The sequence below is a fragment of the Ursus americanus genome, chromosome 23, assembly GCF_024610735.1.
Source record: "Ursus americanus isolate L20-20 chromosome 23, mUrsAme1.1.p, whole genome shotgun sequence".
Taxonomy (NCBI): Eukaryota; Metazoa; Chordata; class Mammalia; order Carnivora; family Ursidae; genus Ursus; species Ursus americanus.
In genome coordinates this window covers 19,929,411-19,997,263 of record NC_142149.1, presented here as the reverse complement: position 1 = coordinate 19,997,263, position 67,853 = coordinate 19,929,411, and the positions used below count along the sequence as shown (strand labels likewise).

Genomic DNA, 67,853 nt, shown 5'->3' with positions numbered 1-67,853 from the left:
GAACCAGGGAACAGAGTAACCAGTTGCACAATAAGTGGTGGAGTACTAGCGAAAGAATCACAAACTCTCACTGCTCCAGCAACCTGCTAGAGCCATCTTGGACCCAGAGACACCATTCACCTTCCATCTTCATAAATCCCAGGATCTTGAGTTTTCCTGAGCTTCTTGTCACTCCTGTCCTAAGTTTACCTTTATGTAACCTCTCCCTCAATAATCTGGCCAATCTGTGGCAAGTTGTGTTTTCCAAAGATCAATATATCCCATTCCACATGCTGATCTTCAATGTGACATTGACACTCCTCCATCTTGTTTTCTATTTCTGCTTAACAAATTATTGCAAATGTAGAAGCTTAAAGCAGTACCCATGTATTAGCTCACAGCTCTGCAGGTGTGACTGGGTTCCCTCTGAAGTGTATCACAAGGCTGAAATCAAGGTATCGACCAGTCTGAGTTCTCATTTGGAGACTCTGGTGAGAAATCTCCTTCCGAACTCTTTCTTGTTCTTGGAAAAATTCAGTTCTTTGCATCTAGAGGGCTGAGATCCCCTTTTTCTTGGTGGCTTTCAGCTCCTAGAGGCCACCCACATTTCTTGCCACATGCACTTTTCATCTTCAAGCCAGCAGTGGCGTATCAAAATCTTGTGCTTCAAATCTTGGACTTCCTCTTCTATGATCAGCCAGAGAAAACTCTTCCCTTTTAAAAAGCTTATCTGATTATGTCCGGCCCACCAGATAATCTCCCTATCTTAAGGTCAACACATTAGAGACCTTAATTACTTCTCCAAAATCCCTTCACAGTAGTACCTAGATTGGTGTTTGATTGAATAACTGGGGTCATCTTGGAATCCTTCCCACTGCAAGGTCTATGCTTCCTCTCTTGGATCTAAGCAGGCCCACGACTACAGCAGAAGGGACACTGCATGACTTCCAATCTAGATAGTAAAGCAAAACAGCTTCTTCCTGGCTACTCAGAAGCTGCCCTGCTGGAGGGACCACACTGAAACTCTCCATACAGAGCTGCTGAAGAGCCCCTGCAGGGCCAGCCCCCACGTCTGAGTCTTTCCAGCCCAGGGGCCAGACATATAAGCCAGATTTCAAATGACTCCAGCCCCGAGCCTGTGAGCCACAGTGACAACAAGTGGAGAAGAGGTGAGCTGTCCCCACCAGGCCTCCAAACCAACATTGTTCTTTTAAGCCTGCAAGATTTAGGAAGGTTTGATAACCAGCTGTAATATCTGGAACATAGACTGAGGGGTCATCTGTCCCTAGTCAGGACAAGGAGTTTTGTATCAGGCCCAATCAGAATCCTTGGAGAATTTTGTTGGCTGCTGTCTTGTGAAATATTCCTTACTGTGTCTTGGAGCACTTTCCTTGAGCTATATTTTTAAACGCCTGTGAAATCTTCCAAAGCAAAACCATATTGTTTTTGTCCTGTCTCCCTCTGTACCTAACACATGACCTGCAAATAGACTATGGCAGACTATTTGCACACATTGGCCTCAGTTATGGCCCTCCCTATATCCATGTCCTTGCCATGTGACTTTGTAGCTCCCACCATCAAGAAGAGTCTATTTCCCCTGCTCTTGAATCTGGCCAAGGTTGGGACTTGCTTTGGACAGTAAGATGCAGCCAAAGTGATTACTCTGAGCCTAAGCCTCAAGAGGCCTTGCATCTTCTACTCACTCTCTTGGGACACTTGCTTGAGCTAGCCAACTGGAGGATGAGAGTCATGTGCTTCATTCACCCCCAGCACCCTCAAACAACATGTAGCCAAACCCCAGAGGCAGAGCCACTAGCCAACTTTGCAGCTGACCATAGATGCATGAAGGAAAATAGAACTGCCAGTCTAAACCGCCAACTGCAAAATCATGAGCTAAATAAATGGTTGTCATTTGAATTCACTAAATTGTGGGTTGCTTTGTTACAAGCAAAAGTCAACTGATAGAAAACCTAACCAACACTTTACAAGTGGATTCAATTGGTTCTCTCTTGACCTCCTTTCTGTCCCTTCTTAATCCCAAAGAACAAATGGGTCAAAGTCCAAGTTTTATTTGCAGTAGGAAAGCTTTATTAGGAGCTTGAGATCAGGCAGGGAGGGGGGTCAGCCCCAGACCAGACAGTGGAAGAGAGGTCTCCCCAACCCTCCCAAGGGAGGGAGCCAATGGGCAGCTAGAGGCATACATGCCCACTCAGCCCAGTCCCAAATGAGCTCTGGGGCTCATTGCCAGCTATTCCTGATGCCAGAAGACAACAAGCAGACTTCTTCAGGGGGCTGCCTGTCTGGAGGACACTCAGCTGGGGCCAGGGCCAGGAAAGTTTACAGGAGCTCTAGTATTGATTCTGGTAGCCTGTGGAGAGATGGAAGAGAGGTAAGAGTGACAGGGAGACAAGGACTTGAAGAAAGATGGGCACACTGGGAGCAAGGAGACTGGATCTCAAAGAGCTGGAAGGACCTTGGGGTCCCAGTGGCCCCCATCTAATTCCTAAAGCACTCCTGAAGCAGCCCCAACAGATACTCTTCCGTTTCTTTTCTTTCTTTTTTTTTTTTTTATTTATTTGACAGAGAGAGAGAGCACAGCAGGGGGAGATGCAAAGGGAGAGGGAGAAGACGGTTTCCTCCTTCTACATTTAGATTATTATGTTCAGTATATGCCCCTTTAGATGGCTACACCATTTAACTGACTTGTATGAGCCAACCACTGACTACAACACCTGAACGTCTTCTCTAACTGAACTGTTGCTGATCCAGGTCTCCCCATCCTCATGATGATTAAAAGCACTTGCTGTGGAGAACCACAGAGCTGAGTCCCTCATTTATTAGTTGTATGACCTTGAATAAGCTACATATCTTCTCTGAGCCTCATTTTCCTTATCTCTAAAATGGGTATAACAATACCCACTTCATAGGATGTGGTGGGAAATATATAAGATAATGCACAATTTCCAACCCATCTCCTATGCTATTGAGACTCAGGACATTTGTAGATTTGGTCCTAGCCTCACCCAAAGCTCTGTCAAAATTGATGATAATTCAGAAACAAGGGCAAGTGTATGACACCTCACTAGAGACCTCCCTAAAATCTAGTTCTTTTCAGAATATGCATTCCCCAGAAAACTCAAAGATACGAAAAAAGGGGTGGTACCTTGACAGCTTAACACCTGTGCCTCCCTGACCCCACAAGCTAGAGTTGTCCCTTACCCTGTTTATCATCACATTCACCAGATTTGGAGGAAGAGGACTGGGACTGAGATGATCTTCCACTTCCTCCTTTGGATCCACTTCCTTCTTCATAGCCACCACCACTTCCTCCTCCATGGCTGCCTCCACTTCCTCCTCCATGGCTGCCTCCACTTCCTCCTCCAAAGCTGCTGCCTCCACCATAGCTGCCTCCACTTCCTCCTCCAGAGCTACTGCCTCCACCATAGCTGCTTCCACTTCCTCCCCTGCCTCCACTTCCTCCTCCAGAACTACTTCCTCCTAAGTAGCTGCCTCCACTTCCTCCTCCAGAACTACTTCCTCCACCATAGCTGCCACCACTTCCTCCTCCGTGGCTGCCTCCACTTCCTCCTCCAGAGCTACTGCCTCCACCATAGCTGCTTCCACTTCCTCCCCTGCCTCCACTTCCTCCTCCAGAACTACTTCCTCCTAAGTAGCTGCCTCCACTTCCTCCTCCAGAACTACTTCCTCCACCATAGCTGCCACCACTTCCTCCTCCAGAACTACTTCCTCCACCATAGCTGCCACCACTTCCTCCTCCGTGGCTGCCTCCACTTCCTCCTCCAGAACTACTTCCTCCACCATAGCTGCCACCACTTCCTCCCCAGGATCCTCTTCCATGACTGCCTCCACTTCCACCTTGATATCTATTTCTGCCACCTCCAAAGTGACTTCGTCCAGATTCATGAGATTCACTGAGAAGGAAAGATAACACAGAGAGAAAAATTAGTGACCCCATATGCATACTCAAGGGTAGACCTGGACAGAGTCAAGACCCAAATGTGAGTCTTGCTAAGGTTTCCTTTTGCAAGGCAGAGGACAGCCTGGGCTGACACCACAGCTTGAAGGGAGAGCTTCCCTCTCTCTGGAGCAAGGACTAGTCCCTTTTCTCATCATCACCAACCTCCTTTGCCAAAGCCCAAATGCCTAGAGGTTCCCCTACAAGATGAAGAAGTCCTCAACCCATCAGACCCTTGTGTACAGGAACTTCCCTAGCTGCCTCTATCCAGAGGGACAGATGTAGTGTCAGGAGCTTAGAAATTCCTAGGGATTCCACAGAGTCCTGGGGAACCTACAAGTCCTCCTGGCCACCCTCAAGGAGGCTGCGGTAGGTCTTAATTTCCTGCTCCAGCCGTGTCTTGATGTTGAGCAGAAGGCTGTATTCCTGATTCTGGCATTCAATCTCTTCCCGGATCTCAGTGATCTGGCCCTCCAGGTTACTGATCTGCTCCTGTAACTGCTGCAGCTGGCCACAGTAGCGGTTCTTGGTGTCTTCCAAGGACTTCTCCAGGGCCGATTTCTAGGAGGCAGGAGGAGGCTATAAGAGGGATGCTACTTCATAGTTCCTCCCCTTCCCGCTCCTAGGGATCATGCCAAGCCTTCAGTGCCTCACCCTGGCAGAGGGTCTAGAGCAGAACTACCAACCTTGCTGAGCTGAGACTGCAGTTCAATCTCCATCTCCTGGATGCTGTGCCGGAGCTGGGTCACCTCCTTGTGGTTGGACTCCATCTCCCGGCCACTACTCATCACTTCGTGCTCCATCTGGCTCATCTGAAAACCCAAAAGCTCAATGAGAACCAGGCTGGACCAGAGACTGCTATGGGCAAGGTTCTGCCGCACTCATCAGGACCTTTGTCTCCAGGCCCAAGAGTGAGCCAAAAACAAAGACACGTCATCCTGAGTTCTGGATTCTGCTAGCCAGCCAGGGTAATCCAATTCTCTCAAATTAACATTCCCTCTCAGCAAGACTTCAAGACTCTTCACACTTGTCCCCAGACCACCTTTCTAACCTTATTTCAAACTGACTCCCAAACCCACACCATGCTCCCATGTGCCAGGGTCTATGCTAGGCACTGGAGGCTCAAGGAGGAAGGGAGTCATCAGAGAGCTCAGTGTGGCATGAGAGGCACACCATGTACCTCTACTAGATTCTGACGGCACATAGCTTTACATGAGTTGTTCCTGCTCTGCCTTGTTCACATATGTAATAAACTGTGAGCTTCTTGAGGGCAGCAGTCTCATTTGTCTCATCTCTGAGACATCAGGACTTCACATAAAACCTGGTACTGACAAGCTACACAATAATTTTGTTTATGGTTTAATAAATGAAGTTGGATAGATGGCAGCTGGACGAAGAGATGGAGGGATGGGAGAATAGAGAGATGGGGTGGAGGAGTGGAGGGATCCATGGAAGACAGAGAGAAGGTTGAATGGGCAGCCCACTCTGCTCACCTGAGTCTCATATTGCTCTTCAATGTCCCTACGGTTCTTAGCACTGATCCGCTCATACTCCTCACGCATGTCATTGAGGATCTTGGTGAGATCTTTGCCAGGAGCAGCGTTTATCTCCACACTGACATCTCCAGAGTTCTGCCCAGTAAACTGGTTCATCTCCTGCCAGGAACAAAGGAGATGTGAGGTCAAGGGCTGGGATCCTCTCCACCAACTTTTAGCCCTCCCCCTCTCCCTCCCCAGAGGGACAAAAAGGAGGCACAGTTGTGAAGGCAAAGCCCAACCACCACCATAGGCACTGCAAAGGAGGCACTGGGAGTGTCCTCAAAAGTCAGGGAGACGGTGTCTCCCAAGCAGTGCCCCACAGCTGTCCCTTCACTGTGTCTGCACTTCTGTTCCTCCCTCTCCTCAATAAGCCACAGATGGCCAGGACCTCCTCATGATTCTTCTTGAGGGCAATCAGTTCCTCCTGCAAAGACTCATACTGCATCTCCAGGTCAGACTTTTGCATCGTCAGATCATCCAGCACCTTCCGCAGGCCATTGATGTCAGCATCCACTCCTTGTCTCAGGCTGTTCTCCATCTCATACCTGCAGACCAGCCAAAGGTAGGGAATGAGCAAGAGGGCACCAGTCCCTATAGGGACCTTCAGAGTACTAGGGATGGAGAAAGACTGATGACAGCAGAAGGATTGGGAGCAGAACTCACTTCATCCTGAAGTCATCCAATGTCATGCGAGTGTTGTCAAGATCCAGGAGAGTCTTATTGCTGCTCACTGTGATGTTCACAATCTGAAAAAAAAAAAAAAAAAAAAAGAGGAGATGGCGTGGAATTCATGCTCCCCTGCTATGACTCACTGCTGGGAGAGCCAGAAGCCAGGCAAACACATAAGAGATGAGGACCCCATCCAGGAAGATGCTTAAGAGGTAGGAGGAGCTTCCAACAGCTGCTACAAGGCACAGACCCTTCACAGGCTTCAGCAAGGATGTTCAGTGTGGCATTCATTCATTCATTCATTCATTCATTCATTCAACAAATACTTGAAGATGTCCTACCAAAGACACTGTGGAGTGTAGAGATCAATGAGATATTGCTCCTCGAGGAGACTGCAGTTAACTACTTCATCCAAAGTTATCATAGAAGAGCTCAAGGAAAGGAGAGATGACATATGGTTATAGGAGATCAAGAAAAACTTCAGGGAGGAGGTGACAACTGAATTGGTCCCTGAAGGATAGCTAAGGTTGCACATGGATAAATAGATGAAAGAGGTTTGGTGTAGAAGAAACAGAATATCTAGAGGCTCTTTATCAGAAGTTGTAGGAACTTCCCCTTGTAAGGCAAGGGGAAGAAAGTAGCTAGACTGTGAGCTCCTCAAGACAGAGACCAAGTCTAGGTACATCACAATGTCTGCCAAGAGCAACAATGAGGGTAGTCATTCACTAAATTGAGTGAATGAATGAATAAATGGATAGACAGACATGTGGATGGATAGATGAGTGGATGGATAGATGGATGGATGGTGGGAGGATAGGTAGATGGGCGAGCGTGTGGGGGAATGGAAAAGTGGATAGATTACTTCAATACCCAGAGTTCTAGATCCTGTTCATCACATAAACAACTAGCATGTGTACCTGGAAAGATCAAGACAGGCCTCTATAGGAGCCCAGGAGAAGTAGGAAGGAAGAGATACAGCTTCTAATTTTCCAAACTAGAAAACTCTAAATTCCTAGGGAGTGAGAGGAGAAAGAGGCACAGATTTTCTCTTCTCTTGAGCCATATGATCTACCTGTTTGGGGAAATGGCACTGTTACCTCTTTGTCATATGATTACAGAAGTTTCAAACCAACAGGGACCTAAGAGCTGGTCTGCCCATCCTCTGCATTAAATGCATAGGAGAACAGGTGCAGAGAGGGCATCAAGTTTCCCAAGATCACACAGTGAACTGATGGCAGACCCAAGACTGCATCACTGGCTCTCAGGGGAGTGCCCCCATCTCTATGCTCCCTCCACACTGCCTCTTCATTCCCAGCCTGGGGCCAGGCCAAGAGGAGAGCCCCACATCTAGCCCCAGGCTCACCCATGTTAATCTAAGCCTCTTCTTGGCTCTGCTCAGACTCTGAAAGTTAGGAACATGGTGATGAAAGCCCAGAGCATAGGCCAAAGTCCCAGCCCTGGTGCCATCAAGAACCAAACACAGTTGGCTTCTTTTTTTTTTTTTAATATTTTATTTATTTATTTGACAGAGAAAGACAGCCAGTGAGAAAGGGAATACAAGCAGGGGGAGTGGGAGAGGAAGAAGCAGGCTCCCAGCGGAGCAGGGAGCCCAGTGCGGGGCTCGATCCTAGGACCCTGGGATCACTTCTGAGCCGAAGGCAGACACTTAAGGACTGAGCCACCCAGGCGCCCCCACAGTTGGGTTCTGATGAAAGTATGTTTCTAAAAAATGGATTCCCTGACTATTACCTAAGCTGGGAGTCTAGCATCTGACCTTTTTGGAAGATAAGCATGTGTGTGTATGTGTGTGTGAGTGTGAGTGTGAGAGAGAGAAACGACAGAGAGACCAGGAGAAAGGGAGCAGAGTTTCCCCACTTACCTGGTTCTTGAGGTCTTCAATAGTGTCATAGTAGGGGGAGTAATCCCTGTGGAAGACCCTGGGCCCCTGCTTGTCATACCATTCACGGATCTTATTCTCCAGTTCCTTGTTGGCATTCTCCAGGGACTGCACTTTATCCAAGTAGGAGGCCAGCCGGGAATTGAGGCCCTGCATGGTCGTCTTCTCATCAGCACCCAGAATACCACCAGCACCACTATCAAAGCCACTGCCGAATCCCCCAAAGCCTCCACCAGAACCACCCCCAAAGCTTCCAGAGCCCCCAAAGCCTCCTCCAGATCCACCCCAAAAGCCCCCAGAGCCTCCAAAGCCTCCTCCAGATCCACCCCAAAAGCCCCCAGGGCCCCCAAAGCCTCCTCCAGATCCACCCCCAAAGCATCCTCCAGAACCACCACCAAAGCCCCTAGAACGTCCACCAAAGCTACCAGCACTAAAACCACCCCCAGATCCTCCACCGTAGCTGGAACCAAAACTGCCACCACCTCCCCTTCCACAGGCCCCAGAGCTCCCCGCTCCATAGCTACTGGAAGAACTGAATCGGCCCCCTTCTCCACCAGCCCCTGAGCAGCTCCTGCGGCTGAATGAGGACATCATGCTGCCCCCAGCGCCCCCAGAGCTGTTGCGGCTCCACGGGGAGGACATGGACTGTCTGCAACTCATGGCTGGCCCTGCTGCAGCTATGGGATAGGAAGCAGTCGTCAGAGTGCTGCTAGCTCCCAAGTGCAGGGTGCAGAGCCATCCCCGAGCCTTCCTACTTATACCCCCAGCTGAAGGTGGCACACCTAGGTGTGCCCTCTGTCTGCACCAGCCTCCCCCCACGGACCGGAAGGAGGTCTGAGTTCGGGAGGCGGCAGAGCTGCCCCGGGCTCAGCGTCCTTTGGTGACTGCCCGGAGGCAGCCCAGCCTCTCTCCATTGTGTGGGGTAATTTGGTGATATTAGGCTGTCAGGGGCACCATAAATCAGCCCTGCTCCCAAGGGGGTGACCTAGATCTTGGAGTTGGGTCTCTGGCCAGCCCGACAGCAGGTCTGAGACTTAGCCCCTCTAGGATAGAAACTCCCAGGAGTAGACTCACCTCCCTCATGGATGATTCTCACTCTCTGCACCCCTCCCTGATCCCAGCTTGTGCCCACTGTGGGGAAGCTGGGACTGGGGTACCAAGGAGTTACATAGAGGAGGGGGAGTCACAGCCCCTGCCCACAGAGAGCTGCCAGTGAGGGCGAGAAGCCCAGCCCCTGCCTTCCCAGAGCCCCAGTCTGATGGCGAGCCCAGTCCTTGCTCTCAGAGCCCCAGTCTGATGGAGGAGACAAGTGGCATGGCAGAGAGGCCGAGACGGGGACAAAGCAACATGTCCGCTAGTGCTCGGAAATGGCAAGCAGGGCTCACACAGAGGACGCGGGAGAAAGACTGAATGAATAAAGTGGCGCTGGTATCAGCTGGCTGAGCTTTGAGCAGGAAGGCAAGGGGCTCGACTGTCCTGGTCCTTCAGCAGGGCCCAGCAGTGGGTATGGAATTGACCTTGGTTGACTGCCTAGCCCGTATGGAGCCCTGGGAGGGATACGGAGATGTGTGGCTTTTCCAGCCTTCCTGGAATTTGCGAGCTCCCTGCTCCAGGCAAAAAGTCAGAAGCATGTTCTGGTGAGCAAGGCCAGAGACAGGGGTAAGGAAGGTGGGGGGCTCTCGTGCCAGACTACCTGAGTCAACCCTAGCTCCCCACTCACTAGCGTGTGACTTGGGCAAGTTAGGTAAGCACTGGGTGCCTCTGTTCCCTCCTCTGTAAAAGGATGATGTTGATGGTGTGTGTGTCTCCTAGGATGTGACGCATGAGAAGGGCTCGAGAAACTGTGTGACTGCCTCTGATCATTGAACCCCAGCAGGCTCTCTGGACTCTGCTTTCAGCTGTATCTTTGCCGTCAGCTCCTGGCTGCTGTCCCCGCCTCTCTCAGTCCTGACTCCTCCCCCATGCAGCAGCCGGAGTGGTCTTTCCAAACCTGGGTGCGACCATATCACTCCAGTCGCTTCCCTTCACCTCCAAAATAAGGTCCACCTTCCTGGCACTCAAGGCCCACACCGATCTTTCCATTCCAGCCCCATCTGCCATCATTGCCCAGACCCCCTAACCAAATCCTGCCATGCTCCCAAATGCCCTTCAAACCTCAGATAATGCTCAGAGCTTCCAGTTTGCTCCAATTCAAATATGCCTGCATCTTTTCTACCCAGAGACTCCTACTCATCTTTGGCGACCCAGGTCTGTGCCCCCTCCTCCATGAAGCCCTCTTGCATCCTCTCCCTCTGACTTTGCACTTGGCTCCGTTGTTCATCTTGTACTTGCCCCAGTGCCCAGCACCATGTCTTGTCCAAGTAAGATCCCAGCACATATGGAATAAAGGAAGGATAACCAGTCATTCCAGGTAGAAGATGCTAAGAGCTAAAGGTGAGAAGAGAGGTGCCAGGTGGTCAGCAACAGCTTCTGGAAAAGGCAATGACCTCTGGGCTGTAGCAACAGGATGCTCGGGCTTCATAAAGGACCAGTGTTTCTTGAGATGCTTTTAGGCAACGCACAGAAACTCTGTGAAATAATGTTGAGTCACTTGGTAAGAAAAACATTCCTTTTTCTATTTTTCAATCTTCCAATCAGTCAAGGAGCAAATCTCAGGTGGACCCTACAGCCTCTTCAACACAGCTCCCTCGTTGCCAATCGCTGCTTCACAAACCAAAGCTGGCCTTGGGCTCGGAACCTATAGAAGCAACAGCATCTGGTTAGAAGTGAAGCATTTATTTATATCATTGCCTTCTATTTCCGGCAAGCGATTCTGATTTTTGGTTTTTGGTAGTAATAGAGTAGTATAGGATTTCTTTCATAAATGTGTATTTGTTGAAATGACAGGTAGGCTGATATACCGAAATGCAGTAACTATTTAAATGGGTAGTACAAAATATTAAATATTACATAACAAATTAAAAGGGTAGTACAAAAAAATCTTGAAGGCATTTTGTGAATGCCTAACACCCGGGACACTTACACCACGGCTGGTGGCGAGCGCGTTGTTTGTAAACCTTTCCCAGGCTCCTGCCAAGCTCTGCTGGTGAGCCCGGCACCTGCCTGCGATGTGATTGGAGCCCTGGGAAGGCCACAGCCTTCTTTACCTGATCCCCATGTGATGCTGCCACCCCAGGATGTACACCCCAGGTCTCAGATGCATGAGCCGGAGAGAGGAGGGGTGGGCAGAGCTGGGGTGAGCAGGGGAGGCCAGAGCCAGCAGAGCGGCACCCCTGGGACCCTGCCTGTGCATTCTCTGCGAATGCCCTCATGCTGGGGGGGGGGGGCGCTCCTAAACACCCAGGCCTGACTCCGTTGGGGGAGTCAAGACCGACCTGCCTGACCAGAGGCTCCCAGCTAGTGTACCACTACCCAGCTGGCCTCTGTGAGAAAGCCCCTTTCCGGCCCTGGTCCAGAGCCCTCCAACCCCTGCCCTCAGCCCCGTCCTCAACTCCCACCTCTCCCCGCCCCTCCCCCAGGCTGGCCGGAACCCACAGGCACTCAGAGCAGCAGGGGACACCCCTCAGAATTCCATTGCAGCTACTGGGGGAAGGCTGGGCTGCCAGTGGGAACACCCAACTCCCAGGGGGGTGGCGAGGTGAGGACTTAACAGTTCGTGTGCTCCGTGTCGACTGTCACATCTGGCTCTCGCCTGAATTTTGGACTCATTTGGCCAATTTTCTACCTGCATTGAGGGAACCCTGGTCCCTGCCAGCCCCGCTCCCTTCCCTGAGTGCTAAGGGGTCCAGGCCTTTCTCCCACATCTGGGCTGTCCCCACACATCTGCTCCAGGACTTGCTACCCTCTCCTGACTCTGTCTCTCTGCTCGCTCCCTCTGGCACTCCACACTGGTGCCCAGGGAAGCAGTGGAGTGGAGAGAGAAGGGGCTGCCTCCCAGCTCCACCTTCCCTGCCCTGGGCCTTGGCCTCAGTCTCCTCATGAGAAGCCCATTCATACGCGGCTGTCAGGGGCCCTAAAGACAGCACGTGCACCATGCCTCCTCTGGAGGGGTCTCTGGATGAATGCCCAATGACTTCGCATGGGCAGCCCTGCTCCCCACATCTGCCGGTCCCCTCCACATCTGGCCCTACTTCCAACACCAAGAGGAGCTCGCTGGGCTCACAATCCTATGGCCGGTAAACGAGGCCCTCCTCCCGTAGTCCTGGGCACCCTCCCTTCTCTCCCCAAGTTCTCCGTCTGGCACAGGGATCCAGACTGCAGAAGATGGGTTCAGGATGGGGAGGCTCACAGAGGCCTGGCCTGGGTGAGCGATTTTCCTCTGGCTCACCCTCCTACCCTCTCAGGGCTCAGGGGCTGCCCTCTGAGTCCCACCCGGACCACCTCCCGTAGGAAACCTCCAGAGCGCGAGTGAGAAACGGTGCACCCTCAGGTCAGGGCACCCTGGCACCTGGGACCCAGGGCGGATCTGCACTGCCTTTGCAGCCCCACGCACAAGGCTGCAGCCAGCACCCACGGCGCCCGCACCCACAGTGCAGGCCCTGCCCGCAGAGGGGGAGGAGTGGGACACAAGGAGCTGCTCGGACTCAGGCGAACGGAGGAGCAGAGAGGAAACCAGATTCCACCTGCAAGGTGCCCCCAGAGGGCAGGGGGTAAGGGGACTGGGGGGTGAGGGGACAAGGACAGCCTTCCTGGGGCCACAGGAGCCCTGCTACTTGCCTGCAACCAGCCGCTCACACCCGCACTTGCTGTGTCACGGAGCCCCAGGTGGGGCCCAGGGAGCGCCCTGAGTCATCGTGCGTGGCTGTTCTGGGAGGCAGGCGTGGGCCCGCCGGCCAGCACCTCCATCACCTATCTAGGCAGGACCGGCCGCTGGCTCAGGGTCAGGCGCCTTCACCTGCTCGCCAACGCTTCTTTCCTCACATCTTAGGCGCCAGCCGCCACCCCACGTAGCCAGACCCCGTGACACCAGGGGCCCTGGGCAAGGGTGCGAGGACATACCTGGCAAAGAGATTCAGAGCACCAGCTTTTGGAGCCAGACAGGTCTGAGTCCAAAGCCAAGTTCTCCCACGCGTTGGGGGAAAGTTGCTCCCCTCGCTGAATCTCCATTTCCTCACTCTAAGTTGGGATTCACCTTCTCTTGAGTATTTACTGTATTCCAGGCATTGTCCCGAATGCTGGGGATAAAGCGGTGAGCAAGCCGGACATTAGTCCCTACCGTCTTTGACCGTTACGGGATAAAGCAGACCCTCAAGAATCAATGTATAATTCAAAACTGGGTGAGTGCTGTTGGTGGGAAAATGGGGAGCACATAATGAAGCTGTGGCCCCATCTGGGTCTCCCTGAGAAAGAGACACTTCAGTGAAAGGTGAGTAGGAGTGAGCATCCCCAGGAAGGCATAGACAGCATGTGCAAATGTCCTGAGGTGGGAAGGAGCAACGTGACTGCAAAGACAGAAGACCAGTGTGACTACAGGGTTGATGGTGAGGCTTAAAAGTGCAAATATAAAACTACTTATGTGGGCCCAGCACCTAGTGAGACATTTTCCTGTCCATGGCATTGTGCCTGCGCCTTAACTTCCCCTGGAACCCTGTGGACAACTTGGGTCCTCAGCCCTCTCTCTTGTTATCAGTGTACCCCTCTGGTCTGTTGAGCCCCTAGTAAGATCGAGGACCTGTGCTCCGTGGGGGCCAGGGAGGAGGGCACACAAAGGTTAGAGGACCATGATTTCTTCCATCAAGGAACCTCCAGGGCTCCAAGCAAGACCCCCATTGTTTTGCCTGCCCTGTTGAATTTAATCCTCACAATTGTTTAATGAGGTAAACACTAATTTTTAGATCATTTTACGGGTGACTAAATTGAGCCCCAGAGAGGCTATCTTGGCCACAGTCACAGAGCCAAACAAACAGAAGGTAGAACAGGGCTTGTCCTGCAGTGAGTGGGAGCTGAGTTGGGCACAAGGCTCAGGGCTCCCTCTTTCCACCCCCAGCCTCACACACACCTTCTGGGGCCCTCTCTGCCTCCCTCCTCAGTCTGCCTCTCCTTGTTTCAGTCTGTCTCAATGCACCCCCATGTTCCTCCACACATGAAAGAGCAAATTTCAATAAATATGTGTGAGTGAATGAATGAATGAATGAATGATCCTCACTGCCTAGTTCTAGCCCACGGCCTTCACTCTTGTCTCCCTGTGACTCTGTCTGTTCCTGACCCTCTCTCTGTCTTTCTCTGTCTCTGACTCTGTCTCTCTGTCTATATGCATTTGTTTCTATCTCTGTGTTTCTTTTTACCCTTTCTCCCACGCCAAGATGCCCCGAAGTTCATAAGGGGACCTCAAAGGAAAAAGCTTCCTTTCCCAGGCCTGGGCCTACAGCTGATGGTGCCACACAGAAAAGCCCCAGCAGGAAAGTGCTGGCCCAGCAAAGGGCAAAGGGGGAGCTGCTGGTGTGTGTCCTGTCTGCCGGAGGCCAGGCCCTTGCCTGGAAGTCCCTAGCATCCCCTTGTCCCCTCTGTAGCAGCATCCAAGCTCAATGAGGTGGGCCAGGCCGGGACATCAGGACCTTCAGCCTCCTGGGCCTCAGGCGTCCTTGGGGCTGCCCCCTCTGACACTAGCCTTTGGGACTAGATGGCTGCATTACCCAAACCAGGTCATCTGCGGCCTTGGGGAAGAGCCTTTCACCAGATCAGGTAACCACAGGGCAATAAGGCACTTGGGCCCATTAATCCCTGGACACAGCTGAGCTCCTCTCACAATAAAAAGGGCCCCCAAAACTAAAGAGGACCCAGTATTACAAGGTGGCCCATCCGTAAGACAAGAACGTCGGAGTCAGCTAGGAAAAAATTCGTACTGGTCCCGTGGGGCTCTCAGCCTCGTCCAACCCGAGAGAGAACACAACAGGAAGGAAGCACAAGCCTGGTCAACCGGAGGCCTGAGCACCTGGTCCACTTCAGTCTGTATGACCTAGAGGAGGCCGCTATTCCCTAAGCTGAAGGCGTTGGAGGAGCCATCTCCCACACTCTTCCAGCACTGCCCTTCTGCACTCTGAGAGGGCGGGGAGAGAGGCTCACTCCTACCAAAGGGCAGCAGAATGGGAGCCAGAGAGGCCACGTGACCTGCCCTAGGCCTCGGAGAGGCAATTCCTCCTGCCTCCACTAGACTGTGCTGTGGAGTCACTTTCCTGGTTTCCTATCATTCAGATCTGGGGTGGCAGTGGGGGAGGCAGTCTTGCCATCCTCAGAGTGTCCGGCCCTGGTCTTTAGGTGGGTTCTTGTGGTGGCAGGCCTTGTGAACAAGAGCACTGGTCAGCAGCAGGACCCAAAGTGTTGACTCCAGTCTTCCTGGTAGAGTATGGTGGTAGGGAACCCCAGAGAGGGGTGGTCTCCATGTGAGATTCTGGTAGGACAGCCCTGCCTGCTCTCTTCCTCTGGGGCCCAGACAGGGTGGAAGCCCCTCAAGGCCCACTGTTTGAGTTCCTTCCCTCCCACTACCAAACCTGCTTTCCGCCAGGTGGCCTCCAGCCACCATCTTTACCATTAAGCAAGCCCACTCCCCCTATATTCCCTCCAAACAGTAATGGCAGCCAGTCAAGAGAAGGGAAGCTCATCACACCACACTCAAGTCTTAAAAAATCTCACATTCTATATTCCTCTAAAGCAGATCTCTTTGGGGGGTGGAAGCTTTAATCTGCCACCACCTCCAAAGCAGAATCTGAGGATTCTTACACAGTCTGGAACATTCTAGGCTTCAGTCCTCATGGGTGACAGCTGATAGGTTTGGCTCTTTTCCCAGGTCGATATGGCCTCCCAAATGTGAGCCACTCCCCAGATTCCAGCCACGCGTATGTTCATTGCCCAGCTGGGAACCCTAGTCCCTACGGTCCAGCATCCCTAGGGATAACATTTGGGTCCTATCACTCATAGGGCCACAAAATCATCCCTTCCCAGTATCCAAGGAAATTCCTTCAAACGCCCTCCTCCCTGAGTTGTCCCCTCCTACCTCCAAAACTAATCACTCATCTCCAGAACGGAGCACCCTCCCCCAAATATCACCCCAGATAAACCCTTCTTAATACCAAAACTCAGGTAAAAAGACACAAGTTTCAGGAGTTTCAGGAACACAAAGCAGGCCTCTCTTCCCTGGGGTGAAGAGGAGGTGAAGAGAAACCAACATCACTTCATTCCAATTCCTAATAACTCACCCTCTTACTCTACCATTTATAGAGCACAAACTATGTACCAGCCACAATGCTAAACTCTTTGCATGAGATCATTCAATCTACCACTGGCCTTATGCGGTAAGGGTTTTCATTCCCTATTTTGTAAAAGAGGATCTTTTCCAAATTCTTCCAGGCTAGTCAGTGTGGGAGCCAGGACTCCAACCCAGGGTGTCTAATTCCAAAGCCTAGGCTTTTGGATCCCTTGCTCTCCAGAACTAAGTCTTTCTTTAACCCCAGTCCCCTCCTTGGTTCCGCCTAGAAGTTTCATTCACACAACCCAATGAATGAGCTCTTGCAACTGACACAGTGACTAGTCAACTCTTTCCTAGCTTGGGGCCATGAGCCCTACCCACCTCAGGAATCTTCTCTATGCACTCAGGTGAGATCCTTCCCTTCCTCCTCCTTTTCCAGCCCCCTATAGAAAGAAAAAGACACTTTCCACCAGAGAAGTCTCCTACAACCTGGTTCTTAATGTACATTCACTTCCTGGATTCCCATATTAACTCCAAGAAGCTGAGTTCACCATACTTACTAGATAAGTGGGGAAACTGAGACTCTCCAAGATCACAGAGCTAATACAGAACAGAGCCAGGGTTAGAATCCAGTCAATCCATTCCCAAAGCCCCTAAAACTGCCCTCATCATAGATGGAGAATCACCACACAGGAGAGGTAGTTCCCCCAGTATTGCTCACAGTCGTGCCCTGAGCCCGCACAGTGCCAGGCCCTGCACTAGTGCACTTTGCGCATTCTTCCAGAAAATTCTCACAAAAAGCCCATGAGGTAGGTAGTGTCATTGTGCCCACTTTACAGACGTGAAAACTGAGGTTTGGAGATGATAATCAACCTGTGCTATGTCAACTGAGAGCAGGCAGGTTCAGCCCCAGCTCTAGAGGCAAGAGCAGGTGGGATGGAGGGAGACAACTTCTCGGTAAAGCATGAGTGCTTGCTGGGTTTGTGGACCTTCCACTGATGAGCTTTAGGGGACCCATGAACCTCATGAGTTATGTGCAAATGTGTGTGTGCTTATTGGGCTGGGGGAAGAGAGAAGATCTATAGCTTTCAATGTATTCTCAAAAAAAACCCTGATGACAAAATTGTTTTAAAAAAACTTTAACCTGCCACAGTGCCCAGCACACAAAAGGCACTCAATAATATTGGCAAATGAATAAACAAACTAATGAATAAGTGAGTCAACGAATGAGTGTGTGAGTGAATGAATGTTCCTCCATGCCCTAGGAGACACCACAAATGACCTAGGACACACTTGATCTGTATCTTTCGAGATGGTGAAAGCGATCCCAGGACCTGAGCCCAGTCCGCCCCCAGGTCCTTTCCCCCAATCCCAGAGGCCACAGCCAGGTGCTAAGACAAGTTCCAAAGAGATCCTTCCCCCGGCTTTCTCCCCACCTCCACTCCTGACAATGACCAGGCAGAGGCGGGAGTTGTGCAACTCAAATAATGAAGCTTTATTGTTTGCCAGGAGGGGGCAATGGTGAGGCAGGACTCAAGTGTGAAGTGCTTGGGGGGCAAGAGAAGGGATCCCGCAGTAAGATCTTGTCCACGTGGGGGGCCTCCTAGGCCTGAGCAATGCCGAGCAGCCTCAGTTCTTGGTACGAAGAACCTGCTCGTGGGTGGACACCACCTTGCCATCGTGCACATCCATGACCTTGGTGCGGATCTGGCGACTGGTTGAGGTCACTGGGGAAGAGGGGACAGAAGCTATTACCGGCAGTGGAGAAATCAGGAGTGGGGAGACCAGGGAGTTGAGGGACTTAAATGAACGCTCTCCCTGCTGCCCTCTGTCCTGATTATCACTTTGCTCATGGCTCTTATCGCAGCACTGATACCATCAACACATTTTTTTTCAAACTAGAGCTCCCTAAGATCAGGAGCAGAGTCTGTGTCCTCAGACTGGAGGCCCTGAAGAACTCAGACAGGACTGGTCCCAGCATGTGGGGGCCCTGTCCTTGGTGCTGACCACCAGAACCATGGGGTCCGCCACAGACACCAGGTGACACAAGTAAAAAGTAGAGGCCACTAGCTACTGACTCTAAGGAAGATTTAGAAAATGGCTTCTTCTACCAAAGGAGGTTTATAAGGGACCCTGGGTGAGAAAACACTCGCTCAACCCCTCAAAAAGCCAACTTCCTAGACCTGCTGGGAGACCGTAAGTGGTGATGAGTCCAGGCTTGGGGAGGAGGAAGGTCTTACCGTCTCTGGAGGACTGAGAGCCAGAGGAGAACTGGGAGGAGGAGAGGCTATGAAGACAGAAAAGGGCAAGATCATTAGACACATGGAGTAGAGCAGGTGAATAGTGAGGGAGGGAGCAGGACTAGGATGGAGGGCCGTGCACTCACTGGGCGTCCTCGCCCTCCAGCAGGCGGCGGTAGGTGGCGATCTCCTGCTCCAGCCGCGTCTTCACGTCCAGCAGGATCTTGTACTCCTGGTTCTGCTGCTCCATCTCGCAGCGCAGCTGGGCCAGCTGCTCCTCCACGTTGCCGATCAGGTCCTGGATCTGGGCCAGCTGCATGCAGTAGCGGCCTTTGGTCTCCTCCAGGCTGTTCTCCAGGGATGCTTTCTGTGAGGGAGGGAAAGATCAGGGATCAATGAGGGTAGTCACTCCCTCCCTCCTAGTCCTGATTCCAATCCATGCCTGGGAGCCCCCCTACCATGCTGAGCTGGGACTGCAGCTCGATCTCCAGGTTCTGCACAGTGCGCCGGAGCTCGGAGATCTCACTCTTGCCGCTCTGCACCAGTTCACTGTTGGTGGCCACCTCGCGGTTCAGCTCCTCTGTCTGCAGAAAAGAAAAAAATCATTCACACTAGAAGTTCCTGGAAGGCGGGTCTCCTGGGTCCCTTCCACCCAGGATAACACCCACCTTGCTGAAGAACCAGTCTTCGGCGTCCTTGCGGTTCTTCTCCGCCATCTTCTCGTACTGGTCGCGCATCTCGTTCAGGATGCGGCTCAGGTCCACGCCAGGGGCGGCGTCCATCTCCACGTTGACATCTCCACCCACCTGGCCTCTCAGAGCGTTCATCTCCTGCACGACCAAAGCACAGTTCATGGTCAGGAGCCGCACTATGGCAGCCAGTTGGGGTTCCCCAGTCAGAGGCGTTCCTGGCCTGAGCATTGCCCTCCCCCATCTCAATTCCATCACTTCCCTCCCAGCTCATCTTCTAAGCTGGCCCTCACCTCCTCGTGGTTCTTCCTCAGGTAGGCCAGCTCCTCCTTGAGGCTCTCAATCTGCATCTCCAGGTCGGCTCTGGCCAGGGTCAGCTCGTCCAGCACCCGGCGCAGCCCGTTGGTGTCGGCCTCCACGCTCATGCGCAGGTTCAGCTCTGTCTCGTACCTGGAATGACCCGAGACAAAAGGAATGAGACACCCATCCTGGCCACACGGAAGGCTTTGTTCTCAGCCCCCTGCAGCTTCTTCCCATAGCGGGCACCCTGTGGGTGGTTTAGGGAGTCAGTCTTGAAAATGGCATGGCTGGACACAGCGCCCATTGATGGCTCAGCTCTGAACATTCCTGGGGCCAGGGAATAAGGCAGTTCATCATGCTGTAGAATTCAGTTCTGGCCTCACAACCAATAGCATGCAGGCCTCCAAACTGACTGCCTCCTGCACTTCAAGGACAGGTGGGAAAATAGGGAACACCTCTCCCTAAAGCAATGGCACCCAAACCTGGCTGTGGATCAGAATCACTCAGGTAGCCTATTAAAAAATAACTGAATCAGAACTCCAAGGGTGGGGCCCAAGCATCTTGTATTTTTACAAGCACCCCAAGGGGTTCTCACGTGGCCATCCTGGCAACTCGTCAGCTCTGGTTAGGGAACACGAAAATGCCCCACCCTGGGGAGTTGGGACATCCAGAGCCACCACTGCAAACTCACTTGGTCCGGAAGTCATCAGCAGCCAGGCGGGCATTGTCAATCTGCAGGAGGACGTTAGCATTGTCCACAGTGGCCGTGAGGATCTGCAAGTGGAGGGGACACAGGGGGTTGGTCAAACGGACATCACCAGCCAGATTTCACTGCAGCCTGCGTACATCAGGCCTTTGCTTTCCTGCTCTCACCTGAGTCTCCCCTTCTCCCGAAAGCCTTTGCCACAGCAGCCTAAAGAATTAGCCCCTGTAGTCCAGCTTTGACACAGGACTTTGATGACTCCTGGTCAGAAGAATGGATAGAAACAGCCCTGGCCTTGGAACCAAAAGCCCTTGAGTGCTGGTTCCTGGTTCTACCATGGATGGGTTGCAGGGCCTCCCTACCTACAGAGCAGAGGAGTGACCTAAGGCTCTCCAGACTCCCTTCCTGGTCTGAATTCTCCTCTTTCTGCCTCAGCCAGCCCTGCCAGTCTTCAATATTCCTTTTCCAGCCTGCAAGAGCATGGGCCCTCAGGTGGGGCTTTCCCAAAAGAGGAGACCCAGCTAGCACAAGGGATGAGAAAAGAAGAGGCAGAAGAACAAGAACAAAGATTGAACCCCGGATTGTCTGGAGTTCCCTCCCTCATCCTCTAATTTACCTAATCTGCACAAGGCATCAGAACCAGACACCAAGAAGCAGGATCAGTGGGGAGGGCTTCCAGGGTGAGGTTGTAGCAGGGGGTAGAGGTGAGGCTGGAGTCAGGTGACACAAGTCCCCCAGGCTCCCTCCTGTGCAAGGCACATAAGGTGGGTCACCACTGATTGTCTCTGTGGAGTTTCTGTGCCCCCTCCCTGGCTGTGGGGAGGGGCCAGTGCCAGGGCTCATGGGCGGCAGCCACCACAGCCCAGACTAATGAGCTAATGAGTGGTTTGGGTGTCTAGCCCGGTCCCGTTACAGCCTCGCTCCGCCCCTGCGCTGGGCAACAGGTAGCTGCATCCTGTGCTAGCAAGTGGGCGCAAGGGTTCTAACCTCAGTGTAGGGATCCCCTATCTCACATGGCCTGGGGTCTGGAGCCCAGAAGGACATGAGCTGGGCTGGGGACACTGACCAGCTCTGCCGGAGGTGTTTGGAGCCAGAAGACAGGGATCTGGGGTTGGAGTCTGCCCTGTCGGATCTAAAGATGCCGACGGCCTGAGGCATCTACTGCTCCAGAGGGAGGTGAGGGCATGGCAAGTCCTGCGCCCAATCCACGCACCTTGTTCCTCAGGTCCTCGATGGTCTTGAAGTAGGGGCTGTAGTCCTTGGTCTCGGCGGGCCGCTGCCTCTGGTACCAGTCCCGGATCTTCACCTCCAGGTCGGTGTTGGCCTCCTCCAGGGCACGCACCTTGTCCAGGTAGGAGGCCAGGCGGTCGTTGAGGTTTTGCATGGTCACCTTTTCGCTGCCCACCAGGAGCCCATCCCCACCACCGAAGCCACCACCAAAGCCAGCACCGAAGCCAGCACCAAGGCCACCACCAAAGCCAGCGCCAAGGCCACCACCGTATCCTCCCCCAAACCCGCTCCCCAGGCCCCCACCGAAGCTGCTGCTGCTGCTGAAGCCACCGCCGTAGCCGCCCCCCAGACCGCAGGCCCCCCCGGAGGAGTAGCGGGAGGTGGAGACCGACAGGCCTCCGTAGGCGCTGGGGGCCCGGCAGGACCCTCCGGCCAGGACAGAGGACACGCGGCTGGAGCCACCACCGATGCCACAGGAGCCCTTCATGGAGCTGGAGGAGGTGAACTGGCGGCTGCAGGTGGTCATGGTGCCAAGGACGGAAGTGAGTGAGCGAGCGAGCGAGCGAGTCGGCAGAGAGGAGAGAAAGGTGCTCAGGTAAGTTGGAATAGGATGTGGGTGCTTTATACTCCTGAGTAGGGGGCGGGACTGGCATTTTCCATTCCCCTTGGCTTTCATCACCCACAGGCGAGTGCCAACTCCCAGTCAAAGCCCTCCCCTCCCCCGCCCCATCACGTCTGTCATATTTTACTGGAAACTCATTGTTTAGGGTGTTTTTGGTTTCTTGTCCCGCCAGGCGTGATTCACATAGGAGGTGTGGGCCTGCAGGCTACACTTTCCCATCTGGTCCTGGGAGCCGCGGCCCTCGGGAGCCCTCATGCCGGGCTCAGCCAGGTGGCAGGGAGTAGGGCCTCTGCACCATAAACCTGGTGACCTGCGAGTTTCCCATGAACCAGGTGGGCCTCTGACATCCACCTAGAGGAAGCCCACCACTCCAGGGGGTACCTGGCAGGAGAAGTGCCAGCATGGCAAGGTTACGTGAGGCCCGGCGACACCCTCCCAGCATCACCATCTATAAAAAGAGACAAGTTCTTGGGGGTCTTGCCAGATCTGACCTGCTGGGCTGTGCTAAGAAGCCTGTCACATCCCTGAAATATGCCCAGTCAGTCCGGCGGCTCAGGCTTCCACTCTGACATCCTCCCCTTGAAGGGAAACCCAGGCAGCTTTCCCCAGCCCTGGGCACAGACTCCAAGATCCTCCACACACCTGTGGCTGGACGCATGGCATTGGCTGGCCAAGAGCAGGTGGCCAAGGGCAGGTGGCATCTCAGGCCCAGCCAGAGCCGTGGCGAAAGAGCATGGAGTCAGACTGCGTCCTGGCTCTGCCATGTACCCCTGCGCCACCCAGGACCTGGTATTTCTCTGAGCCTCAGTTTTCTCATCTGTAAAGTGGGGTGAATATCATCTGCCCTGCCTGGTGCAGAGTCAGCTCTGAGAATCCACTGTGGTCGTGTATATGAAGGGGTTCGGTAAGCCAAGTGTGAAGTCGGTTAGCATTGCTGTAGCCTAGTCTGGGCCCAAAGAGGGTAGAGCAACAGCCCTGGAACAGGACAGAAAGGCCTTTTTCCTTCGAGCCCCAGGTGTCCCTCAGCTCCCAGGGCTGCTGCAGTGGGAGAGCCTGGCTCAGGCACCCTTACTGGAGCCCCTTGTGGAGCCGGCCTGCGGGATTTGGGGGTGGGAGGGAATGCAGACACCGGGAGTGGATGTGCAGGACCCTGACTCCTGAACCCCCTGAGGCTCAGGGGACATTTCCAGAGCTCCATTTGGCTCTGCCTTGAAGGTTTGCATATCTGGACCTCAGTTGCCCCGTGTCTCCCAGACAACCTCCAAAGCACCCCCTCCAGCCCCGCCCCGCCCTCCCGCCAGCCCCTCAGCTCCATGGACCCCAGCAGGCATGTTGGGAGGAATGCAGTCGTGTCTGGGGCTGCCTGACGCGTCCCATCTTCCCAGACAGGCCCCAACAGCCCCTCGCTGGAGGCTCCAACTCACTTCCTACGATCCGCTGCTCCCAGAAGGGAAGCAAAACCGCCCTCTTCCCCCTACCCCGACTGCCACCAAAGCAGATGCCAGTGAGCACCCCCTCGCCGGGGCTTAGGAGCTCAGAAGACAATGCTGAGACAGACACTTGAGGCTGTGGGCTCCCCAAATCTGCCGCCCAAGGACTTGCAAGGATGTGAGTAAGTAAGGGCCCCACCTCGCCCCACCCACCCCTGACAGACACTCTAATCTCCTTCCAGAGGATGGTCCCCCACCCTGGCCCAGCCCTACAACTTCCCCAGCGAGAGGCAGCAGGGATTTTGGCTGAGGGACAGATGCATTTGTTAGGAGACATATTGCTATCAGGTGGGGCAGGGGGGCACTTACCAGAGAAAAAATGCAGCACCCACAGGGACCTGGGGAGCGGAGTGGGTGCAGAGCCCAACACCAGCTTTCTCCATGCTGCCCACCACCCTGTCTCCCTCCACTGCGGGCAACCACGGATAAAATCCCTAAAGCAGAGGACACAGGAAAAGCTTTCCTCCCCCACCCTTACACCTGATTCAGGGGAGCCCAAAGAGGCTCCTTCCTTGCCAGCCTCCGAGGGAATCGAAAAGTAAAGAGGGTAGGGAACCCATGACATATAAGTTCATGCATACAATCTAAGAAGAGACCTTGCCAGCCCTTCTTGTCCTTACGGACCCTTGAACCCCAGCATGGAATATAAGTCTGATCTCCCGCCAGCCCCACCCTGCCAGCACCCACGATTAGAACCCTGGCCCAGATCCTGGGACTAAGCCCTGCAGACATGGAACCAGGCACAAATGGTCTAGTCTGGTGCTCACGACATTGGGAGGAGAGGCGGCTTTCTGGGGCAGCAGGGACTCATGGGAAGGGGGCTTGTCAGCCGGGCCCCGGACTCCTAGACAGGCTTTGTACCTGCCCCAGCTGTCCCAAGAAGGAGGGGGCAGAAGAGGCGCCTGGGGCGGTGTCTCCTGCGGTCGGTGAGTCTCCCTGCCAGCCTGCAGGGGGGGACCAAAGCCAATCCAAACAGGTGAGGCCGCAGAGCCGGGCAGCCCCCCACAGAGCCCACATTGTGTGCTGAGGATGGGCTTGGCACCTGGGGATGGGTTCCCAAAGAAGGAGGGGAACTTATGACATCCCAGTCCGAGGGGAGAGGCACGGCCCCTGTCCTCAGAGCCCAGTCTAATGGAAGAGACGGTCCCTGGCACTAGGAAGCCCTCAGCCTGCAAGGAAAAAGAGGATACACATCAAAACTACTTAAGATGAGGACAAACAGAAGAAAAGTGTGACCCGTATGTATTCGTTTCCTGGGACTGCCGTAACAGATCCGCACAAATGTGGGTTAGAACGACAGACGTGTATCTCTCGCTGTTCTGGAAGCCAGAAGTCCAAAATCAAGGTGTCGGCGGGGCCACGCTCCCTCCGGAGGCTCTAGGGGAGAGCCCTTACTTACTCTTCCGGCTTTTGGTGGCTCCTTGCATTCCTTGGTTTGTGGCAACAAAACCCTAATCTCTGCCTCCACATCTTCACATAGCCTTTTGTGTCTGTGCCTGTCTCTCTGTGTCCTTTTCTGTCACTTTTAAGGACACTCATTGGGGGGGCGCCTGGGTGGCTCAGTCAGTTAAGCATCTGCCTTCGGCTCGGGTCATGATCCCAGGGTCCTAGGATCGAGCCCCACGTTGGGCTCCCTGCTCAGACGGGAGCCGGCTTCTCCTTCTCCCACTCCCCTCACTTGTGCTAAGTCGAATAAATAAGTAAAATCTAAAAAAAAAAAAAACAAAAAAACAAAAAAACAAAAAAACGGACACTCGTCGGGTTTGGTGTTCACCCTAACCCAATATGATCTCATCTCAATTCGTGCCATAATGACATCTGCAAAGACCCTATTTCTAAATAAGGTCACACATTCCAAGGTTCTGGTGGACGTGATTTTGCAGGGGACACTGTTCGAAGGACCCACTACACGTGTGACAGACCAGGGGCTAGCCACATTGCAGGGGTGGGGGTGGACACTTGGTGGAGGAATGACTGTAATGAGAGTGGGCAGGGCCTGTCCGGAAGACTTCTGGGGGCAGCTGGGAGCTCAACATAGAAGGGCACTGGGGAATGCGGCAGCAGAGAGACAGAATTCTCAGGTGTCCGGGCCACTCTTCCCACCACCTGATTTCTCTGGGCTCTTTACACATAGACAACTGCTCTGAAGAGAGATCTTTATTATTTTTGTTTTGACATTTTTTTAAAGATTTTATTTATTTATTTGATACAGAGAGGGAGAGAGAGCCCGGGCATGCACAAGCAGGGGGAGGGACAGAAGGAGAGGGAGAAACAGACTCCTTGCTGAGCAGGGAGCCCCATGCAGGGCTCGATCCCACGACCTGGGATCATGACCTGAGCCGAAGGCAGATGCTTAACCTACTGAGCCACGCAGGCGCCCCTGTTTTTTAAATTTTTATTTTGAAATCAAAAAAATTGCAAAAATAGTACAAAGAGCTCACGTGCACCCTTCCCCCAGCTTCCCCAACAGGGTCATGCTGCGTAAACATTGCACAGCTATCAAAACAAATAAATTCACATTAACCCAACGCTGTTAATTAACTACAGACTTTATTGGAATTTCTGGCTTTTCTACTGTCCCTTTTCTGTGGCAGGATGGCATATTCCGTTGGTTATCAGGTCAGCTTGGTCTCTTCTGGTCTGTGACAGCTCTTCAGTCCGTCCTTGTCTTTCATGGCCTTGACAGTTTGGAAGAGGCCTAGTCAGTTATTTTGTAGAATATCCCTCGGTTTGGGTTTCCCTGATATTTTTCTCAACACCAGTTGGAGGTTATGCATTTCGGCAAGAAAACCACAGAAATGATGTGTCCTTGTCAGTGCATTGCCTCAGGCATAGAAGACATATATTGAATGGGTTTATTGCTGTCTGTTGGTTAAGGTAGTGTTTGCTGAATTTCTCTGTTGTAGCATTACTATTTTTCACACTGAAAAATATTAAAAAATACCCTGCAGAAGATACTTGGAGACTGTGCAATCATACTGTTTCTCCTTCAACTTTTTTTTTTTTTTGCACTAATTCTGCGTCCATTAGCGGTGGGAAAGAGCTCTTGATACCCAGTGAGCTTGAGAGCCTCATTTGCCCTGGACTCCTTGAGGGACTGTGGCTTTTGGGAAACACTTTGGGGAAGGGGGTCCAGGCCCAAGAAAGAACTCTTTCTTCCTCTCTCATCCAGTCCCAAAGCCAGACTGGGCCTCCCCGAACCCTCTCTGTACCCTAACACACTCCCAGGCCACTGCCCTTGAAGACACACCAGCCATTTCTGTAGTCATTGATGTCCAGAGTCTTTTCCCAGTACCCCACCAGCCTGGAGGAAAGAAGGGGACAGTCAGGGTCTTCCCGAGGTCACAGGTAGGAAGTCTGAGGCCCAGAGAGGCTCATAGCCAAATGACTAGTTAGAGCCCTCCTTGTGATTCTCAGATGTCTGCTGGGGGCCAGGCTTCTCCTCTCCTCCCAGCAGAGTTCTGTATCCCTTGCCCTTTCTTTCCTGTCCCTCCACACCCTTCCCTGTCCCACCCGCTCCGCTGCTTTCACTTGGCCCATCCCTTTCCCCGCCAAGTCCCAGCCATCTGTCTGCCTGTAGCAAGGGTAAATTCTCCTAGAGTCGAGGGCTGTCACTTCTAGGAATGACATACTGGGACCTGTGCTGACCTGGAGCTCAACTTCTGCCTCCAGAAAGACTGGGCTAGCATGGGGACAGGGAGCAGGCTGGCAGGTAGGATTGCAGGCACAGGAAGCAACCGAGAGCCTGGAGCACCTCCTCGAGGCCTCATGTCCCCGTTCCCCTAGAAAGGTCTGCCGCCCACTGGTTTCCCAGGCCAGCCTGCCCATCTGGGCCTTGTCCTTGTGAGAGCCTGCGCTGACACAACAGAGGGGCCAAGCCAAGTGTTTCAGTGTCCACGGCCTTGTCTGTACCTGCCGGCTGCTGAAGACGACAGGACAGAAATCGGCTGTCCACGTGATAGATGCAGGAGGCTCAGAGGTTGAGGTAATTCCCAAGGTCCGAGGACAGAAAGCCGCTCAGCCAGGACTCGGTCCCAGCCGTGTCTGGCTCTGAGCCTCCCTTTTCAATGACAGGTCCCCTCCTGATAAAGGGTCCCCGAAAGTCAGAGCCAAAAAGGGCCTCAGGGGTCGTATAAACCAGCCTCTTAACTTTACAGATGGGAAAACTGAGGCCCCAAGAGGGAAAGAGTCATGTCCAAAGTCCCACAGAGCCTGCTTTGCAAGTGCAAAATGTTTAACAAGTGCCTTCCAGAAATCCGAGCTAGGGAGATTGAGAATATGTGGGGTGAAAAGAGCTGTGCCTGCACCCCAGCATCACATTTAGGTTGTTAAGAATATGAAGGATTAGGTAGCCAAAGCCCAGCAACAGATGGGTTCAGTAACCATCTATTAGCTTCAGGGAAAGTAAGATTTACCTTCTCTAGCCAATTACCCATAATGCTCCTGAAAACTGAGCCCCACCCACTATAGCCCAGTCCCCTCACCAACCCCTCCATCCCCACCCATTTTCCAGCCTCTGCCTGAATTTCCACTTCTGTCTTCCCTTCCTGCCCAAATTCTTCATGTTCTTTAAGGCCAAGCCTCAGTTCAACACACAGATTTAAGATATAGTTTCTGCAGACTGTGTGGCGTAAAGTAGATGAAAGATAAACAAAAGGGAGAGAGGAAAGGAGGAAGAGGGGAATGGGAAGATTGGTAAGGGAATGTGAAAGGATGCATGGGATGGGTGGATGGATGGACAGATGGATAAGTGGATGGGCAGATGTATAGATGGATGGATGGGCAGGTAGGTGGGCGGGTGGATGGATGGATGGATGGATGGATGGATGGATGGATGGATGAACTGGCAGGTGCGTGGGCAGATGGATGGATGGTTGAGAGGAAGGCTAATGGATGAAAATAGAAGAAGGGAAGGTGGATAGATGGTGGATGGGTAGGTGGGTAAAGGATGGATGGAAAACAGAGAAAAGGCAGTCATCCCACCCATCCCAGGGTGGGCAAGCATCCTACAGGAGTTCTCAACTCAGCTGAACCTTGACGATGAACAGATGCTGAGCAAGAAAGGAAGTGAGGAAGGACATCCCGTTCACTCACCAGAGCAAAGACTCAGGGGCATGGAGCACTGGTCCGAGGAAAGTGTGGCACCAAAGCGTTGCAACAGCGCAGAGCTGAACCGCCTGGCGGAACTGAGAACAGAGGTCGGGGGATACACGTGGATCACAGACTTCATCCTAACAACACTGGGGGGACCGAAGGTTCTACACAGGGGACTGACACTGTCAGGTGTGTCTCACAAAGGCCCCTCTGGTGTCCATGTGGAACATACGTTGGGAGAAGGGACAGAAAAGGGAAAACCAGGAAGATGCTGCCTTGCCATTATCCAGGGAAGGGATGGGGTCGCCTCACACCTCTCCTCTGCCAGGAAGGCCCACGCCATCACCTGGATCACCTGGCTTTCCACTTCTCAGCCTTCCCACTGCCTCTGTGATGTGTGCCACCCCCCAGGAGACCTTACTACAGTGCCTGAGGGGGCCACAAAGTGTCTCTCACATAGCAGGTGCTCGGCATGTTAACTTACTATAATTACTCCAGCCTGATGGGGGAGACACAGCCCTTGTCCTTGGGGATGTCCAGTCTGATGGGGGAGGACAAATGAGTGTAGAGCTTTCTCTGCTCTCTAAGGGGAGGCCAGAGCCAAGGAGCCGCCAGGTGGGGTGGGTAGTACATAGAAGACTTCTTGGAAACGGTGCGTTTGACTCAGGTTTTGAAAGAAGGAAGAGCCTTGCATGGGTGGAGTGGGGAGAGGGCATTCCCAGGCAGGGGCGTGGCTGTGGGAATTCCAGTGCCAACAGTGAGTCGAGAGGAACGTCAGCACCTAAGCTGAATGGCTGTGTCAGGAGTCTCAAGCTATGGGGCCAGGAGAACAAAGAGCAAGGGAAGGAAAGGAAAGCAGTGGCCCAGTAGTTCCAGCCTCATGAGTAGAAAGAATAGGTGGCTGGGTCCTAATCTCAGTGCCCTGCTGCCCTCCCCCAGACTGAGCCATCATGTGGGACTGAGGAAGGCTCAGGGCCTCCCAAATCAGTCAGACCAGGGTTCCAGGCAGGCCTCCCCCACTGACCAGCCATGTGACCTTGGACAGGTCACTGCAGCCCTCCCAGCGAGTTTCCTATCAAATGCGCATAGCAGTTCCTACCTCGCAGGATTATTGAGAGGACTAGATTATTCATGGCAAGTGGCCAGCATGGTGTTTGGCACAGAGTAAACGTTTGGCAAAAAGTTCTCTTAAAGTAAGCCCTCGAGTTGGACCCGTGGGGGACGGGAGTAAGCTCAAATGGGGGACAGGTGTCGAAACGCAGGCAAAGACAGAGTCAAAGAACAAAGAGGGTCCAGGATAGTGCTGGGCAGCGGAGTGGCAAGAGGAGGGAGGCCTCGGGAGAGCTGCTGAGGCCAGCAGACCAAGTGGTGAGCTGCTGAGTCTGTGAGTGCCCAGCCAGGGTGGAGTCTATGGGAATGGGCAGGCCCGGAAGCCCTGCCGGGAAGGAGTCAGCAGGATAGTTTGGGTGTGAGGGGAGAAGGCATGGGAGCTGCCATGAGGCCCACATTCTGAGGATGGAGGCCCAGCACTGCCTCCCCTGCCTGGGAGTGAAGGGGACAGGGAAGCAGGAGCTCAGGAGTTCTGGTGACGCCCCAAGGCCAGGGAAGCCCCCCAGCCACTCAGCATCACCTAGAGCCTGGCTCTTCTCCTCCCAGCCCTGGCTATCAGTGCAATGGGGGTGACATCTGTGCGTCCACATGCACACACACACACACCCCACACCATTTCTATGTCACTCACTTCCAAAAGAGGGGGCTGGGTCAGCTTATGATAAAAGGCACATATATAATAAACCTGAACATAACCAGCAAGGGTTGAAGTCAAATCAAAATTAGGTAATAGGGCACACTGATAAACATGTTTTGGTTGCAAGCAATGGAACTTGAATTCGTTTCAAAAAGAAGCAATTCATTGACTCATTGTTCTCTCCCACTCTCCCCTCCTGCCCCGACACAGGCGTACAAACACACACATACACGCACACCCCTTGGCCTTGATCTGCCTCCTGGCTTCACCTGCACATGCCAGCCACCCCCATGAGGCTGGAACCTTAGTTGAGGCAGCCCTGAACTCACCCTTCAGCCTCACGGCCAGAGAGGATTGGCTCAAATTTGACAAACCCCAGGAAGGATTGATACAGCCGGTGGTCAGAATCTTATATGACCAACCCAGCAGGCAGACCTGCCCTCCGTCCATGACCAAAGAAAAGGGATCTGACATCAGAAGAAGGAAGGCACAGATTTGGCCCCAACCTCTGCAAGCTAAGCAGCTACCCCAGCGCGTGCCCACTGCCAAACTATAGGGAAGAGGCTGTGAACCCCGACACGTGTATCTGGGTTTCCTGGCGGCCAAGACAAAAAGAAAGACCTAATGGAACATGACACTTCACTAACTAAGAAGGAGGCATATATATATATATTTTTTTTAAGATTTTATTTATTTATTTGACAGAGACAGCCAGCGAGAGAGGGAACACAAGCAGGGGGAGTGGGAGAGGAAGAAGCAGACTCCCAGCGGAGGAGCCCGATGCGGGGCTCAATCCCAGAACGCCGGGATCACGCCCTGAGCCGAAGGCAGACGCTTAACGTCTGTGCCACCCAGGCGCCCCAAGAAGGAGGCATATCTGATTGTCCAGAGACACAAACGTCTTCTAAGTTCTGCAGTCTGAGAAAAATCTATCTTCAGAGATTCTGAAGGATGCGAAGAGGTTCTGTTTACTGAGTCCCACGCTGCCCAGCACCGTGCTAGACTTTGCCACTGACTCTCATTTAACCTTACAAACCCCCTTGCGGAAGGCGTTACTGTGTCCGTGTTATAGACAGAGAGAGGTAAAGGCAGGGAAGCTCCACTGGGCCTTAGTCCCCAAGGGCCAAGCACCTCCCAGCTGCCCCTGAATAGGTAGGTGCCCCAAAAGTGCTGATGTGCTCCCTAAAGCCAGGTTTCCTAAACCTGGCAGCATGGTGGCCTGCCTCCTGTAAGCACCGAGCTCCGGCCACTTCTCTGGGGCACTTACTGGCCAGACTTCCAGCTGTCGGCACCAGAGACCTCTGCCTGAGGGCCTTCTCTGGCCACCAGAGCCCATTCTGCCTGTGCACGGGGCAGACTGTGGTGCTGGTAAGTTAGCACCACTCCCCTGCCTGAGAGCCCCCTCAACCTGCCAGGATGGGGGGATAAATACCCCAGCTCCCTCGTCCTCTGGGAGGAACTCTGAGGTGCTTATTCGTCACTGTCCCTAAGAATTGTGCTACGGTGGTCCACAGTGTTCACCTGCTGGATCACACACCCCTTATTAGCTTCCTGCCTTTCCCTGTCCCACCTACCCCCTCCCTAACGGTGTTTCATGAGACTGCACCCACATACACTTCTTGCACTTGAGTTCTTGTTTAAGGATCTGCTTCTGGAACCGAAAACAAGGCACCTGAGAGGGGAAATATATATATTATACATACTATATTCTACTAATATATAAAATATATTATCTTATATACATTATAATAGAATAATAAATATTATAAATCGTACTAATATAAGGGATGTATAACACTTAACTTACAAATAAGAAGAATACTCTTTATTATAAATTCCACATAGTCCATTGATCTCCATAGGATGCTTTCACTGATTTTTGCCAAGTTCTTGCAACCTGTAGCGGCAATCAACAAGCAAGTATAATTCCGACATGAATGCTAGTTGAAATTTTTGTCTATGTCGAGGAGGAAGATCAAAGAGAAACAACACAGACATATGCCCTAACTTGAGCCATTCATCAATGATGCAAGTGACTTCTTTGCTGAACCAGAGTTCAAATACAGAAAGCGTGTTTTCTTATAGTTTTTGCTATTAACAATGCAACAGCTAGAGGCATGACACACTTTTAAGATTAGTCTGCATTATTTTTAACATTTTTGCTTAACATATTTAAGTCTAGGTTTTCTTAAGTCTAGATAATCAATAAACGCAACAAATCTAGCCCTGATTTGCAGCATTTACCATTTTCATGGTGTAAATACTCTACGGCCTCACCTAGGGGAGGAGGGGGAGGTGTGGGGGAGGGGCTGCCCAGGAAGAGCTTGGCCACAATAGGCACCACCCACCCTGAGCCCAGCACAGTTCCTGGCCCCGAGCAGCCCCTTGTGCACGTGGGCTGAGCTCACTTTGCTCCTGCAGGACCTCGCCCTCTCTGCAAACTTGATCAAGTCCAGCGCGTCCAGGGGGCTGCTCATCCGGAAGATCCACACAGAGGCGGCAGCCTACCTGATAGCCTACCTACCAGTCATGCACCCTTAAGCAGGTGGCTCAGCCTCCCCGAGCCTCAGTTTCCTCACCTGTAAAATGGGATGAGGATGGGGCAGGGACATAGCGAGGAGTCTTGGCAGAGAGCGGGCAGGAAGAAGACATTTGCTCCAATTCAGCCTTAGAAGGCAGGACACAACTACAGTCCCCAGCCTTGCTGCAAGCACCAAACGTAATAACAGGTCCTCTTCAGGTCGATACGAATACCCTAAATTCACAGAAGAAGGAACTGAAATTCAGAGATGAAGGGATCAGCCAGGGTCATACTCCAGGCCCAACCCCAGACTGACCTCTTGCCTCCTTCCACTATTCCACAATACCCTCTGCAAGGGGCTACAGTCTAAATTTAGGGGTGTGTTTTTTCCCCTTTTGGTTATCACTTTTGATTTGTGTAGTCATATTATTATCTAAATACAAAGTTAATTTAAAATCTATTAGATGGTGTCACAAGCTACAACACAGGTGAACCCTAAGGCACATTATGCTGTATGAAATAAGGCAGTCACGAAAAGGATTAATATTGTGTGACTCCACTCATGAAAGACCTAAAGTAGTCAGAAGCACGGACGCAGGAAGTAGAAGGTTAGCAAGGGCTGAGGCCAGGGACAAACGGGACTTGGGGCTTAGTGAGTAGAGAGCTTGCATCTGTTGCACAACATTGTGAATATATTTAACACTACTGAACTCCACACTTACAAATTATTAAAATTGTAAAAAAAAAAAAACGACTCTATTACATGGTAATATAAAATTGACAGTCCAGGATATTGGTGTGTGCAATCTGGTTTTTTTATTCTTTCTTTTTTTTAAGTTATTTTAAGTAATCTCTACACCCAACCTGGGGCCCGAATTCACAACCCCAAGATCCAGAGTTGCAGGCTCTACCAACTGACCCAGCCAGACGCCCAGGCTTTTAACTAGGATGTTGATGTGGTATTCAACAAATGAACTGATCTTATGGTGTTTAAATTTTTTATTTGCTTTCTCTGTTCGTATGCACACAGACACAATTTTATGGATAGGTCTAAAAGTGGGTGCACTTTTTTTTTTCTTTCCTCTTTGCTTGGATCTCTTCTTTCCCTCTACTCTCCCCTACACCCACCTCAGCCTCCCACCCTACCCCCAAGGTAACCCGTGTTAAGGACATATGTACCCTTTCATATTTCGGGAGCTCATATATACAGACACACATATGCATTGACATAAATGCGGGACTGGGTTTGTTTATTCACACAAGTGGGATCAATGTACTACCAGCACTTTTCTGCATCGTGCGCTGATTTCCCTTTCCCCCATACCTCGGGGAATCTCTTCTTGTCGTCCGACATAGCTCCAATTTATTGATTGTGGAGGCTGCTTAATATTCCATAGTATGAGTGAACCCCTCTTTGCTCAGCTATAGACTACCGTTGCGTAGTCACTTTGTTTTCCTTTTTTGGTCACTGTAAATAATACAGCGAAAAATACCCTTGCACCTGTGTCCTTTTATACTAGCCTCTTATTTCTATGACTGTATTCATTTAATACCAAAGCCCTTTGATCGTTTAAAAATTCTCTCTGACGTGTGTTCACGCATAACGAAGCCAGAAAGGAGCCTGAGAGAAGGAAAACTCTGGGGACAGAACATTGGATGAATGTGTGTTTTTTGTATTTTTGTTTACGTTATCGCACTATTCATATGGCAGATAAAAGCTACCTGTTTTATGTGTAATAATCTTATAACCATAGGACAGAAAGGGACTCCAGACGCCAGCAATGTGTTCACAGGGAGTCAAGACCGAAATGGGCTCTCTTTCTAAATGGCTGACATCTTTGCTTTAACACCCCTTGACCTGCTCAAAGCCCTGAAGGGGTCCTGGACTGTTGCGGGGAGGGGGATGCAGAGCTACGTCCACCTGGGGCAATGACCACACAGCACATCAGAGAAAGGGCCACAGAAAGGGCTCTACTGTCTTGGTGCCTCAGCCCTGGCAAGACCAGGCTCCCGTCCTCCCACGGCTCAGGAAGAAACTAGCTTTCTCTTCCTTGCGGGAAGAGAACCTACCATGGCGGCCATCTTGTACAACAGGACAGGGGCGTGTGGAATCCAGAGAAGCCTGTCCTTAAGAAACTTGCTTCTGGGGCGCCTGGGGGCTCAGTCGGTGAAGCATCTGCCTTCTGCTCAGGTCATGATCTCAGTGCCCCAGGATCAAACCCTGCATCCTCGGCCCCTCCCGCCTGCTCATGCACTTGTGGTCTCTCTCTCACTCGCTCTCCAATAAATAAATAAAATCTTAAAAGAAAAGAAAAGAAAAAAAAGAAAAGAAAAGAAAAGAAAAGAAAAGAAAAGAAAAGAAAAGGAAGGAAGGAAGGAAGGAAGGAAAAGAAACTTGCTTCTGATTCCATGGAAACCTGAAAAATCAGAGGTCTGTAGCCCAAACCCAAGGCCTGACTCCACCAGTCCTTACTGAGTGTCCCAGAGGCGCTGGGTGCTAAGGGTTGTGAGGACCAGCAAAACAAAAAGCTTCATTTGTGTTTATGTCTCAGAAACCTGTGAGAAGGTCTTAAACAACAACTCTCAGAGGTGGGAAGACAAACAGAAGAACTGGCTTATCTCAGACACCGGGAGGGACACTGTGCTGTTATGGCCCTCCGAAACAATGGGCCCAAAGAAGGCAAAAGCTGACGGGCTTACCACTCATCTATTTACATCAGCAGATACACTTTATGGGCTATCATTAATTCTCACTCCAGCCATTGTTTCAGCTCTTCATGCAATTATCTAAAACAATATCTCACAAACTTTGACACTAACTCAAGCATAAAGAATCTGAGGGTGTGTTCAAAATAAAGTTACAAGACATGGACGGCACTGGAGGAGATAATGCTAAGTGAAATAAGTCAAGCAGAGAAAGACGACTATCATATGATTTCTCTCATCTATGGAACATAAGAACTAGAATGATCAGTAGGGGAAGAAAGGGTTAAAGAAAGGGGGGGTAATCAGAAGGGGGAATGAAACATGAGAGACTATGGACTATGAGAAACAAACTGAGGACTACAGAGGGGAGGGGGGTGGGGGAATGGGATAGACCGGTGATGGGTAGTAAGGAGGGCACGTATTGCATGGTGCACTGGGTGTTATACACAACTAATGAATCATCGAGCCTTACATCGAAAACCGGGGATGTACTGTATGGTGACTAACATAATATAATAAAAAATCATTATAAAAAAATAAATAAATAAAAATAAAGTTACAAGAAACATTCGGGAGCGCTCAACCTCTTCATCTCCGGTGCCAGGATCTTAGGAAACGGGAAAGGCCAGGCAAGAGCAGCATGCCGTCTGATTCGGGACTTGAATCTTAGCCTGGGGAACCCAAGCCGCAAGTCCCTTCCGGGTGGAAAAGCTAGTTCCCTTGTTGAAGGGGAAGCTCACATTTCTGCCTTGATATCATCCTTTAAAAGGGGTTCATGTTTTGTTTCCACAGGTGTTGACAATGAAAGGGAGAAACGTGCTTTCTGCTCTCAGGTAGTTTCACTAACTAGGTAGGAGACCCTAACAAAGCTTTTTTTTTTTTCCCCTTCATTAGTTGGGCCCTAAGTTTTCCCATCTGTCAAATGGAGGCCTTTTTTTCCAGAAGGTTCGCTAATGGGCAATAGGCACCATGAAGATGCGGGCGCGGACAGCTCTGTTAGGTAGAGGGCGTTCTGCGAACTCTGCTCTGGTGTCTTTTTTTTTTTTTTTTTTAAGATTTTTTAATTTATTTATTTGACAGAGAGAGACAGCCAGCGAGAGAGGGGACACAAGCAGGGGGAGTGGGAGAGGAAGAAGAAGGCTCCCAGTGGAGGAGCCTGATGTGGGACCCAATCCCGGAACGCCGGGATCACGCCCTGAGCCGAAGGCTGACGCTTAAGGACTGCGCCACCCAGGCGCCCCATCTGCTCTGGTGTTTTGAGACAGAACAGCTCATTAGCATGTGATCCAGCTCAGGGGTTTTAGCAACCCAGGCCGGGCCTCTATCTCAGTGCAAGAGTCCTTCCATAAGGTCAGCTTTAAAAGTGACAGATGAATTAATTAACAACAGAGATTTCTAAAAGATAATACTCGAAGTCGGTGAGCAGGTTTTGAAATAGGCACTCTCGTTCCCTGCTAGTAAAATATGTAAATGGTACTACTTCTCTTGAAATCAACTGGACAGTACAAGTCGAGACCCTTAAAACATTCATTAGCTTCTCACCTAGTAATTACACTTCTGGGAATCAAGCCTAAGAAAATCATGCAAAATATTTATAAAAGCTTTGTGTAGAAAGATGTTATTGCTGTAATATTTTAATTTGCAACAGCAACAACAACAAAAAAACAGTGGAAATAGCATTGAAATGTATCACACTTTTAATAACACAGGAAAGTACTTCTCTTAAAATAGTGATAAAAACTGAATGCAAAATGATACAGTGTGATTGTAGATGATAGATAGATAGATAGATAGATAGATAGATAGATAGATAGACAGATAGACCTGTAATATATATATGAAAGAAACTCACCAAAATGTCATTAGTGGTTGCCTTTGGATATTGGGATTTGGGTTTCAATCTGAATCATAACCTCACCTATGGCGTAGAAGACAGGATCTATGACCATAAACAAGGAGACATGTTTGCTGAACAACCAACAATGATCATGCATTACAGAGTGATGAATCAGACTCAGCAGCCTTGAAAGATGAAAAATATTTTGCCATGAAAGCAGGGACTTCAGATGACACTGGAGGTTAAATGTGTCATTTATCACCACCCCTCTAAACACCCGTGTAAATGGATCAAACCTGTATGGGACAAAGAGAACAAGAGAAGGGATTACAGTAACAAAATTTTGGAATCTAGAAAACAAACAAAAAAGTAATCTTCAGAGAGAAGCCAAGAAGCAAGCAGATTCACAGAGTGGGACCCTGGGAAGCCTCTGAAATAGGAGGCACCAGGCACCTCTGAAGGTGGAGGGCAGGTGGGCTAGAAACAGGAGGACAAGTGGGTCAAAAGTCTGCATAAAAAGCAGGGATACCTCCATAGCTCCTTTCTACCCCAACCCCACCGGATGTCAACCATTCCTCCTTTACCCCAGGAGAAACTGGAAATGTACTCTGGAGAATTTACCCAGAGGGACTAAACCCTGAGGGACCGAGCCCAGCTTGGGCAAGGGTGAGGTAATAAACTGACTTAAGTCAGATTAACTGAGACTGAGACCCTCTCAGTCCCCTTCCTCCACATAACTTCCTGAAAGCTGGGAGCTTTTCATGAGCCAGGCAGGAAATTAGAGGCATCCTTCCTGAGGAAGACCCTACCTGAGAGAAAAGGCCTACAGATATTGACATTTGGGGTCCCCCAATAAAACAGTGTATTCTCCACCAGATTATTCTATAGTGAGCCTCAGCAGGGGAAAAGCCCCCTGCTGTACACACACATTCACATTCCAATCAGCTTCTTAGTGACTTACCCTTTTCTTTTTTCTTCTTTTTTCAAGATTTTTTATTTATTTATCTGACAGAGAGAGAGAGGCAGCAAGAGAGGAAACACAAGCAGGGGGAGTGGGAGAGGGAGAAGCAGGCCCCGCTGAGCAGGGAGCTTGATGCAAGAACACTGGGATCATGACCTGAGCTGAAGACAGACGCTCAACGGCTGAGCCACCCAGGCGCCCCTTGTGAGTTACTCTTAAATATTAACCGAAGACCAAGAACCACAGGTGTGTGAGGGAAGCCTGTGGCATAAAGGACAGTGGCAAGACAAAGCAGGAAAAAGGCAGCTGAGAGGAAACTGAAATTATAATGGAAATGGAAGAATTGTTAACGCCATGATCAACAGGCTTAACAAGGTAAAGGGAAATTTTGTGTCTTGAACAAGAACAAGAGCCCTTTTTTTTTTAAGATTTTATTTATTTATTTGACAGAGATAGAGACAGCCAGCGAGAGAGAGAACACAGGAACGGGGAGTGGGAGAGGAAGAAGCAGGCTCATAGCAGAGGAGCCTGATGTGGGACTTGATCCCATAACGCTGGGATCACGCCCTGAGCCGAAGGCAGACGCTTAACCGCTGTGCCACCCAGGCGCCCCTAAGAGCCCATTTTTTTAAAAAGTATCCAGAGCTACTAAAATGTATCCAATTTTTTAAAAACTAAACAATAAGATTAGATAGCAAAGTTTAGGAAAATCTCAGAAAGCCAAAAAAAAAAAAAGAAAGAAAAGAAAAGTTAGATGAAAAATAGAATGAATTACATAGGAAAAAGAAAAATTCCAAAAAAAGAGAAAATGAAGGGGAGGAAATCATGAAATAAATAGAAAATTTCCCGGAAATATTCTGAAAAACATGAATTTCTGCTCTGAAAGATGCTGCCGAGTGCCCAATCCAACAGATCCAACCCAGCCACATGGAGACAGAACCTGTGATACTGCAGCCTGCTAGAGAGCAAGAGAAGAGCCTAAAAGCTCTGGGGGAAGGGGTGGGAATCAGATAGCATAAAATATCTAGAATCAAAATAGCATTAGACTTCTCAGCAGCAGCACCGGAAGCCAGGAAATAGTGACACAATACCTTCGAAGCGCGGAGGGAGAATTATTTGCAACCTAGAATTTCATACCCAGCCAAACTATCAGTCAAGAATGGGAGTAGACTAATGATGTTTTCAGACGTGAAAAGTCTACGCATCTTGTCTCAGGAAATTGCTAGAGGATGTGTTTCCCTAAAATGAAGAGGGAAGAAAAGAAGAAAGGAGGCATGGGATCCAGAAAGAGGGAAGCAACACAGAAAGAAGGGATATCCAAGAGGACAGTGAAGGAAAATTCCGGGATGACCGAAGACAGAGAGAGCACCCAGAACATGCTGGAGGAGGACACTGGGCTCCAGGAGAAATACCTTCAAGAAGATAAAACTGATGGAATACTCTGTGTTTTGACATATTAGGAGGAGACCTATACTTCTGGCGGTGAACTAGGGAATACATTTAGGTTAGGTACATAGAAAACCTCAGCAAATTGAAACAGATGTTTATTCCAAAGAAGTGTAATATAGTATAAAATACTTTTGACTGTAAAGAATAAATAGTCATGATACTGTAAAATTAAACATTTCTCTAGTGAAAATATGGATATATTGAGAGGGTAGGAAGAAGCAGGGAGGGGCAATGTTGTGTAAGAGAGCTGAATCCCCCTCCTTTACAGCAGGAAGTCAAGCAACTAAAAACTAAAATTGAGGGGCAGCTGGGTGGCTCAGTCAGTTGAGTGTCTGACTCTTGGTTTCAGCTCAGGTCACAATGTCGGGGTCATGGGATCAATCCCCGAGTCAGGCTTCAGGCTCAGCGTGGAGTCTGTTCAAGATTCTCTCTCTCCTTCTCCCTCTGCCTCTCCCACCCCCACCCCCACTCTCTCTGCCTCTCAATCTCAAAATAAATAAATAAATAAATAAATAAATAAATAAATAAATAAATAAAATCTTCTTTAAAAACGAAAATTGAAAAAAATATCAAGAAATCGTTGTATAAGGACACCTGAGTGGCTCAGTCCATTAAGCATCTGCCTTCAGCTCAGGTCATGATCCCAGAGCCCTGAGATTAAGTCCTGCATCAGGCTCCTTGCTCAGCGGGGAGCCGCTTCTCCCTCTGCCTGTCGCTGCCCCTGCTTGTGCTTCCTAGCTCTCTCTCTCTCTCTCTCTCTCTGACAAATAAAATCCTAAAAAAAAAACGGAAAAAGAAATAGTTGTATAAGCCTGTGATTTAGAATTAAGACAAATGCCAAAAGTAACAGCTAAGAGTTGAAAGTGGGAGGTGGGAGCAGAGCACATGATACAACCTGGGGATGGCTTTCTTCCATAAAAAGACTTATTATGTGACACATACATAACTTTAATTTTGTTAATTAAATTTTTTAAAGATTTTATTTATTTATTTGAGAGAGAGAGAGAGCACAGAGGCAGAGGGAGAAGCAGGCTCCCTGCTCAGCAGGGAGCCCGATGCGGGGCTCAATCCCAGGACCCTGGGATCATGATCTGAGCTGAAGGCAGACGCTTAACCAACTGAGCCACCCAGGTGCCCCTAAATTTTTTAAATATAGAAGACACCCATAGCAAGCAAGGGGTGTGGGACAGGATGGTTGACTTCTGGGTGCAGAGCAGGGCAGGGTGGGAAAGCACCAAAATGGGTTGAGACAGAGGGTCGAGCATCGGAAGGGAAAAGGAAGGTCGAGGTGGTTAAACAGAAGAGTCCTGATCAACATCCTTGTTCTTGATCTTGACCATAGCCTTGCTAGAAAGACTATCAGGCAGAAATGGGAGTGACAAGCAAGGGCCTGCTTAGGGGGCCCCTAAGAACTAGGCATGGCCCTAGTTATGGGAGAGAGGAAGCCGGTCTGAATGTGGGGGTGGTTGTGTGGGGACGAAGAGGAGGGCATGAGTGACAGATGTTTCCTAGGGGACTCGTCAGCACTCAGTCCCCTGCCTGCAGGAGATGAAAAAGAAGGGGCTGATAAGGGGGGTCGAGGATCAAGTTGGGAGAAGAAAGTTCAGTTCTAACCATGGACCCCATTCCCAAGGCAGACGGCTTCCTTTCCCACCATCCAACACAGAACTTGTTGGGCAAATGTGAGGAGCCAAAGGGCAGAGTTAAGAGCTCAAGCTTCGGAGTCTTTGGGTTAAAATACCTAAGTTGTGGTCCATATATACAATGGAATATTACTCAGCCATCAGTTCTCAACATTTGCTGCAACATGGACGGCACTGGAGAAGATAATGCTAAGTGAAATAACTCAAGCAGAGAAAGACAATTATCATATGATTTCTCTCATCTATGGAACATAAGAACTAGGAAGATCGGTAGAAGAAAGGGATAAAGAAAGAGGGGGGTAATCAGAAGGGGGAATGAACCATGAGAGACTATGGACTCTGGGAAACAAACAGGGCTTCAGAGGAGAGGAGGGTGGGGGAATGGGATAGACCGGTGATGGGTAGTAAGGAGGGCACGTATTGCATGGTGCACTGGGTGTTATACGCAACTAATGAATCATCGAACTTTACATTAGAAACCAGGGATGTACTGTATGGTGACTAACATAATATAATAAAAAAACATTAAAAAAAATACCTAAAAAGAGAGAGTGGCATTAGGGGAAAAAAAAAAAAAAAGGCTTGGCCTTCGTAACCAGACAGACCCAGGGCGAACCACAGTCACGCCTCTTACTATCTGCGTGACTTTACGGGAGTTACTCAACGTCTCCGAAGGGCAGGGTTGTCTTCATTCCAAAACAGGCCTGACCACACCCACCTCCCAGGGCGGCTGTCAACACAGGGGAGCTCCTTCCCATCCTGTGTCCCACCTCCCACTCCCTCGCTACTAGTGGGGTTCTTCTAGGAAGACCCTAGGAGTGCTTCTGAGCTTTGCTGTTTCCTGGCCCCTCCGGCTCTGTGGTCCCAGAAAGTCCCTGGGACACACCTTCAACCCCCTCCCATTAGTTCCAGAATAGAGACCACACAGGTTTGCATCAACCAGAAAGTCAGCTTTATTAGCCCACCACCAGCGGAGGGGAAGGGGAGAGAGCTGGAATCCGTGCTGGGAGAACAGGGCCCTGGCCCAGGCCTTCAGGAGGTTGGGGCCGGCGGGTGGGCAGGAGGCCAGTCTGGAAGAAGCAGCTCAGTGCTTGGAGCTCTGGACCTGGCTGAAGCTGGCCGAGCCCTGCTCCTTGAGGATGGGCCGGGTCTGGTGGCCGGAGGAGGAGGAGGAGGAGGAGGAGAAGACTGTGGGAGAGAGGGGAGGGTGTGAGAAGGGCTCTGGGAGCTAAGAGGCCCCACACGGGGAGGGCTGGGGTCTCTGGGGGCGCCCAGGACCCTCAGGAGCCTTACCATTGTGGGAAGAATAGGAATGGCCGGACGCTTGCTGGGAGAGGCTGTGGGGGGGGAAAGATGAGCAGTTAGATGAGCTGGGAGTAAGGGCGGGGCTGCGGGGGCTGTGGGGGCTGGGCACTCACTGGGCGTCCTCGCCCTCCAGCAGGCGGCGGTAGGTGGCGATCTCCTGCTCCAGCCGCGTCTTCACATCCAGCAGGATCTGGTACTCCTGGCTCTGCTGCTCCATCTCGCAGCGCAGCTGGGCCAGCTGCTCCTCCACGTTGCCGATCAGCCCCTGGATCTGGGACAGCTGCATGCAGTAGCGGCCTTTGGTCTCCTCCAGGCTGTTCTCCAGGGATGCTTTCTGTGAGTGGGAGAGAGAGAAAGAGTCAACAGAAGTGGTCACTATTGTCCCCCCAGGCCTCTGGGCATGTCTCCTGAGAGGCACATGGACTGGGAGCCCAGCTGGGCTACTGATGGGCCAGACAATGTGGAGGAAAGTTATTCCATTGTTCTGGGCCTTCATTTCTGTGTCTATATAATGGATATAATGATCCCTCTGGTCCCACTGGTGGGATAAGAGGCGGAACTATATTGTGGCAGTGCTAAGGGGCTGGTGGCCCTTACTGGGGGCTTGGGGACTGGGGCTGGGGGGGATGGGTCCTTCATACCATGCTGAGCTGGGACTGCAGTTCAATCTCCAGGCCCTGCAGCACCCTCCGGAGCTCAGTCACCTCACTGCGGCCACTCTGCACCAGTTCGCTGTTAGAGGCCACTTCTTTGTTCAGTTCCTCGGTCTGCGAGAGGAGAGAAGAGCAGTGTGAGGCGCTCCACAGTGCTCCCAGGCTGGGAAGTCCCACAGGAGGGCTGAGGACCCGAGCCCCACCTTGCTCAGGAACCAGGCCTCCGCGTCTCTACGGTTCTTCTCCGCCATCTGCTCGTACTGGTCGCGCATCTCGTTCAGGATACGGCTCAGGTCCACACCGGGGGCGGCGTCCATCTCCACGCTGACGTCCCCGCCAGTCTGACCCCGCAGGGCAAGCATCTCCTAGGAAGGGATGGCGGGAGGTGGTCAGCTCAGCAGACCCCTCTCCTGGCCCCTGAACCAGCCTCCCGCGGCCGGCGGCCAGCAGCGACCTCACCTCCTCGTGGTTCTTCTTCAGGTAGGCCAGCTCCTCCTTCAGGCCTTCGATCTGCATCTCCAGGTCGGTCCTCGACAGGGTCAGCTCGTCCAGCACCCGGCGCAGCCCGTTGATGTCGGCCTCCACGCTCTGGCGCAGGGTCAGCTCATGCTCATACCTGCCCGGACAGAGGTCGGGGCATCAGGCTCCGTCTGGGAGGCTTCTGTGGCCCCAGACCAACAGCCCCACTGCTTGCCCCGCGCCCTGTGCCCCACGCCCAGCCCGCCACGGGGGTTGCTCACTTGGTCCTGAAGTCATCCGCTGCCAGCCTGGCATTGTCGATCTGCAGGACGGGCTGAGCGTTCTCGATCGTGGCGGTGATGATCTGCAGAGAGGGCAGAAGGACGGGCCTGTTCGCCAAGACTCGGCCACTCAGGGGGCAAGAGCAGAGAGGGGAGAAAGCTATCTCCCCCAACTTGAGGGTCGCCTGGCTGGTGGGTGAGGCCCTCTGTCGTTTCCACCCAGTTCAGGGTGTGTGGAGGGATCCCCTCCCCCCCGGTCTCCTACCACCCCATCCTCCGCCCCAGGCTGAGAGAAGCTGAGGGTGCAATGCACAGTGGAGGGAATGAGAGAGTCCGGGCTCCGGTCCCCACTCAGACACCTAGATGCTGAAAAAGGGACCCCGGGCCACCAATTCCGAGTGGCCTGTGGCCTCTCCCTCAAGGTCAGCTCAGTCTCCCTGTTTGTAAAAGAAAGATGCTAGAAAGTGGTTTTCTAAGGGCCACTGCAGCCGTGACCTCTCAATGCTCCACCAGCAGCGCCACCCGCCTGGCCCACGCACCTTGTTCCGCAGGTCCTCGATGGTCTTGAAGTAGGGGCTGTAGTCCTTGACCTCACTGGGCCGCTGCCTCTGGTACCAGTCCCGGATCTTCACCTCCAGGTCGGCGTTGGCCTCCTCCAGGGCACGCACCTTGTCCAGGTAGGAGGCCAGGCGGTCGTTGAGGTTTTGCATGGTGAGCTTCTCGTTGCCGGAGAGGAGACCGCCATCGCCACCACCGAAGCCAGCACCGAAGCCAGCACCGAAGCCAGCACCAAGGCCACCACCAAAGCCAGCGCCAAGGCCACCACCGTATCCTCCCCCAAAGCCGCTCCCCAGGCCCCCACCGAAGCTGCTGCTGCTGCTGAAGCCACCGCCGTAGCCGCCCCCCAGGCCGCAGGCCCCCCCGGAGGAGTAGCGGGAGGTGGAGACCGACAGGCCTCCGTAGGCGCTGGGGGCCCGGCAGGACCCTCCGGCCAGGACAGAGGACACGCGGCTGGAGCCACCACCGATGCCACAGGAGCCCTTCATGGAGCTGGAGGAGGTGAACTGGCGGCTGCAGGTGGTCATGGTGCTGAGGACGGAAGTGAGTGAGTGAGCAGAGAGAAGAGAAAGGTGCTCGGAAGGCTGGGAGGATGGATGCTGGAGCTGCTCAAACCCCAGGAGCCTTTATATGCACCGGGGCAGGCGGGGCCTCCCAACTGCTGACTTGCGGGCTCCCCTCCGGATTTCATCACTCCAGGTCCCGTCCAACTCCTCACTCCGGATCAGGATTATTCAGCCCGGGGTCGACTCACTTCGCTGGGTGCCGCTTGAGTTCCCACCCAGCTCTGGGGGTGTGGGGCCGAGAGAAAAACATACAAACGCGAGTCGGTCATGACTCAGGCTGGGCGGCGGGAACCCAGCTCTCGGTCCTGGAGCCTCAGGGGCCAGCGGGGCCTTGGCACTGGCAGCTTTGTGGCGGCTGCGTCCCCAGGCAGTGAGTCAGCCCATGACGGACTCCCTGCCCCACGGGATGGCCTTGACGGAAAAAGGCCCCACCAATCAAGGCCGGCCTGGGGCTGTCTCGGGATGTGCTGTGGGGGTCCTATGTGCCCGGTGCTGGATAGGAGAGCTGGGTCCGTGGTCTCACTCCGCTTTGTTTGCTGTGTGACCTGAGACTCCTTACCTCCCCTCTCTGGGCCTCTTCCCCCTCAGCGAAGTGACAAGGCTGGGCTGGGTGATCTTAGACTCTTTTCTCGTTCTAAAAATTCTCCAACTCTCTTTCCATTATTGGATCCAATCCCCGTTTCAGAGGCTACCTTTGAGCTCCCAGGGTCCGCAGAAGGGTTGGGTACCATGGAACCAGCATGTACCATTGAGACAGACAGGTGGCAGCTCCCCACTCTGCCCCTTCCAAGCTACGCAGCATAGGAAGTCAGTCCTTCAGCACCTCTGGGCCTCTGTTTTCTCATCTGTTAAAGGGGAGGACATGCCACAGAAGAACATGGACACAGGACCCCACTGGCCACTCCCCAGTGGCAGCCCTGCGCTCAGCTTCCCCATCCTTCCTTTGCAGCCAGCTGCCCCCTCACCTGCCTCTTCACACCCACCTCTCCATCCGGCACCTCCCTCCCACAACCTTGCCCTCTCCTCTGTACCCCAATACTCCCACCTTTGGAGCAGCCCACCCCCAATGCATTGCCCTACTTAATCATGGATGCCCACCATAGACTGTGGTGGGAGGGGGTCCCCATCCTGCTGGTAGTGCCATGTGTGACCCCTGACCCCACCAGGGGCCCCCGAGTTCCCACACTGGATCCAGGGCTCCATTCCCAACGGTTTTCTTTCGAGTATCCACAGATTCCAGGCTGGTCGTTCAGTCGAAGAGAGGGGGGCCAGTGACCTCTCTGGTCACCCGCCACGCTGGGGTATTGCATGGAGCACTCTGTGTGTACCACATGGTTCCGTGAGGGGCAATATTCCTGCCACAGCTTCATAGATGAGGCAGCTGGGAGCTTAAGTGGGCTTCCCAAGACCCCAGTCAAGGGGGAGCTGAGGTCTGAACCCCTGCCTGTCTGCTTACCCAGTCTGAGCCCTTCCCACCACCCTGAACCACGCTCTCTCTCTGTACGTCACTGACATGCCTGATTGTCTTGAATCAATCCTGCAAAGTAGGAAGGAGAGAGGGAGAATCGGGGGCGGGTAATTCGCCCGAAGTCACTTGGCTTTAAGTTGTGGAGGCAGGACTAGAACCCCAGGCTCAGAGTGTCTCCACTCACCCGTGATGCCTTGCAGGCTGGGACCGGGTATACCCATTCTCATTTACCTCCCCACAGTGCCTGGAGTGAGCTCTGCCCACAACGGGCATGATGTTGACCCGAGGGCTGGAGCAGGATTGCGGGGGTTGGGGGGGTCTAAATTCCAAAACAGAAGCCTCCTCCGGGTGCTCTGGGGGGGGTGACCCACAGAACTGGCCGCTTCCTTGCTCTAAAGTGCCTCTGTGGGCTTGCCTCAGGCTGGACACTGCTGGGAAATACTACGGGAACCGAGGGACAGGAAATTCTGTCTCAGCACATCGTGCCCTGTCAGTCACTCGGCCTGTAGGAACAGAGGCCAGCAGTCTGAGCAGAGCTTTGCCAAACACACACCTCCAGGGCCAGGCTTGGGAGACAGAACCCAGTGCTCCCCTCTCCCAACCCCAAAACTGGGCAAAATGGGTCCTAAATCTTGGACAAAACCCCTGCCATCCCAAGTGTCAAGACGGGCCTGGAGTTCAGGTCCAACCACAGACTCATCACCCTCAGAACTAAAAATGGCCTTGGAGGCCACCAAAGGCCACCAAGACCCAAGCAGAGAGAGTAAAAGACTTGTCCCGGGTTAAATAGCACAGAAACAGAGGAGCAAAAACTCGACCCCAGCTCCAGCAAGATTCCTGAGGTTCACACGGACTCTCCCTGGGGTCTCCAGGAGCTCCTCCTTCTCTGCCTCAGGCCCCTTTCCACCTCCCTCCCTTCTGATCGGACCCTGCCCCCTCCACCATTCCTGGAGTCTGGGTGGCATTGCGCACAGGCCCAGCACTGATGGCTAGGGATCCGTGTGGGCTGAGAAACTAAGGAAGTTGACGACCAACCCATCAAACCACTCAGACAACAGCACAGACCAAGCACCCACCGTGTGCCCAGCACCCGGGGCGTGGGGGTTGGGGAAGATGATGACACAGTCTCTGACCTTGGAACCTGCCGTGTGAGCCTGGAGAGAAAGCTAAGGCTGGGAATAGAGCACGGAGTGGCAGGAACCCCCCGGGGTGCTTGGCCCACGGAATGCAGCTGGATAAGCGTTACCGACCCTGAGTCTCAGCAGTAAAGGAGGGAGTAATCGGGAGAGGCTGGGCCTCAGAAGATCTGAGCTGGCAGAGAAAGAGCGGGGGGCATGTATTCCATGCCAGCGAGGTGAACCTGCCCGGGGTTGCTGAGAGCCAGGATCACTAGGTCTGTGGGCACAGGGACTCCCACCAAACTGGCATCCCTCCGGGCAGAGTGGGTTCCTTCCCCCACCCAGGCCTCCTTCCTCTCTCCTTCACCCGCCCCATCTCAGGTGTGAGGTCATCTCATACCTGAGTTGGCTGGGAAATACTATTGGCACGCCTCAACTTGCAGTGATTCCCCAACCTGACTGATCACCAGGATCCCCATTCAGATTCCTGACCTGCTCTGACCCACTGTCTCAGCATTGCCCAGGACAAGCCTGATCGTGGGGACATTTTACAAGCTCCCAGGGAATTCTGCTGACCATCCAGGCTGGGAAGCAGGAGGCAGCCTGGGGGAGGAAGAAAAGGGGGAAAGGCTCTAAGGAGACTGAGGGAAGAGAGGGGACTGCTGCAGGACCCCCAGCCCAGGGTGGCAGCCTGAACCATGAGCTTCAGGCCTGGGTGAAGAAAGAGAAGATCCCCGATGAACCAGGACAGAGCAGCAAGCAGGAGCCAGATCTGGGCTGGACACTGAGATACGAAGAATCAGGCAGAGAAGCCCCTCAGGGCATGCTTATGGACAACCCCGATACTATGTGGCCAGGCCATGATGGGGTACAGGGGGCCTGCAGGGAGGGGGCAAGCTCCCTGGGAGTGAACAGGTGCCACCAGTCCGGGCTCTGGCCCCACGATTGGCCCCAGGATCTGGGTGAATCTGTAAGTGCCCGATGACAGGCGGTCCTCTCAACTCCCCCCGTGTTTCATGCCCTCCTTCGAAAGTGGGGGCTATCACAGCCCATCACGCTGGTCTGCACAACCAAGGGGCCCTAGGGGAACCGTCAGGGGAACCAGATTGAGCTCGGTCACAGCCTCGGCTCTGTACTGTGGCTCCAGTCTGTCTGTTCTCTTCAACCTCCCACCCACCCACCCTGCAGGAGTACTGTCAGCCCCAGGACTGTGCCCTGCCCACCACCTCTAAACTGGGGTCCTTCAGGGTCCCTCCAGGCCTGGGCATGTGTCTCCTCCTTGCACCCAGGCCCAGTGCAGAAGCACCAAGTGATGCCATGTCCTGGATGGAATGCTACTGCCACGTGGTCTCGTTGCAGAAAGGGCGGCCAGCTCACGTTCTCAGGGTGTGGGCGTGGCAGAGGAAGAGCCACAGGGTCTGGCTAGGGCTGGCCCTGGGCCTGGAAATCAGGTGTGTGTGTCCATCACGTGAGAGTGGATAAGGCCGCACCGAGGGCGGTTACAGACAGGTTCACTGAAACGGGGTGAAATATTTTGTGCAGGACGATGGGTGGATGTGGATGAACTGTGGAGTCCCACAGTTGGGTCCCCCAAACCAGCCACAGGCACATGCCCCCAGCAGCCTGGGTTGGCTTCGGGTGGCCTGGACAAAAAATTCCAGCCACCCAAATTCCCCACACCATCCCCAAGGGGATCACAGGTCTCAGCGCCCAGTCACTCTGTCCTGTGGCCCTACCTGCCCACGTGTGGCTGAGCACTCCTGAAAAGAGTGGGGCTTCCCCCCTCTGGGCCCAGGACCATCCCCTAGGGACCCCCACCCTCCTGAACCCCACCCCGAGCCACTCTGGGGACAGGGGCTTCTTCCCCAGCAGAAGGGCACAGTCCAGGGCTATCTCTGGCCACCCCCACACTGTGACCCCTCCTCACTCACCCCACCAGTGGGTGGGACCCCAGAATCTGCAGGGAGAGTAGGCCCCTGTCTGAGAGCCTGGGGCAGGGCAGGGGCTGTGGCTCTCCTCTCCCCTTCCCAGCACAACCCGGACAAGGGCTGAGTCACAGCTCCTCGGAGCCTCAGCGTCCCTATCGACACAATGGGGCGCCTCTTCCCAGACCCTCCCCGCTTCCTGGGACTGTTGTTCAGATAAATGAGATCACCCTCCAAATGAGCCATCCTCAAACTGGGGCTGGTTCTTCTGGTTGTGGCTGGAAGTGCCGTGGGGCCTGGTGGGAACAGTGCCACCCCCTGCCCTCTGGCCTTCACTGCCCTCCGTCCTTCACTGCCCTCCGTCCTCCCCACTGCAGGCAGCTGGGGGGCGCCAGCCTCTGATGGAGCCGGGTCTGTGCTCCCAGCCTGCTCCAAGCCCTGCAGTTGCCTCTGCAGACACGGACTCTGGACCCCAGCCAGTCATCCCTGCCATGGCAAGGAACTCACTGTCCTCATCGTCCCCGCGATCAGGGCTGGAAGGACCATCTGCTGGGGCTCATCTCTCTCCTCACTTCCTGTAGCCTCTGAGGTTCGGAGCAGGCCTGGGACCTTTCCAAAGTCCCACACCCACCTGATCGCCTCATAGACCAAGCTCGTATCAGCACAAGTCCCCACCCTCCAGGCTGACCCTGCCCAATCCCCACCTGCAGTCTCCAGGCACCAGGAGGGCCCTGGTCCAATTCTACAACAGAAGACAACCCCAGGCTGTCGGTGATTGGGGTGGGGGCGCCGTTCGTCTCATTAACCCCTTCCACCCACCCCCACTTCCTGAAGAAAACCAAGAAGCCTCGCCCTGCCCACTGGTTTCCAGATTTACTCAAAGGAAGACTTCCAGGTGTTGGGGTTCCTCCCCGGCTGGCTCATCGCCAGCCAACAGAGTGACAGGGGCTGGGGCCCAGAGGGTCCTGGGAGGGGCTAGGGCAGAACTGCCCCTCCCACCTTCCCCAGGACGCATTTTCCGACCCTCCGCCACCTCCAGGCTACCTGGGAGGGTGTGCTGCTCCCCCCCACCCTGGCACACCCCTTGCCCCCATCCTGAGCAACCGCTGACCATTGAGGAAACATCCCAGAGCGAGGCCCCACCCTTTCTCCCACACCTGCCCCGGGCCCACAGCCTTCTCTAGAAGCACAGTCTGCAGTTCATATTCTTGGGGGAGGCAATGGGAGTACCCCTGGGGGCCCACAAACCCCTTTGGAGGGGTTCCTGAGACTCACATGGGCCCTAACCACCCAGGCTGCCTCCCCACCTTCCCTATGCTAGTGCCTCTTCCAGCAGGATCCTGACTCCCATCCTCGCCCACCCCTGACCCCCTCTTGAAGAAGGTCATGTCCCGCAGGACCTCAGCAGCCATTGACTAGATGCGTCATCCTTTAGGCCTCTGGCTCCCACGACATCTCCTCGGCCATTTATGGATGAGAAAATGAAGCTCCGCAAGGCAAAGCCACTGCCCAAGGTCATGGACCTACTTACAGGGCAAGAAGATGTCACCTGAGACCTTCCCAGGTATGCTGGCCCCACCCTGGGTCTGGCACTGCCTGGACCACCCCCAAGGATCGCTGACACTTTGGGGATACAAACTGGCTCCCCAAGCTCAAGCTGTGCCCAGACCTACTCTTTACCAGGATCCTAGATGACCCTTTTTTTTTTTTTAAGATTTTTATTTATTTATTCGACAGAGATAGAGACAGCCAGCGAGAGAGGAAAACAAGCAGGGGGAGTGGGAGAGGAAGAAGCAGGCTCATAGCGGAGGAGCCTGATGTGGGGCTCGATCCCATAACGCTGGGATCACGCCCTGAGCCGAAGGCAGATGCTTAACCGCTGTGCCACCCAGGCGCCCCCCTAGATGACCCTTGACCTCCAAGTCAACAATAGTGGGTGTCCACAGACTCCTCCCCTACCCTTGTTTCCCCCAGTTCACCCATTGCTCACTAGGGCCCACCTCCGTGGCCACAATCAGAACACACTCCATATCTGAATCAACAAGCTTTATTGGTCAGGCAGGGGTACGGGAAAGGGACCGAAGCCAGGAACTGAGGCTGCAGGGGGATCTCTGGGGGGAACTCTGGGGGGCCGGCCAGGGGGAGCAGAGTTCTCAGCGGGTGGTTTGGTGGACCTGCTCGCGGGAGGAGATGACCTTGCCGTCCTGGACCTCTTCCACAATGGTGCGCACCTGGCGGGTGGTCACGGCTGCCAGAGACAGTCAGAGGTGGGCAGGGGCCGAGAGACCCTGGCTCAGCCCCCCACCCCCTGAGTGGAGCCAGCTCTTTTCCCCACAGCCACTTGCTGTCCACACCTCTGCTCGCCTCTCAGTATCACATCCAGACACGTGTCCCTCCTGTTCTTGCCACTCCCTCTTCCATGCTATCCCTGTGCCCCTGTATGAGTCCAGCTCCCAGATGGCTGGTTTGATCCTGACCCACTGTGGCCTTCTACAAGACTGGGCGCTGCCCAGTGGAGTCTGTCTCCTGTCTCCCCCATCACCAGACTGGGACCTCCAAGACAAGAACCAGATCTGCATCACTCCCATTAGACTAGATACCCAGGGCCATGATCTTATCTTCCCCATCAAACAGATCTGGAGGACAAGGACCATGTCCCTTTCTCCCATCAGACTAGAGATCCCAGGGACAGGACTGCATTTGCTCATCTGTAGGGTCTCAAGAACAAAGACCCCGTGAGACCATGTCCCTAATCTCCCCATCAGAAGAGGGTCTCCAGAGCTAGGACCATGTCTCTCATCAGACTAGGATCTCTAGGGTAAGGACCATGTCTCTGCCCTGCCCCTCATCTGATTCCCCTGAGCATCAACCCTGAGCCCTAACAGGTCCTTTCCCCTACCCCTGCTGGGGATCAGGCATCATTTTCTGGAGATCCTGGGGACCCTTCCCAGCAATATTGCCTGCCCCGTGCACCCCCACCCTCAGCTACCAAGATCCTTACGTTCTTTGGGCTTGTACTGGGTCAGGCTGGAAAAAAAAAAAAGAGAGAGAGACAGACAGAGAAGAGATTAGATTTGGGTCTGAGAGCTCCACCCCCAGCCCAGGCCCCCAGTCCTGGCCCCTGGCCCCCAACTCACTGGGCGTCCTCGCCCTCCAGCAGGCGGCGGTAGGTGGCGATCTCCTGCTCCAGCCGCGTCTTCACGTCCAGCAGGATCTTGTACTCCTGGTTCTGCTGCTCCATCTCGCAGCGCAGCTGGGCCAGCTGCTCCTCCACGTTGCCGATCAGCCCCTGGATCTGGGACAGCTGCACGCAGTAGCGGTTCTCTGTCTCAGCCAGGCTACCCTCCAGGGATGCTTTCTGCAAGAAGGCGGGAGGATCAGGGGTCCGCGAGAGCGGTCAGTGCCCCCTCCAGGGTCCCAGGTGCACCCCGGGCCTGGCAGCCCCCCTACCATGCTGAGCTGGGACTGCAGCTCGATCTCCAAGGCCTGCACCGTGCGCCGGAGCTCGGAGATCTCGCTCTTGCCGCTCTGCACCAGTTCGCTGTTGGTGGCCACCTCGCGGTTCAGCTCCTCTGTCTGCGGACAGGACAAAGGGTAGTGCAGCGTTAGCTGGGAATCCCTTCTCCAAGGCAGACGACCCCCATATGCTCAGCCGTGGGCCCATTCTGTGCCCAGACAGGCACCTGGGGCTCTCCTCATTCCCCATAACCCCCCTGGACATGGTCACCTTCCTGACGTCCCCCGGGCTTCTCAGGCCTCCTCCCAGACCTGACAGTGGGAGCAGTGCCTTCTCACCAGCATCCCACTTCCCGAAGCCCAGAAACCTTTGAAATGATGTGAAGCTTTATCTTTTGTCCCTCCAAGTAGAAGGCACTAGAATGGACAGCTTGAGGACCAGCCAGGATATCAACCAGTTCTTTGGTGCCAGTTCCCGACCTCTTAGAGAGGTGGAAGCTCTTGGGGTCTTTACCTTCTGGCTTTATTCCTGAGGGGGGCTCTCCACCCACCCCCAGATCCCAGCTTTGGCCAAGCTCCTGGCCTGTGGATGCAATGGTGATCCTCTGAAGTCCATGTGGCTCACTGAGGATAGGGCACCCCAAGACACCAGGTACTGGGCATCCGTTGGGACTCAGTCCTTGCCCCCCACCCCCTGGGAGAGGCCTCTGGCCTGCAGCAGTCCCCACCTTGCTGAAGAACCAGTCCTCAGCGTCCTTGCGGTTCTTCTCCGCCATCTTCTCGTACTGGTCGCGCATCTCAGACAGGATGCGGCTCAGGTCCACACCAGGGGCGGCGTCCATCTCCACGTTGATCTCACCGCCCACCTGGCCTCGCAGGGCGTTCATCTCCTGCGGGGGAGGGGGTTGTGGGCATGGGCATTCGGGCCTGTCCTGATCTCTTACTTCCAACCCTTCCCAGGCAAACCCCTCCCAAGGAGCCCTCCTTCACTCTGCCTGTTCTCTACTCTCCGCCCCTCCTGTTGACTCTTGTTCATCTGCTCTGTGTGGACTCTGCCTCCACCATCAGACTGGGGGTTCCCTGAGGACAGGTTCTATGTCACCCCCATTAGACCGAGGGCTCTCCAAACATAAAATCTAATTCTTAGGCCTGTACCCCTAAAATATCCCCTCTAATTCCCAAACTTCCACATAGGGTCCAGGTTCAAAGGTTTGAGCTGGAACAAAGAGACCCCCTCACTTATCACTTGTCCTCATGAGGATAGGCAGAGGAGGCCTCTGCAGACCCTGGGAGGGTCCCCAGACGCAGGGCAGCAAGGTGGTCCATGGAGGAGGCCACACTGCATGGAGACCACACTGCATACAGGGCAGCCCTATAAGGCCACCAACCCTGGAGCACCTGCTCTGTGCTCTTCCCACGGCCTCAGCCCCAGAGCCCCGCCACCCCCTCTGCAGCCTCTCTGGCCTGCTGCCCCACCGCCCCACCTCCTCGTGGTTCTTCCTCAGGTAGGCCAGCTCCTCCTTGAGGTTCTCGATCTGCATCTCCAGGTCGGCTCTGGCCAGGGTCAGCTCGTCCAGCACCCGGCGCAGCCCGTTGGTGTCGGCCTCCACACTCACCCGCAGGGCCTGCTCCGTCTCAAACCTGCACGAGGAACCAGAGACTTTGTCCTGATGCTTGGACATGCGGGTCCATGTCCTGGCCAGCACCCAGCCCCTGCCAGGGCTCTAAGAGCTTGTGAGGGTTGATGGGGGGCGGGGGGTGGGCTGTGGAATGGAAGCAAATTGCAGCCCTGGGGCCCTGGGACCACGCAGGGCAGAGCCCCACCCCCAGCCAGCTTCCTGCTGCTCTCTCCTCTGCCTCTGGCCTCCCCTCCCCCTCACTGCTGAAGCCCAGTGACCTTCAGAATCTGCTGCGTTTGCCACATCCATGACTAAGAGGAGGACTCCCCCAGCCCTAGCTCCTAGCCCTTGCCACAGCAACGTGGTCCTGCGGTGGGGAGGGGTGCCCCAGTTCTTCTGGCCCACGGGCTCTGCTCACTTGGTCCGGAAGTCATCCGCGGCCAGGCGGGCATTGTCAATCTGCAGGAGGATGTTGGCGTTGTCCACAGTGGCCGTGAGGATCTGGGGAGACGGGAGAGCGGTAAGGTCATTGGTAGGGAGGAGCTCCTCCCGGACCAAGGTTATGAGATGGATCTTCCTGCCTGGAGGCCAGGATGTGGCTGCCTTCTCCTGGAAGGCTCCTTTCCTGCCCAGCCTCTCACCTTTACCGGCAGTAATTGCTGGCAGAGGCGGGGCCAGCGGGAGTCCGATGGGCCAAAACTTGCCTTTTCTCCCCCAGCGCCTGCCTCCCCCCACACGGACCCCTCAACTAGAGCAGGCAGCCGGCTGGGAGTGCCCAGCTAGGAAGAGAAGAAAGGCCCCCGGGGCAGAAGTTGTCCCAGAATCCCAGACAGAGAAGGGGAGGTGAACAACCCCATCCTTTTACAGGTGGGGAGATGGTGCCCGAGAGGCTCCTCCAGAAGGGACCCTACAGGACCCCTCGCCAAAGAATAGTTCCAAATCAGAAGTCATGACGCCTGCTAGGCCCTAGCCCAGACTCCAGCCGGCAGCTCTGCCCTTGGAAGTGTGCGAAGCCCCATTCTTGAGGCAGTGGGAGGGATGGAGAAGCCACAGAAATCCCCAAATAAGGCACACAGAGGCTTTCCTGAGGTCCCGCCCCCTCTCTCTACCTCCTCCCAGCAGGTGCCATCAGGAACTCGCTAGACTCCTCAGGCCACCATCACCCCCAAATTCCCCTCTTGCTTCAAGAAGAGAGGTACCCACATACCTGGCAGCCCCATGGGCCCAGCCTCTACGTGCACCCACTCGTCTTATCCTACAATTACATGAGGGGGTGGCAACAAGCCCCATGATGAGGAAACTGAGGCTCAAAGGAGCTCCATGAGGCCTGCTTGTCTGTGGCCCAGCTGCTGCCCCCTCAAAAGGGGAATGTGGGCCACACAGTGGCTTCAAGGTGGGCTCCCAGAGGCCAACCCAGCCAGAGCCACGCTGTCCTCAGCTCCTTGAGATCCTATGGCAGCCGCATAGGCTGACTGCAGGCCATGGTCAAGCGGAGGGGATGGGAGAGAAGAAGTCACCCCCGCTGCCCCCCAGGCCCTGTCCCACCAGCAGGCCCCACCTTGTTCTTCAGGTCCTCGATAGTCTGGTAGTAGTGGCTATAGTCGCGGGCGGGCCCCGGGGCCTGCCTCTGGTACCAGTCCCGGATCTTCACCTCCAGCTCGGTGTTGGCCTCCTCCAGGGCGCGCACCTTGTCCAGGTACGAGGCCAGGCGGTCGTTGAGGTTTTGCATGGTGGCCTTCTCCCCGCCCGCCAGCAGCCCTTCGACAGCCCCAAAGCCGCCGCCGTAACCGCTGCCAGAGCCGAAGCTGTAGCAGCTGGAGTAGCTGCCGCCCCCGAGGGCACTGCCCAGGCCCCCAGCTGACCCCAGCCTGCAGGAGCCGGCGCCCAGGCTGCCAGACAGCCGGCAGGAGGTGCGGGACGAGCCGCCCCCCAGGCCGCCCCCCAGGCCGGAGGAGCCCTTGATGGAGCTGGAGGAGGTGAACTGGCGGATGGTGGTGGTCATGGCGGCAGGCGGCGGGCACGGAGCAGGAGGGCGAGAGAGGAGCGAGGCCCAAGGTGCGAGTTGCCGCTGACGCTCACCCGCCTCCTTTATAGGCCGCCAGGTGGGCGTAGCGATTACAACAGGCTCGCTCCTCTGTTTCCATTCCCCTGAGCTTTCATCACCGCTGGCGGCCCGCCAGCTCCCAGGTGGCTCTGGGCCCCCTCCCCTCCCACCATCGGCCTTTGCCTCTCTTCTCCGAACCCTGGTGCTGGGCGTCTGCATGCGCGGGTGCGTGTCTCTGGTCTCAAGCCTGTCACCTGTGATTCAGGCAGGCCCTCCAGCTATGCTTTCCCATGACCTAATACGGAGAAGAGGAGAGGCAGGACGTCACCGTCCCCGGGCCCTCCCAGGCAGCTGCCACCCCAGCCCAGCCCACCTGGCCCCTGTGTCTGGTGGGGAAACCGGTTGGGGAACCAGGCAGCCCCCAGCCTGAGGCTGCTCTCCTCCAGCACACGCCACACCACATGCAGTCCTGGCCCTGGGCCGGCGGCCGGGGAGACAGTGAGGACCGAGAGCCTGTCCCACCTTGGAAACTGGACCTCAACCCACTGGGCTCACCACACAATACGGTGCCTCTCAGGTTACCACCCCATTTCACAGATAAGGAAACTGGGGCTTGGAGAGGGAGAGTGCCCCACTGCCCCCACCTAACCGCAGAACTGGGCTAGCAGGGCTGCTGCATCCTTCACCCCCCGCTATGCCACAGCACCCCACACTCCCCCAGGGGCCCGGCACACTGCCCCGCCCTCTGCGGAGCCCTGACACCAGTGAAACACTCCAAAAGCTAGGATTCCATCCGCCCAGTTTCCTGACACTGCCCCTATTCCCGGAAACCCCGGTGACCCAGCCTCCTCCTCTAACCTTTCCCCACCACCCTGCTGCAGGGGAGAGTCCTGGGCCAGGGCAGGCAAAGAAGAGTATGGTTGTAGATGGGGACAAAGCAGACTGGGAGAAGAGCATCCTAGTAAAAGGGGACTGGAAAAAGGCAAGGACCATGTCGCCTGCCACCCTTCTTATCCCTCTTGTGCCCAAAGAAGCCTCAGGGTGAGGCGAGGGGCATATACCTCAAGACCCAGCCAGCTAGAAATGTAAAGGACACGACCTGAGGGTCTTCCTGGGAACCCCCAGGCGGTCTCCTCCCCCAAAGCCTCCCCCAGAGGCCCACCCCAGGCCCCTGACGGAGCCCCTCAAGATGAGCCCTGTGCCACCCACAGCCGCGCCCTGCCCTACCCACCACTCCCAGCCTGGCCCTGGGTCCCAGGGTCCCCGCAGGCCTGCTGGATGGAATGTGGTCATGTCTCAGGCTGCCGATGGCTTCCACTTCCCGGACAGGCCCAGACAGCCCCTGCCAGCAGCTGAGAGAGATTCCCCAACAGCGCAGCAGCTGCCAAGCCACCAAAGCAAACAGGATGCCCCCCACGCTCACACACACAGCGGCCACCCCGCCCCACGTACGCCCTGAGCGCGGCCGAGCTGGTTTCCGAGGCTGGCTCTGCCGCTGCCACCCCCTCTCATCCATCAACACCTTGGACCACATCTTTGGAAAAACCCCTGCCCAGCCCCCCTCCCTCTGATCTTGAACTCAGACCTGCCCCAGGCTGAGGCAGGGAGTTCCCTGCAACAGGCGTGGCTCCCCCAGGAAGTCTATGGGGCCCTTCTAGGGACCAGTCCATGGGGACCCACGGGGACCCACAGTCTGATTCTTAGAAACTTTCCCAGCTTGACGGGTTCTCCCATCCCTCTGCCCTCGCTCTGCTGGCTTCTTCTCTCTGGCCCTCCCGGGAGCCTTGGATGAGGGGGGCAGAACAGACTGGCAGGTGACAAGGGACATCCAAACACTCCACAAACCATCCTCCTCCCCCAGTCCCTCAGCACACACTGGCCTACGCCAATGACCAGACCATATCACACAAGGCAAGGAACTTCAGGCAAAGCTTTAATAGCAGTCACTGGGGCAATCCCAGGAGGCCCCCTCGGGGAGGGGCTGCAGGAAACAGACACAGAAAGGCAACAGCTCTTGGGCGGTAGCCCAGATGGGCACTCGGGGCGTGGCAGTAGCATGCTGTGAGCCCGAGGCGATGGCTGCCCCATGACCCTTGAGGCTGGGCTGTCATAGGCCGAAAGGGGCCTCAGTGGGTGGAGCGGTGCACCTGCTCTCGGGAGGAGACCACCTTGCCGTCCTGGACTTCTTCCATGATGGTGCGCACCTGGCGGGTGGTCACGGTGGCTGCGGGCCGTGGAGGAGGGGACACAGGGAACCTCAGACCAGAGCCCATCCCCCAGCCCCCCCACAGAAGGGTCCTCGGCATCTCCCCACTCCCTCCAGGCCAGATGGGACAGGCTCTTACCTTCCCGGGTGGGCTGTGAGATCAGGGAAGAGGAGTACTGGGTGGCCAGGCTGCAGGGAGGGAGAGGGGAGCCTGTCAGTGCAGGGGTGCCTGCACAGAGCCCAGCCCCCGGAGGAGGAGCAGCTGGGGAGGCCTGGGGCGAGGGGAGAGAGGTCCCAGCAAACCAAAGAGAAATCACAGCTGAGAATACACGGAAAGGATTAGCAACCACAAGGGTCAAAGGCCAGAGGCCCAGCAGGCAGGACAAAAGAAAGGGGACACCCCAAAAGAGGGCCCAGAGGCGCTTTGTGGCTAACCAGGGATTTACAAGAAGCTGAGCAAGAGGTTTTTCCCTATCCCAAAGGGCCCAACAAATAGACTCTATTAAAGCTTGAGAGACTGTGGTTAGACCCTAGGTGGACCGCACTATCGTCAGGGAGCAAAAAGCTGGAATGCGTGACTTAGAGTGGTGACTCCAGGACACTCTCAGCCACTTTCCAGCAGGGCCCTGATCTGCCCTCCCAGCTCCAAACCAGATCACCAGCCACCTGCTCTTCCTCTCATCCCGGGTAATGGTGTCACCAACCACGCAGTCATCAGAACCAGAAACCCAGGGTCATCCGTGTGCTCACTCACCATGTATCGCGTCTCGCCTGCCAGCCACGCTCGCCCCCACGTTCGGGCAACTAGCCCGGCTGCTTCTAACTACAGCACATCCTCTTCTCACACCACCTTCCTTTCCCGGTCCTCCACCCCTGCCTCACAGGAGGGCTGCTCTGGCCTGACTCCCCGCTCCAGCCTCCTGACCAGTCTCCCGAACCCCACCGGGGCCTCTTGACGCATTTCTCCCCGTGCAGCCAGAGTGAATGTTCTGAGACATCTTGATGATAGTACCACTCCTCCATGCAAAAGCCCTCCATGGCTCCCCACTTCCCACACGATCTAGTCCAGATGCTTTCATTTGGCCTTCAACACTCCTCCACAGTGGGGCCCCTGCCAGTGTTCTCAGTTTCACCTCCCGCAAACCTCCACTCTCCCGGCCTTTGCCAGGGCTGTCCCCTCAGCACAAACATCCCTGCCCGGATGCCGTGGCCCCAGCCGAACCAAGCATGTGCCCCCCGTGCCCCCCCGCTCACTGGGCGTCCTCGCCCTCCAGCAGGCGGCGGTAGGTGGCAATCTCCTGCTCCAGCCGCGTCTTCACGTCCAGCAGGACCTGGTACTCCTGGTTCTGGCGCTCCATGTCACAGCGGAGCTCACACAGCTGCTGCTCGATGCTGCTGATGAGCCCCTGCAACTGGGCCAGCTGGGCCCCGTAGCGGGCCTCGGTCTCCGCCAGGCTGCCCTCCAGCGAGGCTTTCTGTGGGCCAAAGTAGAGGTGGCTGTGTGAGACCAAGCTGGGACCCTTCTCCAGGGCGGGGACCCAGATGGGGGACCCCCCTGGATGGGGTGGTGGGTGCTGCCAGCGCCAGGGGGCAGTAACAGGGGCAGAGAGGGGCCCCTGTCACTGAGTGTGAAGTGACAGCCTGGGTGGGGAATTCGGGTTCTCCGAGTGGGAATCTGCAAGGCTGGGTTCACGCTGGAGTGACGAGTATAGGCCAGGGAGGGCGTGTGGGGCCCCACCATGCTGAGCTGGGACTGCAGCTCAATCTCCAGGTTCTGCACGGAGCGCCGGAGCTCCGTGATCTCCGTCCTGCTGCTCTGCAGAGCCTCGGTGTTGGTGGCCACCTCCCGGTTCAGCTCCTCTGTCTGAAAGGCAGGGTGGGTGACCGGGGCTTGAGAAGGCTTGCAGAGTGGGGGCAGAGGACAGGGTCCACTCCTGAGCCCTGACCTCCCAGACCCCCCCACACCTCTCCCTGGCCTCTGTGGGGCTGCAGACACACATGCACACAGACACCGTCTGTGCCCGCCTGGCACTGAGCAGATGCACCTTGCTTTGCATTCGACCCTCCTACTGACTGCTGCTCAAAGACGGGGACTAGGTTTTACTCTGTGCCTGTTCCAGTCCTGAGCACTGCAGCTGCTCAGTGTGTGTCTACTACGGGCATGAGTTAGTCATACACACACACACACACACCCCTACAAAGTGCTGGGAGAAATCCTAGACAGAGATGACGAGATCTGGATCTGTTCCCCGAGCCACCGTGTGGCTTGTGTGAGCTTGAGGCCTCGCTGAGCCTCCCATTCTGCATCTAGACACGAGCAGTGGGTCCAACTGGTTTCCAAAGGTCCTTCCAGCTGAGACAGGCTGTGGATCTACAAGTTTTCCAGCCCCTACCTGACAGCCAGCACACGTATGCACACATGTGCACACTTGCTCACGCACGGCCACCCACCTTGCTGAAGAACCAGTCCTCGGCGTCCTTGCGGTTCTTCTCCGCCATCTTCTCGTACTGGTCGCGCATCTCATTCAGGATGCGGCTCAGGTCCACGCCGGGAGCGGCGTCCATCTCCACGCTGACGTCCCCGCCCACCTGGCCTCGCAGGGCGTTCATTTCCTGGGCAAGAGAACAGGAGCTCACCTGGGCCATCCCAGAGAGAGACCCCGGGGCCTGCCTTCTCTGTCTCAGGGAGACGGATACAGATGACAGACAGACAGACACAGGCAACCCAGTGATTCCGCCCCTTGAAGATGGAGGCAGATGTGATCTTGTCTCAGACACGCAGGGCTGTGACTATGGACCGTCTCCCCCAGCGCGCACTCGGGGATGGACTTTGACCAGTTCGGATGTGCGCTGGGCAAGGAGAGATGCTCACTCCCCAACATGTCAGGGGATAAGACAGGACAGCCTCACTCCCCCCCTTAAACTCCACCGCCAGCCACATGGTACAGGCACGGGGAAAGCAGCCCCACGTTGGTATCAGCCAGACCTCATTAGGAAATGTTAATCTGCTGGGGGGATGCAGTCCCTATGACCAGCCTCAAAGCCAAGTGGAAACACTTTCCGGGCTCTTGCTACTCTAAGATTAGGCTCCCCTAGCGCAGGCCAGCCCAGAGGTCAGCTGAGAAGGCAGCCACACGTTCATCAGTCCTCCTCCAGGGTCTGGGATCCCCATCCTTGAGTTGAGCCTTAGGGTCCCTGGGACCCCAAGACTCTCTGAAAAAGGGAGCTAGGAGAGGTGGCAAAGTGGTGGCATCAGACCTGGGTGTGGCTATGGGTCAGACAGACCTGTGCGGCTTTGAATAAATTCCTTAACCTCTCTGAGCTTGTTTCTTTACCAGTAAAGGGAGGAAAGCGCACCCTGCCCCCAGAGCCGCTGTCAGTATCAGCTGGGATAATCGCCATGAATCACTCGTAATGTGCTGAGCAGATTTTGGTTGTTGTTATGACTATCGCTATTACAATTAATTAGAGTAATTAGCATGCATGTTCTTAGGCTGATTTGCTCATTAGATAGTTAACTGCCACCACTCGTCAGACTGTGCCTTGAGGGACAAGGGAAGTATCTTTGGCTTCATGCAGGGCCCTCCGAGGGCCTCCCAGGGTCAGGGCCAGGAACCCACCAGAGATGGGAGCTGGATTGAGGGCGCGGCCCTGGCCCAGGAGGGTTTGGGGGCCCCAGTCTTGCTCCCTGTAGGAGTCTCTCCTGCATTCCCCAGGGCCCGCCCCACCTCCTCGTGGTTCTTCCTCAGGTAGGCCAGCTCCTCCTTGAGGCTCTCGATCTGCATCTCCAGGTCGGCTCTGGCCAGGGTCAGCTCGTCCAGCACCCGGCGCAGCCCGTTGGTGTCGGCCTCCACGCTCATGCGCAGGTTCAGCTCCGTCTCGTACCTGGAAGGGGTGGAGGCATGAGCCAAGCAGCACCCCAGGACACCCCCTCGGACACACAGAGAGCTCTGGCGTGCTGAGCCAGACCCACCACCAGCCCCCGGGGGCAGCCCCGGAAGCCCAGGCTCACTTGGTGCGGAAGTCGTCAGCTGCCAGGCGGGCATTGTCGATCTGCAGCACCAAGCTGGCGTTGTCGATGGTGGCCGCCAGGATCTGGGGGGCATAGTGGGCTAGGTGAGCAAGCACCGTGGGAAGGCCCTGCAACACCCTCCTTGCGGCCCTTTGGAGAGGGGGCCAAATAGAGGCGATGAGGGTCCCCACGATCTCCCCCTCTGAGCACCCTGCTGGAGGGCCCAGAATGGTGGGAGCACGAGGCCCAGGCACAGGTAGCTATGAGGCCAGGAGACAGACCTATACACATTCACCCCTCTCCTGCCCAAGCTGCATGGACCTCACCCTCTCTCCCCGCCTAAACTGACCTCTAGGCTCCGTTGCCACCTCCTCCAGGAAGCCCTCCTCGACTCCCCATCTGGGTCCCTCCTTCCAGTCACACCTCCTCCCTGCCCATCTCTTTCACAGCACTTCTCCCAACTGTGATTTTTTCCGTGGCTTCTTTCGTTATTTCCTCCAATGGACTCTGTGCTCCAGGGGGACAAGGCCTCATCTGTGACCATTCTCTCCGGAATCCCTAGGCCTGGGCAAAGTACCTGGCCCACAGTCAACCCCCAGGAAACATTGGTTTAATTAAGCAACTAATTAATTAATTAATTAATTAATAAGATAATGACCAGCCCTGGAAACCTGGAGCAAAATTTTCTTTCCCCAAGGGTCATCTGAGAGGTTTAAACGAGAATAGGGAAGGGGCTCCGGTGGGAACAGAGGGTCGGTTATTGGGACTACTGCTGTCGTTGTTTTTGTGAGAAATGCCAAGAGGCTCTACTCAAGAGCCATGTAGGTGGGAGGAGAAGGAGGCCCCGAAATGCTGCCCAGAGCGAGGAGAGAGGAGGTCTCGGTGGAGGTGGCGGACGAGCTAGGAGGAATCTGGATGTTTTTAAGGCTGCGGGCTGACGTGCAGAAAGAAGTAAGAGGAGGTAGCCCCAATAGGCCAAAGTTGCCCCAAGAGCCTCATTCTGGGCCTCTGAGCCCCCTTGAGGGCCCTGTGAAGTGACCTGGGTCAGGCCTTGTTTCCAGATCGAGCCCAAGGGCCAGTTTGTTACCCTTCCCTGGTCTCAGTGGCCTACAGACCTGCCTCCCACCCCCCCTTCCCTGCTCAGGTGGCTGGTTGGGCCTAGCGAGGGGCCCTGTGAAAACCCCCGAGGGCTGCGCTGACTCAGAGGGGCGGAGGCCCGATGCTCGATGCTCGATGCTCGGTGCACTGGGGGCTGGTGGTGAAGAGCTGGCTGACCCCAGAGCTGGGCACGCTGACTCACCAGGGCTCCCCTGGGTTCCCCACTGCTCAGCCCAAGCCCAGTATCTGATCTGGCACTCCCAGGAGCTCTGCTTCCAGGGGGCAAGTGCAGGAATTCCCTTCCTGGCTGAGGTCCCAGGCAGGAGCAGGCAAAGCCCCTCACGGGGCAGCACCGGACCTAGTTTCTCCACCAGGAAAGAGCAGGCCCCAGCCCGGCCTCACCGAAACATCTCCACATTTCTTTGAACTCTCACCTGTCTCTGGGGGCTGCAGCACCAGGGGACCCTCCAGGGGGAGGCTTGTGCAGAAAACCCAGATGCCACAATCACAGAACGCCAAGGCCCTGTTCTTAGAGGTCATGAGCGTGTGGGTGTATGCTGTGTTCTCCTTCAGACTAACTGAGAGAGATGCCTTTCCTTGGAAGCTTCCAGTCGGAGTAGGAAGACCTAGCTCCTTCCCTCAGGGACCCTCAGGGTGACCATTACGAAGAAAGTGAGGAGGACCCACCACGACACCAGCTGGGAGAATATGCCAGACTCCGTGAAATCAGCACAGTGAACAGGGCAGAGACTGAACCACAAAGTGTTGAAGGAATACCAAGATCTGGGGATAAAAGGCAAGTGCCACCCACTCAGGAGGGCTGCCTGGAGGAGGTGAGACAGGCAGACAGCCAGACCCAGAGGGGAACGGAATAGTGAGAAGGAGATATCCAGCCTCATCTCCCAGCAGCCACACCAAACTCACCCACCCCTGTGTCTTAGCCCACACTGTTCTCTGCCCTGGGAATGCCCTCTGCTACCTTCAAGGTTCCGAAGCCTTCCCCACCCACACCTCCATCGCTCAGCCCAAATACACCCCCGCACACAAAGGAGAACTCCAGTCTTCCTGCAGGGGAGGCTCTCCAGACCTGGGGCCTGGGACTGGCACAGGACTGGGTTCTCCAGCAAGTGAGAGAGAGTGAATGAATAAATGAACAGATGAATGATGGAGACCCAGGGCAGAAAGAAATGTTGCAAAAGTTCAAGGTTGGGAGGGATCCCAACTCTGAAGCAGGGCCTAAGAGCAGGGCAGGGAGCTGGAGCTGCCTGGCCCACACACCTTGTTCCGCAGCTCCTCGATGGTCTTGAAGAAGTGGCTGTAGTCGCGGGCGGGCCCGGGCCCCTGCTTCTTGTACCAGTCGTGGATCTTCACCTCCAGGTCGGCGTTGGCCTCTTCCAGGGCGCGCACCTTGTCCAGGTAGGAGGCCAGGCGGTCGTTGAGGTTTTGCATGGTCTCCTTCTCGCTGCCCCCCAGCAGGGCGTCCGAGGAGCTCAAGCTGGAGCCGAAGCCCGCCCCAAAACTGGAGCCGAAGCCCCCACCCAGGCTGCAGGTGTAGCCCCCCCCGTAGCCGCCCCCAAAGCCCGCTGAGAAGCGGGACGAGGTGACCGACATGTTGCCACAGCTGCCGGCTCCCAGGAGGCTGGGGGCCCGGCAGGCGCCCCCAACGCGAACGGAGGACATCCGAGAGAAGCCCCCGCCGGGCACACACAGGCCCTTGACAGAGCCGGAGGTGGAGAACTGGCGGATGCTGGTGGTGGTGGCAGCCATGGTGTCCACAGGTCAGGAGCAGGGTCTGGTCTGGACAGAGACCCCAGGCGGCCCTTTATAGCCAGGCTAAAGGGGGGCTGGGCCCCCAGCCCTTGAAGTCAGAGCCAAAACCCCAGCCATGTAATTTGCCTCTGTACCAGCCGCCCAGGGCCCGGGGCTCAGGCCGGACATGCCGAGTGCAACCCCCGGGGCCCCCTCCCCTGCCTGCTCCTGGCCTGGGCAGGTGGCCTCCTAGCAGCCCATTGTCTGTTCAGAAACAAAGGTGGTGTTGGAGCTGCAGCCCCGGGGGAGGGTGAACCTCCATCCTCAGCCACAATTAGGCAGCTGAGCTCATTCTTGGGGGCAGTCCGGAGAACCCAGCCCTGGGAGCCAGACGGGGCCTGGAACAAGGCTCCACAGGCCTGGAGCCCAGAGGCTGGTCTGGCCCCCCAACCAGCATTCCTGGGCCCCAGGGAAAGGGTGGAGAGATTTGGGGTAACACCCTCTTCCAGGTACAGCATAGCCCTGAGAGAGCCCCCCAGGCCGAGGGGCGGGGGGAGGAATCTGCCTCTACCCCCAGCTGATGAGCCCACGTCTATGGAAGGGGAGATAGTCCCTGGCCTGGGGGATCGATATCTGAAGGGAACAGACACGGCCCCTGGCCTGAGGGAACTTTGGATCCAAGCCGTAGAGGAAGTGAATTCACAAGCCTCAGTTTCCTCATTTGTAAAGTGGGGGTAATTCCTGCCTCCCGTGGTCTTTGAGGGAGTCTGGAGAGATGGGGGCCCAGGGGAACTGGGGTCCGGGGTCTGAGACCAGAGGAGAAAGAACGAAGCAGAGAGTTCGGGTGACCACTCCTGCTCATGCCCCCGGGGAGAAAAGGGAAGGCATTCTCGAGGGGCCCCCTGGAGGAGGCGAAGCAGGATCTGTGCAGCAGGGTGCCTCCGCTAGCGAGCTGCGCCCCGGGGAAGGGCCGCCCCGGAGAGGGAGCAGTGCCATCCCACATCCTGGCAGCTGGCACCCGCCCGCGCCCAACAAGAGATTACAGCCTAATCTCCTCGGCGCTAACGATTTAGGCACTGCCGGGACGCGGGCGTCTGCACCGGGCCTGTCTGAATGGGGAGCTTCCAGGGGGGGCCAGGGCCCGAGGGACAGGCAGGGGAGGGCGAACCTGGCTCCCATGCGGGTGGCCTAGGCTCTCAGCCCACACACGGGGACAGGGAGGGAGTCAGTTTTTCCGTGTGGGCCAGAGCGCCGATGCTGAGGCTAGACCGCGAGAAGGACTTCCTGCTTAGAAATTGGGGGGCCTCTCAGGTGAAGATGTCTCCTCGCTTGGGAAGTGGGGACAGCGCAAGCTATCTGGGAGAGAGGGGATGAAACCCAACCAAACCCTGCTCCGGCCCTGCCTGTGAATTCTGGGGCTCCCCAGGGTTGCTAGGGTGGGAGAATGGTGAGGGGGCTCAGAGCCAAGGTGAGGAAGCAAGTTCAGACCACCAGGTTCTCTCATGAGATGAGACATCAGGGAGGACTTCTTGGCCATCCTGGATGGTCTCTGGGTAGGACCCGGGGTCACCTGAGGGGGCCAGAGACAGGCCCTGTACCAGCCGTTCACCCTCTCGCGGAACAACACCCAAGGCAGGCCCTCCCCGTCCCTGCTGGAGCCACACTCCCAGGGACCCCTCTCCCCCAGGAGCTGACTGAGCTGCTCCCTCCAGGCAGGCCTCCCTGGGTGTCTGCCTTCCACACTGAACCTGGAGCACAGCCAGGGGCCCCGCAGTGCTTCTTCCTCGAGCCCACAGCTCAGGCCTCACCCTACGTCCAAAGCTCCCAGACCTTAGTCTTGAGCCCCAGTTTCAGGGAGCAGAG

At 54.7% G+C, this 67,853-nt stretch overlaps 5 protein-coding genes across 5 annotated transcripts; all 5 read right to left on the bottom strand.

The window, feature by feature from the left end:
• Positions 1–2,327: 2,327 nt before the first annotated feature.
• Positions 2,328–8,719, bottom strand: KRT9 (keratin 9). Its single transcript, XM_045781687.2, has 9 exons — positions 8,362–8,719; positions 8,042–8,286; positions 6,157–6,239; positions 5,882–6,038; positions 5,449–5,610; positions 4,642–4,767; positions 4,293–4,516; positions 3,199–3,911; positions 2,328–2,347 (listed from the first exon to the last, which is right to left on the bottom strand). Exons 1-9 carry the CDS (start codon positions 8,717–8,719, stop codon positions 2,328–2,330), a joined length of 2,088 nt encoding a protein of 695 aa, XP_045637643.2.
• A 9,151-nt stretch (positions 8,720–17,870) lies between these two features.
• Positions 17,871–21,929, bottom strand: LOC123781860 (keratin, type I cytoskeletal 14). The gene is made up of 8 exons (XM_045781615.2): positions 21,387–21,929; positions 20,162–20,244; positions 19,464–19,620; positions 19,150–19,311; positions 18,940–19,065; positions 18,628–18,848; positions 18,482–18,528; positions 17,871–17,968 (listed from the first exon to the last, which is right to left on the bottom strand). Exons 1-8 carry the CDS (start codon positions 21,927–21,929, stop codon positions 17,871–17,873), a joined length of 1,437 nt encoding a protein of 478 aa, XP_045637571.1.
• A 20,628-nt stretch (positions 21,930–42,557) lies between these two features.
• Positions 42,558–45,256, bottom strand: LOC123781861 (keratin, type I cytoskeletal 16). The gene is made up of 8 exons (XM_045781616.2): positions 44,711–45,256; positions 44,172–44,254; positions 43,891–44,047; positions 43,635–43,796; positions 43,420–43,545; positions 42,892–43,112; positions 42,767–42,810; positions 42,558–42,661 (listed from the first exon to the last, which is right to left on the bottom strand). Exons 1-8 carry the CDS (start codon positions 45,254–45,256, stop codon positions 42,558–42,560), a joined length of 1,443 nt encoding a protein of 480 aa, XP_045637572.2.
• A 6,695-nt stretch (positions 45,257–51,951) lies between these two features.
• On the bottom strand, positions 51,952–56,921 carry LOC123781865 (keratin, type I cytoskeletal 17). Its single transcript, XM_045781619.2, has 8 exons — positions 56,440–56,921; positions 55,300–55,382; positions 54,747–54,903; positions 53,991–54,152; positions 53,257–53,382; positions 52,944–53,164; positions 52,808–52,833; positions 51,952–52,054 (listed from the first exon to the last, which is right to left on the bottom strand). The coding sequence occupies exons 1-8, from the start codon at positions 56,881–56,883 to the stop codon at positions 51,960–51,962; spliced, it is 1,314 nt and encodes a 437-aa protein (XP_045637575.1). The 5' UTR covers positions 56,884–56,921; the 3' UTR covers positions 51,952–51,959.
• Positions 56,922–58,970: 2,049 nt separating this feature from the next.
• Positions 58,971–66,008, bottom strand: LOC123781864 (keratin, type I cytoskeletal 42). Its single transcript, XM_045781618.2, has 8 exons — positions 65,520–66,008; positions 63,144–63,226; positions 62,860–63,016; positions 61,583–61,744; positions 60,870–60,995; positions 60,386–60,606; positions 59,271–59,320; positions 58,971–59,149 (listed from the first exon to the last, which is right to left on the bottom strand). Exons 1-8 carry the CDS (start codon positions 66,006–66,008, stop codon positions 59,052–59,054), a joined length of 1,386 nt encoding a protein of 461 aa, XP_045637574.2. The 3' UTR covers positions 58,971–59,051.
• Between the last annotated feature and the right edge of the window lie 1,845 nt (positions 66,009–67,853).

Excerpts from the sequence above, each read along its gene's own strand:
- KRT9 (XM_045781687.2), bottom strand. The coding sequence starts at position 8,719 with ATGAGTTGCAGACAGTCCATGTCCTCCCCGTGGAGCCGCAACAGCTCT. Across the intron at positions 4,768-5,448 it reads AAGAGCAATATGAGACTCAG|ATGAGCCAGATGGAGCACGA; the intron begins GTGAGCAGAGTG and ends TTGGGTTTTCAG. Across the intron at positions 2,348-3,198 it reads TGAATGTGATGATAAACAGG|GCTACCAGAATCAATACTAG; the intron begins GTAAGGGACAAC and ends ATCTCTCCACAG.
- LOC123781860 (XM_045781615.2), bottom strand. The coding sequence starts at position 21,929 with ATGACCACCTGCAGCCGCCAGTTCACCTCCTCCAGCTCCATGAAGGGC. Across the intron at positions 20,245-21,386 it reads TCGAGGACCTGAGGAACAAG|ATCCTCACGGCCACTGTGGA; the intron begins GTGCGTGGATTG and ends CTCCACTTGCAG. Across the intron at positions 19,621-20,161 it reads GCTGATGACTTCCGGACCAA|GTACGAGACAGAGCTGAACC; the intron begins GTGAGTTTGCAG and ends GGGTCATTCCAG.
- LOC123781861 (XM_045781616.2), bottom strand. The coding sequence starts at position 45,256 with ATGACCACCTGCAGCCGCCAGTTCACCTCCTCCAGCTCCATGAAGGGC. Across the intron at positions 44,255-44,710 it reads TCGAGGACCTGCGGAACAAG|ATCATCACCGCCACGATCGA; the intron begins GTGCGTGGGCCA and ends CCCTCTCTGCAG. Across the intron at positions 42,811-42,891 it reads CTGGAGGGCGAGGACGCCCA|CCTCTCCCAGCAAGCGTCCG; the intron begins GTGAGTGCCCAG and ends CCCCCCCCACAG.
- LOC123781865 (XM_045781619.2), bottom strand. The coding sequence starts at position 56,883 with ATGACCACCACCATCCGCCAGTTCACCTCCTCCAGCTCCATCAAGGGC. Across the intron at positions 54,153-54,746 it reads TGAGGAAGAACCACGAGGAG|GAGATGAACGCCCTGCGAGG; the intron begins GTGGGGCGGTGG and ends CCTCCCCCGCAG. Across the intron at positions 53,165-53,256 it reads TGCAGTCCCAGCTCAGCATG|AAAGCATCCCTGGAGGGTAG; the intron begins GTAGGGGGGCTG and ends GCCTTCTTGCAG.
- LOC123781864 (XM_045781618.2), bottom strand. The coding sequence starts at position 66,008 with ATGGCTGCCACCACCACCAGCATCCGCCAGTTCTCCACCTCCGGCTCT. Across the intron at positions 61,745-62,859 it reads TGAGGAAGAACCACGAGGAG|GAAATGAACGCCCTGCGAGG; the intron begins GTGGGGCGGGCC and ends TCTCTTGCCCAG. Across the intron at positions 59,150-59,270 it reads CTCACAGCCCACCCGGGAAG|CCACCGTGACCACCCGCCAG; the intron begins GTAAGAGCCTGT and ends CACGGCCCGCAG.